The following is a 72,089-nucleotide window of genomic DNA, read 5'->3' as shown; positions in this document are numbered from 1 at the left end:
CCTTATCACCCGGAGCTGATGCATTCTCAGTGTATAAATTATCAACAAATACTTCTTCAACTTCAGAAGTTTGTCCGCTAATATAAGAGGTAGCTTCAACGTTAGAGGGTGAAAGTATTTCTCTTGAGGCAGACTCCTCGAAGGTAGGAGCAATTAGACGAAGGAGAGATTGTGAGAAATTATCAGAAGAAGAAGAATCTTTGTAAAGAGGAATTCGTTTCTTTGGCTTTGGATTAGTTTCTGGCGACGACCTACTTTTATAGGTTTGTCTGTCTTTCACAAGACGTAAATCAGCGTCGGAAATTTCGTACTCTTTTTGCTTATGAACGACGGAGATGATGGTGGGTATTATATTGTCTTTATTTGGGGACTCCAACATTTTCCTGTCAAGTGTTGGCTCACTTTTTGTGTTGTCAGGACTTCCGGTAGAAAGCTCATTGTCTAATTTGTTCTTCTTTCTCTCGAAGAAAAAATTATATGCAGCACCTTTACTTAATTTATCTGGTTGTGATCTTGCCGCAGGATCCTCCTGTCTGGTATGGCTAACCTCAGTTGTTTTGGCGTCTTCCTTTTTTGGTTTCGAGATGTCTTGTTTTTTCTTCCTTCTTAAGCTTCCCCACGAAAACCGTCGTATTTCTTTGTTAGTTTCTGGCGGTGTCTCAGAAGTTACACATTTTGGTTCTTTGTCGTCACTCTGGCGGCAGCGCTTTATAGCATCGACGTGTTTCATATTTAGCTGGGATGACTGTCTAGCTTCAGCGCGACCTGTAATAACAGAAGACTCGTAGTCATCTAAACAGGTTTTTAAGGGATCGCAGTTTCCATGGTCGTTACCTCGACAAGGGTTTGTGCTTGGTGTCGGACTAGGACAGTAACGATCACAATCCTCTTCATGCTGTAGATCAGATACTGAATGAACACTTGACAGTCTTTTTCTTCTCACAGAAACTTTATTTCGTTTGCTCTCTACTGCCTGACGCTTTGCCTCACGATTGCGTTCTTCGCCCGCTTCACCGTCATCACTGAACAGAGTTAGCATTGGACTAAGTCTGTCTCTGGAGTGGTCATCAGATGACAAGAAGGAAATTGCCTCTACCGCCTCCTCCACGGACTCAGGGTCTGCTTTGAACTCATCAGTGGATACCTCGAAACTGGAGGTGTATTCCACCACTTTCGCGTCGAGGTCCGCCACATCTGTCGACGGCTGCTCCGACTCTAAAGCCAGGTCCTCACTAGCAATGCTCGTCTTAACATAATTCCTAAAAGAAATCCTGTCTAATCCACCTGTCTTACTTGACCTGAATATTGGTGACTTGGGTAAAGTCTCTTCAGACTCGACTTCTTTTTTCTTTACTGGTTTCCTTTGAAGTGAAATATTAGGTAAAGATAACCTACGGCCACTCTTGCAATCCCTCTGGAAAGTAATTATTCGCGGGGACAAGTCAGGTGGCGTTAACGTATTCTTCTCTGAGCTTTTCGGTACACTTGGATTGTTATACTCGGGCAAATGCTGCTCCTGCTTATCTTCTTCAGCAGTGTGGTCTTCATTGACTGGTGCAGGAGAGAGGGCCGTGGCTGAGTCGTAAACACTAGGTACAGTGTAGGAGTCTAATTCATCTTTGATCTGTAGTGTGTCAACCTGGACAGTGTAATTAACTACAGTCAGCTCATCGAGGTTTTGGTCACTGCTAAGATTCTGTACATTAGCAAGTTCGTCCGCAAATATCTTTCCACCTTCTTGAGTATCTTTTATTTTGTCATGTAATCTGCTTCTGTCTTCATCACATTCCTCCCCTTTATCCAGCGACTCTTGATCATCATTACCACTTCGAATCTTCTGCAGAAACTCGTGTCGCAGGTCCTCACACACTGACTCTCTCCTCCTCTCCGTGGTACTTCTTATAGGCTGAACACATATTTGGTTCCCTAAATGAACTGTTGCTTCTACCTCAACTTCACTCTCGGGCGTTTCTGGTTTGGGAGATGTTTCCTTGCTATCTTCCAAATCTTTGTCGCTCGTTTTTTGGTCTTCATCATCAGAAATTTCAAATATTGTTTCATCAAAGCAGTCATCACTAGGCAAAGAGGAATCTTCATTAACATCATCCTCCAGTTTGGCGGTCATTGACTGCTTCGTTGTGTAGAGTCGCAAAAAATCTTGTTGAACTAGGGCACCAATGGAATTGGGGCGTGAGGTCCTGGGTGAGGTTGGTAAAGACTGGGCTTGAATATGTTGATCAAATTTTTTCACCATTTTATTAACAGGAGTTGTGGACAGTTCTTTAACGGGCGTTGATCGCAGACTTACCGACCGCTTGGGACTCAGGAGCCTCGATGCGATATAACTCTCTATATGAGTCTTACTTTTCACAAGTTCTTCATCTCTTTCATCCTCATCTACAAGGTGAAGTGAGAGCTCAGGTACAAGTCCAGGTCCAGTGCTTTTCTTTGTTGTTTTAGTGTCCGAATCTTTAACATTTTGTGATGACTTGTCTGTATTAAAACCAATGGAGTCTTCAGGAGTGTGAAGATCTAAGCTTTTTGCTGATGCATCATGTGACTCAGGGAACATTTCCTTATATGTTTGATGCAAAAATGTGCGTCTCACAACGTCTCTCTTAGGGCTAGGTGGACGCTCGAGCAGGTCCTTCTGTTCCTGGATGCGCTGAGCAAAGTGTTCTATCATCCTGCACACTGAGGGTCTTCGTTCCTCAACTACCTCCATGTCAATACATTTGATCTGAATATCTTCCGTAACATCCGTTTCGCAAATATCTGTGCAGGGGAAGTCATCTTTCGAAAGTGAACTTTCTTTTGCTTCTTCCTGGACATCTGCTGCATCATCCGTGTTCTCTGTTTCTGAATAAATCTTTCTCTCATCATCTTGGTTGAGGATAGACTCCTTGTGCTCATCATCTAGGTCGTTTTTAGGGTCTTTTATGGGACAAAATTGTTCTTGCTGGGAGAAAAGCTCTGATACTTCCATGTCTGTGTCTGTCAGTGAAGACGACATGGAAACTGAAGTAAGGGACATGAAGTCTTCATGTGTTAATATTTTATGTTCTTCCACGTCTGCTTTAATGGCCTCGGCCAGTCTTTCTTCCCAGCAAGTGACATCACATTTATCAGATTCTTTACTAGAGAGGCAGTTTAGAGTTGTGGAGTCAGACTTGCTGGAGGAAAAAGTATCACTCTCACTGTCTGGTTGGAAGGTTTCTTCAACCTTTACCACACTGAAGGTCTTCACAGCTGACTGTTCAGGCTCTTCAGTCTGAGGATGATAAAGGTCAATTATACTTGAATTAGGAGAAGACCTTGGAGAAAATATTGTTTCTGGTAATTTTTTGTTCTCTTCTAAAAGTTCCGATGTTTTTTTTAATTCCTCTTCTTCTGGTGCCTCAACTGTAGATTTTGTTTCAGGCTCAGTTTTTGTAGCCTCACTCTCAGACTGGGGGAGGTCTGGAGTCGGTGACCTGACGGTGACAGCTGGACATTTGGTGACGTGTAAGGGAGGAGCAACATATTCTGGCTCCTGAGGAATTTTTTTGGTAGATTTCTTCACTGCTAATTTCCATAGTGGCGAAGGTGGAGGTGACCTTTTTGCATGATATTCTTTTTTGTCCTGTAGGTTGTTGGTAGGACTCTTCCGTCGAGAGGTGTTGTCCACGGGGTCCAGAGTGTGGGTAGCAAATGCAGTGGTGGACGTTCCTGGCCAGTCCATAGTCTCGATATTATCTGATGAAGGTGAGGGCGACACAGGGCTGGGTAGGCGCTGGCCACCTGGCCTCAGATTAACCAGTCGTAGCTCCTCCCGCTTGATGGTGATAGACTCCCGTAGTGGAGTGTGTTGTTGACGGGTGGCTGCTCTTGGCATCACCGGGCTCACAGTTAAGGTATTCAACCCAGAGATCAAGCTTTTGATTGGGGAAATGTGGCCTTTTATGTTGCGAGGGTTGTCAGTTGTATCTACAGCCATTGATTTTTTTATATCATACTTTGTGTCTTTGGGTGTTGATACTGGGCTGTTTCCTTGACTGTCCCTGTCTGGACATCCTTCTAAATATGAAAACTTGCTAACTGCAACAGAATGTGGTCGCGCTCTGCGTGGGAAAGTGCCCATACCGCACTCTTGTACCTGACTCGTCTCTCCATTTTTTTGCTGTCTGCTTCTGCAGTTTCGATTAATTTTTAATGAATTGGTATAATTTTTACTCTGTATATCACTTTGTTGTTCAGGAGTCAGGCAGCTGTCGTGGAGGCTGTGACTTCGCATAAATCTCCTTCCCATTTCTACCTCTTTATCTTTTGTGGCAAATGCTCTAGAGAACATTGACACCAATTTCTTTACGGGTGTGCTAGGGGTGACAGTTTCTACGTTCCTGCGAGTTTCTGGAAAAGTCGAACGAGCTGCAGTACCCCTTTCAAATGCACTTGCTTTTTCTTTTACGGCTTTTGTTTGTCTTGTCAGCTGTGGCGATACTGGTGCACTTTTAGGGACAACCTTTTTTTGTTTAGTGTCTGCTTGTAAGGCTTGCTGAATGCGGCGACTGATACCTTCTGGAATCTCATTGTACGCTCTAGTTGTGGATGTTTTCTGCTGTATAAGATTATGATGCTCCCAAAAGTCAAACTCTGGTGACAAGAGTGGACTTTTGCACCTTGTTGACACATAGAGACTACGTGGACGTGTTCTACTGTTACTGCGTGTACGTGAAGGCTTGTCATCTCTAGTTGTTGAATGAACAACAGGGCAAGGGGACAAGGAGCTCTCACGGGCATTCATACGGCTGCATGGTCGACTGTCAGGTGGTTGAGGCGATCCCGAGGGGTTCTTAGATAGAGAGATGAGGTTATCGACGTAGCGGGAAGCGGGGTCTATATCATGACTCGGGGTGTTAGGCAGGGACTTAGGGGCAGGGTTTGTGGCAGCGGGTGCAGAAGCTCTGCGGGTACGTCCCAGACGACGCCACTCCAGAGTGTGAAGGCGGGAGTCCACCATACTCACCGTCCTCTTGTCTGCCTGAAACCTAAATGGTACTAAGTGGTTCAGTTGGCGAGTGTAATCAGACAAGATCATATCGTAAGCATGACTCACATTCCTAAACACCAGGACATTTTCTGGTTCCAGTGGTCTGCCATCCAGCACGTGCAGGTGATGGAGAAGCTCAGCCTGCAGGAAATGTCTAAAGGTAGCCCAGCGTCCGGTGATCATGAGGAGAGGGTCTGGTGCTCGGTTACACTTTTGGCTCTTGAGGCAAGTCTCCCGGGCTTGTTGGTCACTCCGCCAGTCTAAACACAACGACCACACACGGTGGTGAGTCAGCAACCGCGAGTACATGTTGTCCGTCCTCAGTAAAGCACCATAGTGTTGCAACACGTACGGGGTCCCTAATAGATCAGCATGAATCCCTGTTGCGATTCTGTCAAACTTGCCTTTCAGTAACTGGGTGTCTCCTGCCAGATCACGAACATTTAAGCGGATCAAATTGATCGATACTTGATTGGATCGCAGGAGCTTGTAACTTGCCCTTGAGAATACTTGAATGAGGTATATGCGATACATATCAATGAGGTTCACGTCTTTCTTATTAACACAACGAGACACGGTAAGAAAATCCCAATCCTGGAAAATCATATCGATCCCGTGAGGCGCGTACACCATGTCGTCGTCAACTCCCACTGCCTTGATCCACTCCGTCTCCTCCGACCACTTTGGGCTCACGTCCTCGAATTTGTCGAGATATTCGCGTTTCAGAGGACTAAAACATGCCAAGGTGACGTTTGGAAAGTCGCCTCCTCGATTTTTCTTCATAGAACCTCTCTTGATCCAGTCTGCCACTGCCTTTTGGTGTTCTCGAGGACAAGATTTGATGTAGCGGGCCAGTACATCCTTGATCATTTTACCAGACACCTTCAGCGAGCGCACTTTCTCCAGCTTATGTAAAGCCGACGGGTCATTGGCAAAGCTCATCCAGCCGCTCCATACCGATTGTACCAGCATGTAGGTGCTCGCGTCCATCTGCACCTGTAGGAGAGTAGCTGACTTAGCAAAACATTTGCAACCAAATGCAAACGCACTGCATCATTATATATATATATATATATATATATATATATATATATATATATATATATATATATATATATATATATATATATATATATATATACCAAATGCTTTCATTCACATCTTCGTACAAACTAGTAGTATATATATATATATATATATATATATATATATATATATATATATATATATATATATATATATATATATATATATATATATATATATATATAGGAGGGTGAGATCAAGTCCACAGTGGTCAGGTATAGGTAATGACCCTTCTAATCTTCACAAAAGCACCGCAGCGGTCGGTAGTCAGGTCAGAGGGTTGGGTCAGCTTACCCTCTGACCTGACTACCGACCGCTGCGGTGCTTTTGTGAAGATTAGAAGGGTCATTACTTTTCCTGACCACTGTGGACTTAATCTCACCCTCCTCTGTATATATATAACTTGTTCTGTACTTCTCCTTAGTCTGTACTCACCCCTGAAGATGTGAATTACACGAAAGCGCTTGGGAACTTCGTGTTTTCTTTTTCCTTGTGGTTATCAGCATATACCTGGATCACGCGCACCTACAGTGATTTACTTGCATATATATATATAAATATATATATATATATATATATATATATATATATATATATATATATATATATATATATATATATATATACTGTAGAACACATAATTGCTCCTGCAATATAACGAAATTAGGAGTGAGCGTGAGAAGGCATACCTGTTGACGCATCTCGTGGAGGAAGGACTTGTGGGTCATGTTGAGGAGGTTGTGGAGTGTGTTACAGAGCAGCGCGTGCGTCTCCATGTCCAAGCACACTGAGTAGAACACCATTACCACCTGTCCAACACATTCTTACCTTAGTCAACACTGCCGATCCCAGCCACCACTAAATAACATAACTATTCACACACAACTTTGGAAAAAAAAATCAAAACACAAAGGAATATATAACTGCTCACTGTTCTCAATAGTTGAATAATTACAAAGAATATTACTTTCAGTGAGCAATATTTTGAGCAAAAACGTAAGTATTTATACGGAATATAATTTTAACTTGTAATTTTATCGACCATGAACTGCTTGTAAACATCAAGCAAATAAGAACATGCCCAAAACCCTCTGGGAGTTTTAGTTAATGATTGTAAATAAATCATTCTCTCAAACACAGTCAACGTTTCTTAAACTGAGACATATTATAGGTATTTTGGGAACAGGCTATCCTTGCCTGCCATCACTGCCGTGTTTGTAAGATGATACAAGGAAATATATGTGGATATCTCTACCTGTTGTCTCAGCCCTTTTTTGTCTCTCTACACTTGTCTTGCATCTCTCTCCTCTATGATGTTCCTCATTCTTGGAGCTTTCTGTACATCTTCATCGACCACACACAAAGGTGGGAGAGGAGCTAAAATACAGTACATATGAACCTTTGACTATGGACGCTAACAAGTGTACGATAAGAGTATATGTTTAATGTTTGTGTAATTATGTCAGAAGAATATTTTAACATGAGTTTGTAAAACCTGCTTGGGAGAACTTGTGGCAGATGAAGCTAATGTATCAGAGAGGAAGTTGTGTGTGTCATCAGTTACGAAAAGTATACAGTAAACATCGCGGGCGAGAAGAAAAACTCGATAGGCTAGGTTCAGCCAGTTGTATATATATGTGTGTACAAACGGAAGCGAAAATATAAGTAAATATATCAATAAGTACAACAACAGAGCTTCCAACGTAAACATATATGATGACATTCAACCAGTGTTAATGAGTGTTTAGAGTGGGGTGGATTTTATCAGTGTGGGGCGTCCTGCATGGCAGTGAACAGTGACATCACCCACATGAATCTGACCTATATATACTATTAATGAATTTGATGTATTTCTTTGTGTATGAACCTCTGTCCTACGTGGCAGTGAGAAGTGATACCACCCTCAGTGTCAAGACCTGACTGAATTACTCAGAATAGGCAAATTGTACTCCAAGCTTTGTCAATAAATTTGTTAAACTAAAAAAGTGTGGGGCGAGTACATAAATACTTGACGTAAGGCATCACTAGCATATCATGAGTAGAGTGGAGACCTTCCTAATGTGAATGTACTGTTAATATACTATTCAATCAGTGGGTGTTGTGAAGGGGATATGCAGGACCTTCTCAGCGTGGGCTTGGACGAGGGCGGGGTCGTGCAGGGGGTCAGGGGTGTCAGGCAGCATCATCAGGTACAGGATCAGCAAGTCCCGCGCCAAGATGTGTGGGCTCGAGTCGACCAGTATTATCTCCAGCAACTGAAACACGTTGGAGTTAATGCATATAATAATAAAATAATAATAATAAGAATAATAATCTTGTCGCACTTTGACCTAACAAAACATAAATAGCAAGTTTTGGTAATGGTCGATTTTGACTCGTTATTTGGCGTTTTTGCCTTACAAGCATCTTAGGAAATGTTCTACTCGTTTTAAACTTTGAATTTTCCAAACTATTTTTTTTTTAAATGGCACAAACCATCTTTTAAAAACAGGTAAAGCCAACCAGAGGTAACCCAACTGGTTTAACGATTCAATGACTATTTCAATTAATTTATACATTATAAGGCTAAGTGGGTTAGGTTGGCTAGTTTTACCCCATATAAAAGAAGTGTATGTTGCCGCAGTCACCATGGTGAACGAGGGCTGCTGTGCTGATCTCAACAATTTGACAATCAAATAACCAAGTTTATAGGACTGCGAATTAGCCTGAGTGTTGTACCTGTGTGCACATGTCCGGGGTGTCGTGGAGGGTACAGAGCACGTGCTTCAGGTCGGCTCCCAGCAAGAGGAGTCGCAGGCCCTCCTCACCCACCCTGCCATCCTTACCTCCCGCCTCACTCCTCCCGCCGCCAGACTCATCCTGCAGAACAATAGTTAAGTCGGCATAACACCCTGTATATATGCCATGTGTCATAGGGACAATTACGTCGTAGTGATCATCTCCGTATGTTTGCACGTATTGAATTACTGTAATATTGTTCATTGTGGACATCTTAGAGTATGGTAAAATATGGAACTTTACTCCTGACGTTTCGGTACAAATCTTGCAACAAAAAGTCAGGAATAAAGCTCCATTAGTCGTGTTCCTTCACTTCCATTCTCCCAGTTACACGTATCATTTTCGTCGAAGATTCAAAGTGATACATGTATAGGGAAGATTGTATAATCATAATATAAACCGCAAATAAGCAACACCATTACTCACTTAACCTAACTACCAAACTTACAAAAGGTACAATTTGGTGAGTTTGTGATGGTAAACGACTTAAATGAAGCAGGACAAACTGTGCTATAGAGATAGGAATTTATTTTGTTATAGCAATAAACAGAAAAAGGTAGCCTATTCCTATTCGTCAAAAACGACTGCTGAGTTTCAAAAAGCTTAATCAGACGATTTAGTGAGACCTGTGATTATGTGGAGAAACATTTAATATTATGTAAGAACAATGTTATTTTTTTTTTGGGGGGGGTGTATGTAGGAGTGTGAGGCAGTAGTACCTTGTGTGACGTGGATGATGATGCCTGTATCCTCAAGCCCTCGTTCTCGCTCCACCTGTAGGAGAACCGTCCACACGGTCACGAAGGGATAATGTCTTTGTTATTAATCAGATTACAATACTAAGAGGTCCTTCACTAACACAATGTACAACGTAAATCCCAAACAAAAACTGTTTACTTGGATCAAAAACAGCATCGTCAGTCGACTAAGGTACAACAAGAGTGTTTACATACAAAGCTCATGGTATAGTTTGCATTTTCATTCTTTATTATTTAGTGCAATATACGATGCGACTCGTATATCTTTACCCATGCTTTTATCCTATTTACTTTCTTATTATTAACCTAAAACTAAAAATTAATATAATCAAATAATAATAATAAAAACCTAAACAAACATCCTCGATAGCCTAATATGGTGTCGTAACCCCTTGCACAGAGGAGCTAGCGTATATACCTGAGATAGTCAACAGCATGGATGAGTCGCCCTAGGTACTGTGGGATGCCTTTAGCTCGACGATTCCACTCATTGATCTTCTTCGCTGCCTCCACCACCTGTACGGGGAGCCATGTGTTGGTTAGTTGGTACAAGATGTATTCTCGAGTTATGTTAGCAGTTTGTACACATTCTTAGTGATCTTAGCAGTTTGTATACATATTCTTAGTGATGTTAGCAGTTTGTATACATATTCTTAGTGATGTTAGCAGTTTGTATACATATTCTTAGTGATGTTAGCAGTTTGTATATACAGGTATTCTTAAACATTCTCAAACCTTATCCCCGTGTGAGTGACAGATGTGGTAACTACAGTACTTTAAACGGACTGAGTAAATTAGTTGACTGCATCGAAGTTTTTCGTCCCAAAACAACTCGTTATGTATTTCACTTACCTCGACAGGTAAAGCAATTGTACACGTCCTGTCATTCCAAGAGAACGCGTTATGACAGTTCAAGAGGCAGGTGTACGCGTTATGACACTCCAAGAGGCAGGTGTATGCGTTATGACAGTCCAAGAGGCAGGTGTATGTGTTATGACAGTCCAAGAAGCAGGTGTTTGCGTAATGACAGTCCAAGAGGCAGGTGTATGCGTAATGACAGTCCAAGAGGCAATAGTACAAATTATTACTTTACATTTATCCTCTTCACCACAGATAAGACTTGTTAGTCGCTTGGGCGGTCGGTCACGTCTCTGTTACGCACTGTTGGCAAGTACTGGGTATGAAATGGCTCCAGAATAAATCGGAACCTGCTCCAGTGTTGGTCAAGTCTGGCCTTGAATGAGCTCACACTCGAGTGCCGTCACAATGCTCTCTGGCAGTTTTTTCCACGAGTCCACAATTCTGACTCTGAAAAGAATTGCTCTCAGAATTTTCTGGACTAGTGGCTTCTTCAACTTTGAGCTGTGACCCCTTGTGGGGCGGGCGTCCGCCAGCTCCAGGTATGTACAGTCGGAAACCATAATCTCTAGCCCACCTGGGTCGGTGCTGGAGGTTAGTACAGCGTCCTTTCTGGACGGGGGCCCACTCTAACTATCACGAGGCAACACACGCACGAACACAGTCCTCGTGATAGTTAAGAGTGGGCTCCCGTCCAGAAAGGACGCTGTACTAACCTCCAGCACCGATCCAGGTGGGCTAGAGATTATGGTTTCCGACTGTACATTCGACCGAGTAGTGCTCCCTGAGATGTTTATACACTTCAATTAGGTTGCCCCTCGCCTGTCTGTAGTATAAGCTAGGTAGTTGCAGGCGCTCCAATCTCTCTGGGTAACTGAGGTTCCATAGAACAGGCACTAATCTGGTGGCCCTCCTTTGGACATTTTCAATCAATTGACAGTTTCTAGCATACCTCGGAGACCAGACGGGGTGACAGGACTCCAGACGGGGAAGCACCTTGCTCTTGAAGATCGTGACAAGTGAAGGACCATCCAGATATCTAAACGAACCTTAAAAGACCTACTATTTTCGTTGCCTAATTCACTTTCTTCTCACAATGGCCCGAGAACTTTAGTTCATTGTCGACATACATACACACCCAGGTCCTCTTCACATTCGGTCTCAATTAATAGTCTCTTCGTCCTGTTGAGACATGTGATACACGTCCTTACTATTGGTGCGACCCTGGTGCATCCTTTTGCACTTCGTGACATTGAATCTTAGCAGCCATTTCCTCGATCATTCTTGAAGTTCATAGAGAATTTTCTGCAGCTCTTCACAGCCTGTTTGGTTCATAATTTCCCTGTCAAGGCTGATCTTGAAAGAGCTCACAACACTCCTGGCAGATTGTTCCAAGAGTTTGCACTTCTCACTCTGAAAAAGTTTGACACTTCAAAAGGCAAGAGAACCTGTAAACTTCTGCGAGAAGACAAGTAAACATCTGTGAAAGGACTATGTGTGGGTTGTAGATGTTCGCAGGTTGGTGAAATCACATGATCTTGGCAGCGGCGGTGGTGAAACACAAGCCTTGGCGCGCTTGTCGTGTGTATCGCGTGTCGTGCCAGGTGTCGCCAGGGGTAGGTAAGGTGCACCGCGTGGGCCTTCCACAACTAAAAAGAATTCGCTCACAAACTTTTATTATGTTTTTGTTTTTTTCACAACTACGACAAGGAATCTAACTAATCCTGGACCGAGTGAGATGTTGAAGGAAACCTGGATTGAGTGAGATATTTTTCCCCCAATTAACGTCAAAAAATCTTACTTAATACTATGTTTGGTTACGTGATGCCAGGTATACGTGGACCAGTTTAATAACAAAACAAAGTGAAATGGTGAAGTGTATCTAGAGAAGGTCAGGTAAAAGAGTTGCTAAAAAAATACCCCCCCCCCCACCCACCACCACCAACACCAAGCAGGAGAGGAGAGGGGGGGAGGTGCTTGTTCTGGCAACACTTCTCTATTTTTTTTCGTTCAATAATTATCACCACACATTTTTTTTTGTCGACTGCCTTGAAATTCGGTATAGATTCATCCTGATCTAATTCACTTGAACTTTTTTTTTAGGGGGGGAGGGATAACCCTGTTCGATTCTTAGGTGTTTAATTCGATTCTTAGGTGTTTAATTCGATTCTTATGTGTTTAAGGAGGCGTCAGATATCTTACGTGCTTCACCCTCTCACGCCATGCACTGTTGGCAAGTATCCGGTCATGACAGGGTCTCGAATGTATCTGAACATATGCCAGTATTGGTCAAGTCTGGACTTGAGTTCACAACACTTACTCCAAACAAGTTAACAGTTTTCTGTACGGTAATGATAGCTTTTTAAACTTTAGGCTGTGATCTCTAGTGGGGAGACCATCCGCTACCTCTGGTGACGGAACACTTCACACACATTCCTGTATGATGTGTTATATTGTTGTTTTTTTGTCAGATGTTACTACCAGGAAATTTTGCATTAAGGTTGTTGTTACTGGCTCAATCGAAACTATTTGTACAAAAGCGGTCAGAGTACTTTGTAGCTTCCTATCAACTGCCTCTGCATAGTGAGCGTCATCACATTCTGTACTACACTGTTAAGGCTGTTGATTCACCGATTCATAAATAACCTTAAATGTGCCCCTGATATTTAGTTAACCCTTGTAGAATTAAAGACAACACTACATGCACATAACACTACATGCATACAACACTACATGCACACAACCTGGACTAGAGTGTGCTGAAGATCAAGTGTCTCGCTCACCTTGTGCTTGGCCTGGAGACAGACAGACCTGTGATTCTTTGCGTCGATCTTCCTGCAAGAGTCTGTGCAGTAGGCGGCGACCAGACACTGCGGGCAGGGCACCCCACCTAGAGCCTCCTCTCTTCCACAGTAGCTGCAGCACACCCGCCGCCGGCTGCTGTTCACGCACTCGTCCTAAACACACACACACATATATAAAGTAATGATAACAGTTGCGTTACATTGGTGTCACGAAGTGAAACATAATAATTTAGAGGTGTTAATTATAACTTCATCAACAAGAAAACTCGACCCAAAGGATTACAAACAATCCTTAAATATTGTTTCAGTCATATACGAGAGATTAGCGTATGTTTCAACGGTAGCCTACCCCCCAGCCCCAAGTTTTTCTCATACTGGGGACTTGTGCACTAAGCTGTTCAAACTTTTTCTTACGCACTCATTTCAACCCACAGGTCCCTCTGTGATGGTTTTGCCCTTTGCCCTGCCACCCCTAACAACACTCCATACAAGTACCCGGTATATCTGAAGCTACACACAGGAAATCAATATGGTGTTCCTGCCCTCAACTGCAGTCCCTCTAGAGACTGGCTTATAAGACACGCTTAGGTTAATGCCATCAACAACATGTAACACATACTCTGCTTGCTGTCGAGCACTCTAAGTATCCCCGACTCCAGACGCGTCCTATCTGATATGTTCTCAGACGGGACCACAGTGTTGCCCTAAAAAGATGGCAGACAGTTGGTGTGAAATTACACGTGTGCTACCACCTCAGCAGCAACCTGTCCCTGAGGGCAGCCATGGAGGAGGTGCAGCTAACCTAAGGAGTCTTAGAACGATAAAAAATATAGGGTCCTACCCCATGGGTATGATTTCCTCCAGATAGGGTCAATGATTCTTAGATCTTAAGATAAAGATACTCTCAAGGTCTTCAGTGATTCTGGGCTCAAAATATATAAAGGCACCCAGATACTCAACGGTGTCTAGTTGTACCAGCACCCCGGTGTCGATGGGTGCTCATTGCCACATAATAGGGCCGCTTCTCTGGGAGTCCAAGATAATTTCTGACGCGTGATATACCAGGTCAAGGTCGTTGCGCTGTGAATCTTGTTCTTGACAAAAGATAAATAATAGGATTACAGGCGATGCTACAAGATAGCAGCCATACACCATTCACACAAATATAGGAGGCAAAATAAAAACGTTCCCCAAACTCTTGACTTACGGCGCCTCTAAACTTACATGAGCGCGGACACCACTCGAGGGCAGTTATCAAGGGGTCTTTTTCTGTGCATTATGGGCGTATATATGCGATCACGTAAGTGGACCTTCGAGGCATGACTGCTCGTTAAGGACAGTGTGGTAACGGCACTTTTTTTTTTAAGTACTAAGATAGGTGCACAAGGAGGCAGCGTAGCCACTGTACTCGACCGTCTTCAATCCAAGATCAAACCAGCGATCCTTGGGACAAGAGGTAAACGCCATAACCGCCATGTGTAAGACAACAAGGGAGCAGTTCACGGTAGGGTTAACCTACAAGTAACATTGACTTCGTTAATAAAATCCGCAACAAGTGATGAGACGAATGAGGCAATGGTTTCCTCATTTCTCCCATAAGAATAAATTAACACAGTATAAAACTGAAAATGTAGTTAACAGTTAACCTCAGTCTTCACATCTCAATACTACTGTCAAAATCCTGACTGTAGCACCAGAAAGTTTACACTGTTTCATGATAAGTTTTTTCTACTGTAGCTGATATAAGGAGGAAGAGAGCAACTTACAGGGTGAACACACTTTACTGTTGTTGCTGCTGGTTGGTAGGCGAGGTTGTATACTGATAATATTAATATATAACTGCTAAGTGTACCTGGATTCTGTTCCTGTACCTATATTACTCCCACGTGTGATATTAGATGCACTTTGCTTGACTATTTTTCCCCCCAAGACGTCACCTTGGGTGAAAAGTACTGGACATAGAGAGTGCATTTATACTGTATTCATGTATACAGTATTCATAGACAGTGCAGATACACAAACAATGGTATACACGTAAGTCGCCTCGACCAAGGGTAACCCAACATTGTCATCATGTGGTTATTTTCCAGTAAGGTCCTCGGGTCGCAGAGGATCAAGCAGGAAGACACTGTGACGGTATCAGGTGACTGCTGTACCTCTCACTCCCTCCTTCACTCACTCACTCACTCTCACCCCCACTCAATCTTTTACTAACTTGACGCCCACTGTGAGTGGATAGGTGACTGTCTGACTCTCACTCACTCAACACCCCCTGTGAGTGGCCAGTATATAAAAGTTTCACAATAAAGGTATCTTTCCTCAACATACTTTTCGCCTGCGGGATGAGTCAAGGACGCTTTTGTGTAATTACCACTTGATTTTTTTGTTAAACTTGAAATTTATTCTATATATTTTCTTTCAACATTTCCCACTGTTAGGAGTACAGGAAGTGACTGTAGGCCCGGTTCTAGCTCTATTAATGTTTGCTAGGGCCTAATATGTCGTATCGTGTGTACAATATAAACAGCCACCGTACACAGGAGGACCTTACTGGATGTAAGCAACTGTTGGCTTGTCGATTGTACACTGTCGATTAAAAGGAAATAATTACCTATTTTGCTGAAATCGCAACAATGGCATTTTATCTTAACAGTATGTTACCTTTTGGGGTCTACTGAGTTCTGTTTCATTCAGCTTATTTGTCACTACCAAAATTGTGATCTGCAGCTTGTGATGCAGTGCTCTACAGTTTAATGGTATACAGCTTCCGTTATTCTAGTACCTTTACCATTTAGTTACTAAGACGGATCTAATCTTGTGAGCGATTCATCTAATTTTGTTCATTTACTGAAAGATAGTTGTTCATTTACTGAGAGAGAGAGAGAGAGAGAGAGAGAGTACTGACCAGATGTCTGAGTCGGTCCTTCTTCTGGCAGGCGAGGGAGCAGTAGAGGGCGAAGCGACACGCGGAGCACCACAGTCTACCTGTCGCGTCACACACCCAGCACCGCCCCGGCCACGAGTCCATACCTGTCATTCCAAGGAACACAGTTAATGACAACTAACATATCTATTGTTTAACGTCGTGACTATATTATATTTACGTCTTTTTAATTTGAATCTATAACTTATTAATAAAATAACTATTTTTTCTTCCCAACTTCTCAGTTTATCTTTATAACTAATATACACAATATGCTGTGAATATGCTTTTACTGCTCTTCACGTTCCTTGTAAATGTTCATTACTTATCATTTCCAATCATAATATTAGTATTTAGCTTTCTGGTTTACTGTGAATGTTCCCAACATGATTGTTAATATTAGTCATACACAATATCAGGAACTAATTCAACTCAAGTATCCAAGTAGAATGAGGGCCTTAGGAAAACAATCCTTAAGACGAGGCACAATAGGATAGATCTCAGATATTCAAAATAATGAAAGGGATGGAAAACGTGAACCTGGGCCAATTTTTTTTATGTCACGTCACCAACACCAGGGAATATGACTTCAACCTCCCCAATGAATATAAGGAAATACTTCTGTACACTGATGGTGGTAGATCTATGGAACAGTATACCCGCTCAAGCTGTGGAATAGAGTACAGTGCTGGGCTTTAAAATAGTCCTAGACAAGACCATCAAGAACAATAATATTTGGGCACAGGCCATTGGCCTCCTTCCCTCAGCATGGCCACCTCTAGGCTGGGTGGCCATCAGGTAAATAGGGTAAAATTGCTTACCAGTTCGGGTTTTATATATCTATTAATCTACTCATATTTATTTATTATCATTTCACCATATAAAATATCCGCTTACTGGCCTTCGGGTGGGTTAGTTTGTTTTGTTACAAATAGGGTGGTGGACGAGTGGAACAAGCTTAGCAACTATGTAGTAAGTGCGGGAACTCTGGAAAGTTTCAAAAGGAGGCTAGATAAATTCATGGATGATAGAGAGTGATAGTAACTCTCGACAGGAGCTGCCATGCACAGGCCAACCGGCCTATTGCAGACTCCTTATTTTCTTATGTTCTTATGTTACGACCGTTGTTGCCCACTGTCAGTACAGGGGAAACAGGAATATAACTTACCCGGAGGAAACCTGTTATGTTTGTCAGTGTCACACTGGATAATGTCCTTCACGCATCTGTCCCGAGCCGGGGATTGAACCCAGAGGTAAGCGCGTTACTGCTGTACTGTACCACCAACACGACAGATCAATAGGTAAATGATGTTACCCCTTCTACTAGCACTGAAATAGATAGCATGTATAATTGTATTTTATAACCTAATTGGTAGATGTTATTTGCACCTAAGTTATTTTTTCAAGTGCGCCTTAACGACGCTATTGATCACTATCATCTCGATACAAAGTTTGGATATTGCAAAAGAAGCTAAAGAAAAATCCTTTTAATTTTAGAAACGTCCAAGGATCGATGACGGTCTATTTCAAATGTTGCCGATACTTACACAGAATATGACCGCTCTGTGTGGGTGGGGTCATGGAGGCTCTTGATTGTGGTGTGGCTCTGTGGTCGTAAAATAACCCGTTTTGGTGACCTCTAACTTAGACTTAACACATTCAACTTAGTCACCTGTTTTTATCACTCTTGTGAAACGAAACTAACTAATCAGAGAGAGAGAGATTATTTAGTGTACTATTACGTTTTAGCTGGAGTTCAGATCAAAGGTTTTTCACGGAGTGAGGAGAAATTACACTTGGTGTTCAAAACCATTAAGAAATCGAGTTAAACTTCAGAGAATAATTTCATTTTTTGCAAAGTTTTATTTCCTGGAACAGGAAGGAATGTCTCACATTGACTTATTTTGACGAGTAGCACATCTCAGTTGACAAGTACAATACCTTTAAGACCGGTAATGATGTGGGACACCCACTTGAACACCTCGTTATAAGCACTCTCCGTAATACCCTGTACAGGGGGTATGGCTGAGCTGACTGGTCGTGTTGTCGCGCGTTTTAAACTGATACAATAGAAAGAAGATTTGGCTCATCTGAATGATAATTTATTCATCAGTTTTTTGCTAGTTATACAACATTATTATTATTATTATTATTATTATAAATTTACTTTTAAGCACTTCAATAGTGCCTACGTACTTATCATAACTATCGTGACCTAAAGAGCTTAGAATATATAACATTGTAATTAGTACTGAGTATTATCATTTGTATTTATTTTTCTATTTGTCCTGACTAACGCTTCTCTCTCATCTCGAGGGATATTAACTAGAAAATAACATTAACAAATGCTATAGGTTTATCAAGCACAAAATTTTTAATCTTACTAAATACATTAGTAAAGTCAGTAATATAATACCGTACAATATTGATACGCATATGTGCTAGTTCATCTACTAACTAGGTGTGCAGTGATTACAGCACATAAAATATGCCATTTTTATTCCTCGCTGCTCCGTTTTGTCATGGTCAAACTTGTGTAATGTACAGCCATAATATAACACTCCTGCTATTGATAATGCCTTGATCTATCTCCATGACGCCTGGTGTCTAAGAATATATCTAATATTTTTACTGGATTGTTTCGCGTATTTTACCCGTATGTAACAATTTAAACAGAAAAGAAGTGGAATTAAACACGTACTTGAATCAGTCAGTTGTCTCCGAAAAGAGGAGTCATAAGTTTACACCTCCATCGTCAAATTCAGAACGATGATTATTGAAACTTCGAATAATGTTGGGTGAGTAATTATCAACCTCTTGGTTAATAATTAGTTAAGTAGAAAAAAAATACCACAAGGTTATCAGTTTTTATTTTTTCGCAGGTTGTCGCCATCATTACGCATGTGTGCCTCCAAGTTATGATTGGCGGAACACTCCTACTCCAGAGGTAATCTACACAGTCACATTCACGGTAAATAGAATTGTGTTGTCTTGTTTCCACATTAATGATCTCATATTCCTGTTCAAGGTAAATAGAATCTTGTTGTTTGCACAATAATGATCTAAGATCATTGATCTCGTAGTCAATCGGTCTTTTTTTTTTAAACTACTGGTTGCCAACGTGAAAATGTGAAAAAAATGGGCAAGATAGATTAAAGTCAGTCATTGCTCAATAGATACACATGCTATTATGATTCTCCTACCCATACAGTTTCTTTGTATTCACAGTTGTGGTAAGAATATATCCCTCTTTATACTGTGTGTTTGTTAGTTTACATAATTTGCTCAGAACTTTCTTTTGGAAAGTAACTTGATCTTTCCCCTTCAGCTCATCCAAAAAAATTAAAAATTTTCAATACTGTTGTTTTCTGTATGAACATGTTGAGCGTAAAGTTCTTCAAGACCTTAATTGTTGAAACCAAAATACTTATAAAAAAAAGTATTTAGAGTGAATTTGAACCGAGGCTTCATTAATAGGTACAACAACAACACCCACAGTGTTTCTGAACACTTGCAGTACTAAATAATCAATATGCTCGTATTATTGTATTTTGCTAGATACTTATAGGAGTCATGTACGAGTCCATAGCTTGCCTACGACCAGCCATATATTCTTTCACCATTCAGAGTGATAACAATCCACAATTAACAAACATCCTGCAGATACCAATATACAGTGCACCTTCGACACTTGTTGAGACACCACAAGGGATGTAAACAATGTGGGATGGCCTTATTGACACTCGCCAATACCCTGTCCTTGTTCTTTTTATAACCTCTATTGTTTTCATAGATAAACATCAATTAGTACATATTGGCGCCAAAATATATTACAGTACAAGATAAGATCATACCTTATAACCAATACAATAACGACAGGATCATTACTTAGGCTCGCTTTAATATGGATAAAATGGGAACTCAAGATTTATTTTATAACATTGATAAAACCGTTCGTTATTACTAATTCATTTAAATAAATGGGGTCATAACCTAGGACTGATTTCATTTGGACAAAATAAAAACTCAATATTGATTTAACAACACAGTCATACGACGAAATTGATTATACGGATAAAAACTGAACTCAAAACAGATGACAATAACTCCGTTAAAATCATAAATAAGATGAAACAAAATTTAGAACATATAATATTTCAATGTTATAAGTTGAGGCGTGTAAGGCAGGATGCAGCATGACCATCTTCCTAGAAACCGCAGGAGGGCTGGCCCTACCTCCATCAACCAACCTGTAACCTAACCCTACATGATCCACTTAGGGGATCCCAGCCTACCACACACTGATCTCAAGTTGTAGATTTTGGATGTAGTTACAGTTCGCTACATCAATACAGATATTTATATAATCCTTTTTATAATTACCGATTACGACGTTTCCTCCCCATTGCTATATAGTACTGAAATATCACGCAACTAGGTAGTAGGCAGCTATCAAACAGGGAGGTACTACCGCCTGGGAAGATATCGGAAGCATATTGTATTGTCTAATGGTAGACCCTGCTGCCATATGGCATCACGAAAATTGTGACCAAGTCCCAGGTTGCTGATCTGACTTTCTGCCTCATTTACACACAATTGCAGGGTCTCAATTGTTTTTTTATTTTGACAACACAACATACATATATTGTTTCTCACTTTTGATCTTTTTTTAATTTTTGTATTTCTTTGTTTCTTTATTATTATTATTATTATTATTATGATTATTATTATTATTATTATTATTATTATTATTATTATTTTATTATTCTATTTTTAATTTTGTACTTTTTATTATAAATTTTAATTACTATAAATTATTATTATTATTACATCCCCCCCCCCTCCCCCCAGGCCCCGATGTGGGTCAGTGACCTGTGCCTGGGTGGGCTAATCCCCGTAAAAAAAAAAGTATTTGGGCGAGGCCTTTTTTTTTTTAGGCATATGTTGTATCCGCCTGACATCCTGGACCAGGACAGACAACCTGAACTGGTTTGTGTTGTCAGCAGTATCATCTTGGAGATTTTAGGACCTATACTATGATCTGATCATTTATTTTATAATTTGACTTTATGCTTATAGTGTCCAAAACGTAATTAATTTCATAACAAGGCCTAATTTATTCAGCCAATCGGCCGACGTCGTTACGGACAATCTATACATGAAGTCGATGTACCGTACAGTATAGGATTCGAAAACAAGGAACCAGTTTTGGATTCAACTCTCCAGTATCTCGGTGGTAAGGTGAGGATACCTTTCTGATACGCATTAAGCTCACCATTCACAGTTCGGATTACCGAAAGAAAAACAATCTCAGCCGCTTGTGGTATAAGGATCTTTCTTAAAGGGAAAAACAAACAAACGTAAGTATTTACGAGTTTCACTGTAAATCTCTTGCTTCTATTCTAAGGATATGTTTATTTGGCTTGATTGAGACAATGTCTTCGCTTCTCTACTGAAGTAAATATTTTGTATCGGCTGGCACTACTAAATAACATTTTTACAGCCGTATTCAACTAAAACTTTTCCATCTCTGAATTTTTTTTGTTGTTCTGTGCTTGATGCAATGATCGTGTACGCACACAATGCAGCTTCCCTAAAACATTTCTAATATAATAGAATAAAACTGTGTTCGATAGGTGAATGCTCAGCGTAAAAAATCCACAAATTAAATATTCCATGAAAGATAGACCGAGCAAGAACGTAGTGATAGTGTCAAATAATTTCGAATTCCGATCATGTAAGATATATTGTCGAATTTTCACCTAAGATGCATTGTCAATGACATTGTGCTGGATATAGATATGAGCCGTATAGGAAGAGTTTGCTTCCGTGATTTCTTAATAGCTGGTATCTTAGAGTACGGCTTTAAAGACCGTAGTTGTTGTAGCACCAAAATACATATAAATGGCATTAATTTCTGCATGTGCTAAAAGTTTCATTTCACAGTTAATAAGTGTGATGTATCATGCATTAAGGCCACGGAAAATTAAATTATGAAAGGTAATGCAGATGAATTCAGTTTATTTTTTCAATCCTATCTGCCAGTCAGTTAACATCTACACTAAAGGCATTTCTCTAAGGACAGAATATGTGTAAATACAAACCCAGTCGAACGTTTTTTTTAAGAATTTTTTTTTCTTAAGATTTGATCACTTTAGTTATTGAACTTTCGAAATACAGTATATAATTCAGATTTAATTACAGAACATGAAAATAGTTGTATATCCAGTGTTAGTTATATAGTGTACGAATAGCAGTATCATAAACATAGTGCCAGGTATTTAATAAATTGTGTGCGTACATACAGTAGCCTACTTAGTTCCGGTAGTTGCAGGATTCGTGCCAGTTTAGTACGAAAAGTAACCCGGGAGTATGTAATAGTAGTAAAACTAGTCTTATACTGTACTACAGTATTACTAGGACAGGTATTATATTATTAGGGCTAGGCTGCGTGTGGTTATTATTTACTAGACTCGGGGAAATGATTGTAAAACTAGAATAAGTTATAGTAAGCGGATAAGGTTAAATATAACAGAATTATAACTATGCTACTTGTAGTAATAGTAAAACTAAGTAAGGTAGAGACTGCTGGCTGGGGTAATCGTATGGATAAGCTGGATGGTGTCGCAGTATAAAGTAGGAATGACGCGAAAAAGAGTCAGGTAAGATATAGATTGTGTGGTAGTTGTAGGATTACGCTAGATTGGGGCTTTGTTTTATATAATAACAGTAGGCTAGACGTGGCAGAGGCGTGGCTAGACTAGATGTAACAACAAGAAGTAGTAGGCTCGGGTTTTCAGAAGAACGGGGCTGTGTGGGTCAGAAGGAAGAGAGCCCACATGATCACCAGGTTTCTCAGTGCACGATACAAATTAACAAGAGCATGATCATCAATAGCTTCTGCTCGTCTCAGTGATCTCTCGAGTCCTTCTTTATTCACTGTAATAGACCTTTAGTTGTCAAGAAACATAGACGTATTGGGATGCAACACTTATTAAGTCACTCAGCATGCGCTTGCTCGTACGAAACAAAATCTATCTGTATTTTGTCTGAGAAAACTTCACTCCACGACTGGCTAGGGCTGGTTTATCACCTGTAGGCTCACCTTACAACGTGTACATGGCTTACCACTTGTTTTTGTAACCGAGATTAAAATATTGTAAAAATAAAACACTGTTTTTCAGCAAAGCATTAAACAAGGCAATCTTTTCTTGGGGTTCAAAAGACAGTAGAGGTTATTTAATCGAGAATGGAAGAGCGACTGTCCACAAAATACAATTCCTCCCCATCACTTTTTGAACTCTACTTACTGTATAAACACATTTATGGTGTATTTTTATTAAATGGCCAGAACTACTGGTATATTACGCGAGTTTCGTGAATAATTGATATGTTGTACTGCACTGCACTTACTGTAGAAATTTCAAGTACATTATGGTATGTGTTCAGTTTTCTGATTATATCAATAATTTAGGGATGAATATTAACGAAATAAGGTATTTCACTGTCGAGGAGAATACGTATATTCTATCAGTCAAGTCGAAGTGACTTTGTACAAGCGTTCATTTTACCCACTTCGGGTATTCATTAGTTGTGGAAGTATGTGTAAATTTAGTGCGCTGACATATCGCTCTAAATTATCTGAGGTATAGATTTAGCGGTTTTTTTTTGCTTTTTAATAATGAAAAAGATCTAACCTAACGAGTAATTAATTTGTCATAGGAAGTTACTTTGATTTTTGTTTCGATTTTATTAAGTTTTAACGTTCCATGAGATATCCGAGATAAAATAATGCATAAGAATAAAAAACAAAGATGGAAATATATGTAATATGGTCACTTATATAATGTTCCTAGATAGAAGCAAGGAATCCTAATCAATTTGATGAATAACTAAATGCAGGACAGCAGGTGGAGCAAAAAGTATCAGGTGTTGGTCTTACCTTGATAGTTGTTGATACCCTTGGGTGACGCAGACTATACTCTCCTGACAAACATCACTGAAATGTTTTGTCGTATCACTGCAATCGGTCAGTTTCATCTATGGCTCTTGTCTTAGCTTCAGTTCTTAATGAAATAAGGTCTATATTTGTTGTTTGTGTTATATATCGTTAACTTGCGCGTTTATTGATAAACCAACCTGCTTCGAGAAAGTTTAAGATAAATATCGGGGAGCATTTCTCCATTAACCACTGTGGATTTTTATTCGAATATCGAAATTCTTTCTTTTTAACGTAGTGTCCCTTGAAAAGAAGTGCAGTAAACTGAAGTGCGTCCGATGGATCTTCTTGGCTAGTATATTCGACGTAGGCGCTCTAGTTTTGTGTAAGCAGATGCGTGGCAGCGGGTGTGGTTGGTTATTTGGATTGTTGCGGTGGCCGTGGTGCCCCGAGGGTAGAGGATTAATGATGTTTTGCGTTGCCGACGGAGAGAAGGTCTTCCTGGTCACTAACAAACGGCCACGTCACCCCTCAAAGTCTACTGCTTCTTAGATCTCTAAATTAATTCTATGGCGGAAGTAACAAAAATACAGTGTTCCAAAGAACAGCATGAAGATGGCGATTAACAAGATGTATATGAATAAGATCGGCATGGTTGGGCGCGACGGCGTCAAGTAATGTGTTATGTCCCAAGTGAGTAATTAGTGATTTGTCTGCAGCAAGCACAGTGGCAGCACTGGTGTGTGCACAGCTCCTGGAGATTCAACACTTGGTACCAGCTGAATATAACAGCCAATCATATGCTGGCTGGCAGGACGATTAGATTCCCTGTTCGTGGTCAGTCCTCAGCGTCTTCTTGCCGGATCGTCTGTCACCACACTCACCTTGACGAAAACCTTCAGCCTCAGCCTCTTCCTGTGCTTCTTCTCGGGACCGTTTAAAATGTATATAATTCGAGATCGTTAAGGTTTTTCTCCGTCATATTGCTTCTGAATGTTTAGGCTGATAGGGAGAATGTTGAATGTTTTAGGCAGCATCTGCAGGTGGTGGCGGTCTACCACAACTTGCTGGTGAGAGAGGAACTGGCTGGAGGAGGCATCGCGTTACACCTGAACCCGGCAACCCTCCCTCCCCACCCTCCCTTCCTCACACACACACACATACACACACACACAAACACACACACCCCCATACACATACACACACACACCCATACGAATGCTACAGAAATATTCAGCCAAATACCCACAATAGTACATAACCTCCACAAAAAACGACATTATTATATGTACCAAAAAATGTCCCCCCCTCCCCCAGACAAACATAATTATATTCAAACCAAGCACGCAAGCACATACATACACAACACACACACATACGTATGAATATACACATATTCCGTTGTTGAGTCATTACAGTGTATGTGTCTTCCTTACACCTTGCGTCTCAGAAAATGTTTTAAAAACTAATGTATCATGGTGACCTTGGTGATGGTGTATAAATGTCTCTCTCTCTCTCTCTCTCTCTCTCTCTCTCTCTCTCTCTCTCCCCTATAGCGGTACGACCTTTTCCAGCGACGGAAATAATAAGACAAAAAGAATAAATAAATCAATCCCTGAACTTCAAATTAATAGTGGTTTATTATCTGAGGTAACACTGAAGGTAAGGCTGTGTTAGGATAAACGTCGGATTTTTTTTTTGCAAGTAATTACCCAAAACAACTCGATACAAACACAGTGCTGTACATATAATTTATTCTAGTCATGAATTTAATATTAATGCTTATAAGTCTCCCATCTTTTGTTTTATACCGTCCATAAGGCGGTCGAGTACACACACACACACACACACTGCAGGTGGTTAGGGACAACAATAATCGGCTGACACCACATGTCGTTCATCATCAGTACTGACACACCTCTGCCAACACCACCACATGTCGTTCATCATCAGTACTGACACACCTCTGCCAACACCACCACATGTCGTTCATCATCAGTACTGACACACCTCTGCCAACACCACCACATGTCGTTCACCATCAGTACTGACACACCTCTGCCAACACCACCACATGTCGTTCATCATCAGTACTGACACACCTCTGCCAACACCACCACATGTCGTTCATCATCAGTACTGACACACCTCTGCCAACACCACCACATGTCGTTCACCATCAGTACTGACACACCTCTGCCAACACCACCACATGTCGTTCACCATCAGTACTGACACACCTCTGCCAACACCACCACATGTCGTTCATCATCAGTACTGACACACCTCTGCCAACACCACCACATGTCGTTCACCATCAGTACTGACACACCTCTGCCAACACCACCACATGTCGTTCACCATCAGTACTGACACACCTCTGCCAACACCACCACATGTCGTTCATCATCAGTACTGACACACCTCTGCCAACACCAAACACAACACTCGTATCCAAAATACCAACGGGTATTGAGACATGACAAAGCTTATCTTTGTTGCGAAAATATTGTTATTAATGGTAATGAGGTTCGTGGTGTTGCCAGAAAAAGAGGAAACGTGGAGGTGTGTACACTATAGTACAGTGGCTCACCGGAGAGAAGGAGCACCGCTGTCTTCCACTATGGTTGACGGATAACTGGATCTCTCCCTGTGAGCCCACCCCACTGTGTTTTGGTTCGATACTTGATCCTGTCTTTCATTCATCTTCTGGGTTTCACGTGAATAGAGTTACGGCGTTGATTACCTTGAGATACATCTTCATATTACCTTCCTAAAAGTGAAAGATCTTGAGGTCAGCTGCTAATAATTTGCTCTGTATTGTTTATTTTTCTCTTCGTAAAGTCATCCCGATCTGACGGGAATTTTCAGCCCCTGGGTGAAGGACTCTCTTCGGTAGAGATGTAACAGACCAGCGGCAACGAAGGAATTACTCCAGATAAAAGGTAGGCTTACCCACTAACCTGTTGTTTACACCCGACATCCTGTGATCTACTAGACGACCAGAGAGTGTGGTGAGACTGTTAGTAGTGGAAACGTGAAAATAAATTGTGGAGTGATAGTGAGCCCCTGGAGGAAACAACCCAGGCCTATAGGACTGTTTGGGCATCACATTAGGTTTAAAGAATGGATTTGTTAATGACCGCCATTGCGTATGTGAGCCTTCATTCATAGAAAGATCAAAAGTGTGAAAGTGTGTTGACGAACACTTTAAAGGCAGCACATAGTGATATATATATATATATATATATATATATATATATATATATATATATATATATATATATATATATATATATATATATATATATATGTGTATATATATATATATATATATGTGTGTGTATATATATATATATATATATATATATATATATATATATATATATATATATATATCGTTAACTTGCGCGTTTATTGATACCTGCTTAGTTTAAGATAAATATATTTCATTAACCACTGTGGATTTTTATTCGAATATCGAAATTCTTTCTTTTAACGTAGTGTATATAAATGAAGTGCGTCCGATGGATCTTCTTGGCTAGTATATTCGACGTATATATATATATATATATATATATATATATATATATATATATATATATATATATATATATTGAAAACCATGTAGTTAGTAGGCAGCTATCAAACAGGGAGGTACTACCGCCTGGGAGGATATTGGAAGCATAATGTATTGTCTAATGGTTGACCCTCTGCCATATGGCATCACAAAAATTGTGATCTAGTCCCAGGTTGCTGATCTGACTTTCTGCCTCATTTACACACAATTGAAAGGTCTCAATTGTTTCTCATACTTTGACAACACAACATACATATACAGTATTGTGTCTCACTATTAATCTTTTTAAAAACAATTGTATTTCTGTATTTATTTTTGGTTCAGTTTTTGTTTTCGCCCCCTAGGTCCCGATGTGGGTTGGTGACCTATACCTGGGTGGGCTAATCCCCGAAAAAAAAGTAAAAAGTATAGATAAATCAGCAATATTATACACACACACACACGTGCGCGCGCGCGATCATCAGCACAGGTTCCTCATGACCAGAGTCCAGAGTGAGTGTGACAATAACATCAAGTGTTAAATAACTTTGAGCTGCCCGTCACTCTTCTTGGCTACTCCATCACTATTGACCTACTAACTCGACTCTTTTTTTTTTTTTTTACATTGTCACACTGCCGCGTTTGTAAGTGTTAAGGTCACGATTATATACGTCAACCTGGATTCAGTGGTAAACTTGACATTGATGATATAAATAAAGGCTTCTGATTAGCTCCACCAACGATAAGTAGTTTTTCTGTTGTATCGGGAGTTTGTCATAAACTCTTTGATCGTTGTAATCATAAAGTAAGTTAGACAATAGTGGTTAAATATGTTTATAACAGTACTATTCTCGGTATATTAGTGATAGCTAGGTGTGGCTGTGGCAAATGTCTGGCAGAATGAGGCCCAGGGTTAATGTTCTCCCAGTCATCCCCATATCGATTTTGTGTTGCTCTGGACTGGTTTTTATTTTTGGTCCTAGTTTTCCTTAGGCTTCTAATTTAGCATGGACTCCTTAGCTAAAGTTTCCTGTTTTGGCAAAGTTTCCCTAACTAAGGCTTACTAATCTGGAAAATTTGCCCCAAATCCATGCTAAAATAGGGGCTTGTTTTAGCGTGGATTTCTAAGTCTCCTACTTGATAAGGTTTTCCAAACTAATGCCTTCATCGTGGCCAGTTTCCTTAACAGCTGTTTTTACCTCCACAAGCAAGGGCATGATAGTGTCACTCTTGTCCGTCCCTCTGTACTTCTCGAAAAGTCCTACAGTTTCAGTTGTTAACCACCATGTACTGTACAAGATGCCGAAGATGCTCATATTGTTGGTGTTATGTTTTGATAAACATCCTGTCACTGTTCAAAATATTTTTAACAAAAGCTCATAAGGATGTGTGTTAACAGAAAACAAGGGGATTGCCAAATTCAAGTCTGTGTCAAAGGTCAAGGTCACAGGAAAATCAGAGGTTAAACTATTGTCCGGGGTGTGATGTTTGTATCAATACAGATACTACATTAAAACTTGCTATAGACACGCATTTTCACTTATAAAGTTTTGATCACAAACTTTAAATATGTGTAAAGGCCAAGATCACTTCCGATTGTAAAAGGTCAAAAGATGATGAATAATAACGCTTGTATCGATAGTTATTATGATCATACTTTACCTGAGTAGCCTTAACACGATCATAAGGTAAAGTGGCACGGATGTCTCCTCGCTTTTTATATCTGCTAATGGCGTCAACAAACGCATATACTAACACGTAGAGCATCAACACACAACTGTCCACTAACCTTACTCACCAGGTGTGACCGACCAAACCGCCTGAGTAAGTAGTCCGAACACTACCGCTGGTTCTATAAACTCGTCCTCCACGGAGTAAACTTACAACACAGCATAAAGGTGTAGCACAATCGTAGGACACAAGAGACACAGGCACAGCAGCAAGTGGTGGAAATAATATAAGGTGGCTGTGCAAGCTTGAGCGACAGGTCGGTAGGCCCCCGTGATACTTGATCCACTTCACCCACACATTCACCACGCTCATTGGCTGAGGAGGACAACTGTATATCACTACAGCCTCACCATTGGTTCATATAGCTTTCTGCTTTTTCTGTACACCGCCAGTAATTTGGCATTCACTGATTTTTGTTTGCTTTCACCGTTCATTGAACTTACCAAAGCTATTCTTGGAATGGTATATGAAACTGTAAGCGACCGTAATTTTAAGGAAGGTTATGGCAGGCAGTAAATGATGGACAACACTAGTCTCATAGGAACCATAACCGGGGTTGTGTCCTCTAGAATCTAAATGTGCAAGATTCTCAGCGCCACATCTTTGCCTCTGATGAATTGCTTCACAAAGCTAATATAAAACTTTAGGTAAGAGTCACAGCAAACATGTGAATATTGGAGTCTGACACCTGTTGACAACACTGTTTAGATAAAATCATGTTATTTTGTGTTACTCAGAAGTATATTAAAAATGCTAGTGAATGTCCGACTCACGTCTACACATAATCTGTTACATCAATTGCCGTGACATTCATCTATAAATGACGACTCTGCTTATGAGTTGTGTGAAATAATAGTCCCAGGACTCCCAGTGACCATTGAACATCATCACCACATTATTATTATTTGTTTAATTAATTTATTACACCGGGGGGGGGGGGGCAGGTGATGACCCTAGTCAAGACCATGAAGTCAGACACTAATGCAGTGGTTTGTGGTACTCGTGTCTCGCAGGACACACTTTGACTTGTGATATAGAGACATTGATGTGAGTTGATCACAACATGCTGTAATGGATGACAGATGCGTTGCTGATGCCATAGTCATGTAATTGTATTATTTACATACTGTTTTAACTTTTTAACTTGTATCGCTTGGGCGATCGGTCATGTCTCTGTTACGCACTGGCTCCTGAATGTATCTGAACCTGCTCCAGTTATGGTCAAGTCTGGTCGTGAAAGAGCTCGCACTTGGTGCCGTCACAACACTCTCTGGCAGGTTGTTCCACGAGTTCACAACTCTTACTCTGAAAAAGTTCACCCTCACAGTTTTATGGATTTGTAGTTTCTTCAACTTTGAGCTGTAACCCCTTGTGGGGCGAGCATCCGCCAGCTCCAAGTAAGGACACTCGACTGAGTTGTGCCCTTTGAGATGTTTATACACCTCAATTAGGACCCCCGTTGCCCGTCTGTAGTATATGCTAGGCAATTGCGGGTTTTCTAATCTCTCAGGGTAGCCGAGGTGCCGAAGTGCAGGCACCAGTCTGGTGGCCCTCCTTTGCACATTTTCAATCAACTGGCAGTCTCTATCATATCTCGGGGACCAGACGGAGTGACAGTACTCCAGGCGGGGAAGCACCTCGCTCTTGAAGATCGTTACGAGTGTGTATGTATTGAATTGAATTGAAACCGTTTATTTAGCCAGAAAACACAGATACAGAGTGGATAATAATAACAATATTAATACGGCTGAGCCAGTTGAGAACCTGAGCTCTCTTTTAGGCACCTGATATATATATATATATATATATATATATATATATATATATATATATATATATATATAGTCAGATTCATGTGGGTAATGTCACTCTTCACTGCCATGCAGGACAGAGGTTCGTACACAAAGAAAGAAATATATCATATTCATTAGCGTTGATAAAGTCTGTGTAGCTTGGCCAGGTGTTGAATGATGGCGTCCCTCTGATTTTTCTCACATGAGATACCTGAGCATATTATTAGTACTGATGACTAAAGTTCGTGACTTCTCCTCCGAGAGATATTATACTGCACTTCCTTTTGGCGGTGGAGTCATGCAATGTTGAAGAGAGTATTAGGCCCCAGGGTCGGAGCAAATACTGACGATTACGGACACTAGGTGGCAGATGGACGTGTTGGTGCCCCCCCTCCTCTCCCTCCTTCCTTCACGTCCTCCCCCTTTCACCCTCCCTCGTTTGCATCCTTTCCCGCCCCATCTTCACCAAGCAATCCATCCCATTCCTTCCTAACCGCATTTTCATCGACTTGCCCTCCTTCCTCCAATATCACTTCTTCCCTCCCCTTCTTTCTCTCTCCTGTTATAGTTCGGTATATATTTGTTGGCAACAGCGGGTAAAAGGCCATATTGGCATCACAAAAATTTTGACCAATTTCCTGGTTGCTGATCTGACTTTCTGCCTCATTTACTCACAATTGCAGAGTTTCAATTGTTTCTCTTACTTTGACAACACAACATACATATATCGTTTCTCACAAATATTTTTTTTTTAATATTTATTATTATTATTATTATTATTATTATTATTATTATTATTATTATTATTATTATTATTATTTCGTCCCCAGACCCTGATGTGGGTTATTGGCCACCCTGGTGGGCTAATTCCGTAAAAAAAAAAAGAAAAAAAAAATGACCGACCACCCAAACGGCGAAGAGGATAAAAGTAAGTAATGCAAAAGTATCATAAAGAAGGTTCCAGACAGGGTGACATGGCAGGCAGGTGGTCATAGTTGATGGCGTTGTATTAAATGCGCGTGACACCGGTGGTGGTCATGTGAGGTTGATGCAATATCGTGTTCACACCTCTCACCCACCACCATCACCTGGCCTGCTCACCACCACCACCTGGCCTGCTCACCACCACCACCTGGCCTGCTCACCACCACCACCTGGCCTGCTCACCACCACCACCTGGCCTGCATCACCTGGCCTGCCACCACCACCAATCACCACCCTGACCCTGGTCACCACCACCTGGCCTGCTCACCACCACCATCACCTGACCTGGTTACCACCACCTGGCCTGCTCACCACCTGGCCTGCTCACCACCATCACCACCTGGCCTGCTTACCACCACCTCCACCTGTCTTGTCCACCGCCGCCACTATAGATGCTGCTTATCGAGGGCTTAGAATAGCTACCTATCAGCCACTAATACAGATGTTGCAACTACCGTATCAACAATGGAAGCGTCTATATGAGCCCACTTAACAAAGTGGGTTCATATCTTTAGCCATAACATGTTACCAGCCAGAACTCGAGATTTTTTCTACAGGAAATCCGTAAAAAAATGACCTGTCAACTTTATGTACTGAACCTATAAATAAAATCTATCATAGATCACCCAGCACCCCCATGACGGAAAGGAATCGACACATGAAAGATGCAATAGGAAGCCTAAGAATTGTTCTAAGTTTAGGTAGAGCAATAAAATCACCCCCCAGAGAGCAATGAGACTTGTGTGGTGATCCGAATAACACTATCTCCATAAAACTGCTGGAGCATGTGAGTCATGGAACTGTTGAGTAAATGGGTCTAAATTGTCTAACAAATCTGCTGACATTTTTTAGGAAAGTCTTCGAGGGAGTAGATAATGACGAAAATTACGATGTTATTTACTTAGACTTTAGCAAAACATTTGACAGAGTACCGCATCAGAGGCTTCTGAGAAAAATTAAGGCTCATGGTATCGAGGGGAAAGTTTTAAATTGGATAAAATCATGGCTCACCGATAGAACGCAGAGGGTCGGCGTAGATGGTGTTAAATCTAAGTGGGGTCGTGTAACCAGTGGGGTTCCCCAGGGGTCAGTACTAGGCCCACTCTTGTTCATAATCTACATAAACGATCTAGATACTCGGATCAGTAGTAACATAAGCAAGTTTGCGGATGACACCAAAATAGGGCGGCAGATTAATTCAGGGCAGGATGCAAATGCATTACAGGAGGATCTAAATAAACTGCAGGGGTGGTCTGAAAAATGGTAAATGAAATTCAACACCAGCGAGTGCAGCGTACTTAATATTGGAAGAACAAATACTGTCAATGTATACAGCCTTAACAACATCAAACTAGAGAAGTCGACTTGTGAAAGAGACCTAGGGGTACTTGTAAGCCCGGACCTACGGCCTAGAAAACAGTGCGTTAATGTTCGAAATAAGGCAAACAGAGTATTGGGTTTTATATCTAGAAGTGTAAGTAATAAGAGTGCAGAGGTCTTATTGCAACTATATCTTGCGCTAGTCAGGCCGCACCTCGATTATGCGGTTCAATTCTGGTGCCCTTATTATAGAATGGATATCAATTCACTAGAGTCGGTGCAGCGAAGAATGACGAAAATGATTCCGGGACTTAGAAACCTTCCATATCAGGATAGGTTAAAGAAACTAAACTTGCATACCCTAGAAAGACGAAGAGTGCGGGGAGATATGATAGAAGTATTCAAGTGGGTGAAAGGAATCACTAAAGGTGATATAGATAAGTTCTTATAATATCCGAGCAGGATAGGACTCGGAACAACGGATTCAAGTTGGATAAGTTTAGGTTTAGGAGGGAGATGGAAGGAACTGGTTTACAAATAGGGTGGTAGACGAGTGGAACAAGCTTAGCAACCTTGTAGTAAGTGCTGGAACTCTGGAAAGTTTCAAAGGGAGGCTGGATAGATTCATGGATGATAGAGAGTGGTAGTAACTCTCGACAGGAGCTGCCATGCACAGGCCAACCGGCCTATTGCAGACTCCTTATTTTCTTATGTTCTTATGTTCTTACAGCTACACATAGGTGTTTGGATTAAACACAACAGCACTACTTGCCACCCATGGAGTAAATTCTGAATGGAAAAGGGTTCTTAGTGGAGTACCACAACAATCTATTCTAGGACTACTCTAGTTTTTACAGATATAATTGTTCAGTCTAATACACGCTTATCTATCCTGTGATTAATGGAGATTTTCCAAGCACGAGGAATGTTTTTCAACTTTGAAGTGCGGTATACAGTATATGCATTATGCAGTCACTGATTAATTCATGGTTGCCTGTTTTTTTTCTAGCTTTCCGGCAAGCATATTAATATAAAAATATATGTTAGGGCACATTGAGAATTAGAGAATTGATAGCCAGTGACATCACGAAGGGGCTCCAATAATTCTGCTTGTGGGTAAGGGCTGAGAACTAAAAAATGCAGCGGACAAAAAAAAAATGGCCAGAATCCTGAAAATTACTCAAATGATACCCACATAGGTCGAAACTTGAAATTATGTATATCTCTTAACATTTTGTGGGTACACACATATGCTTACACCCCTTTATCAGTACCTTCTAGAGACGTCACTGGTTCATGTACAAATACAAAATACAGATAAAGAAGATTATAAAGTATCAAGCTGATGCAACATATTCTGAGGATGTCGTTGTTTTATTGTCACAATATCAAATTTATTTTGACAAAGATCTAGTATATAAAGTTGTTAGATACTTTTGCAATTTGTATCCAAAGTATCCTTTCCATACCATACTATTTGTAGTGTAATACGATTAAAATAATTATCCAATATAACATGAAAATACAAAACTTTCAATATAATCAAACTTCGAAAAATTATAAAAAATTTGAATTCATCGCAAATCACTACATATTACGTTTATTTACTTAAAATACGTCTCCAAACTTTCAAATATTATTTTGAATGAGCTAGTATTGATGAAAACATTGACATAAACAGTGAGGGTGCTGGGTGCCACTGAGACTGTGTTAGTGAGGTAGTGTCGTCGGCACCCAGCAGAGGTCCCCACACAACACCTCAGTGGCAAATTTGTGCCGCATGTTCTTTGACTGATGTTATACTGCTAGTCGAGGTATGTTGTCTGCAGGTGGTTGTACCATATGTTATACTGTGTTCTATATTGATTTAAAGTACTAAGGCCTTAATGTGTACTATTATCGTATACTATACTTACTATTTGTGTGAAATTCGCAAAAGAAAGTCACAAAGCTGGGATGAATGTATTGTAGGTTATACTGTGCCCTCACTAATAAATTAGTTATTTTTGGTACCCCATTACTTAGAGGATATTTGTATTTTTAAATAATTAGAGGCATTACGAGCCTTTAATGTAAGCATCGCTCATTCTAATGAAGCTTTTTTCTACCAGTGACTCGATGATTGAATGGTATTTCATGAACCCAGATTACTTTAATATGAATGAAGGGTCTTTCAGTCTGTTACCCTGAAGCAGACAACTGTATTCCATAGTCCAGACATCTGTTGTATTGTTTGTGAATAGTATTTTGGGTATTATCATTGCGGTTATGCAGCGAATTTTAGGATATTAAGTTAAGGTTGGATTAGGTTAGATCAGGGGTTCTCAACCAGGGGGGGAACTGATACTAATTTGGAAAAAATAAAGGATTTTCAGTATTATATGCATATTATTTGGAACGCTCTTTTTGAGGCAGACAATCTTGGAAAGGAGGGGGAAATGACATTCTGACATATGGTGAAAGGGCTGCATGGGGGCAAACGAGGTTAAGAACCACTGGGTTAGATTAAGTTGAAATTGTTTTTCCGATGGTTTTTGATGTGTTGTGAATGAATTCCAAATAGGTGCATGGCCGAAACGATAATTTTACTCCATTTTTGTCCATTTTCTCAAGATCTTTGTTGTTGGAGGTATTTAAGGACATCACAGGCTATAATTATAATGTCTAAATAACATGGATCTTGGCTTGCAGATTATCAAAATTCAGGGTTCAATTCCCCAAGCACTGTGCCAGCTTATTGCTAAGTTGGCCATACAGTTAACCTAAATGAAGTTGTTCAGAACTGTTTTAAGAACCAAGATATGCTAAAATAGTTAATGTATTGTGATAAGAACATCGGTATTATTGCAGTTTTGGCCAATATGTTGCCAACTGTTTTAATCATCCCCAACCTTTAGATCTCCTTATTTGGAGTATTTCTAACCCCATTTCTACCAGGTGGCAAAGAATAATAATGTCGGAAATGAATTTTGGTAAATTTGCATTGTCACACCGTTCACTTTTAGCACGTAAAAAATATATTTTTCTAGTGTATTTGTGTGTGTTTAGACCGAATGTGACCTTCATTTTTGGCGGAAATTAGCCGGGTTTTTTTTATCGATTTTTTTTTCGTTTGACGTTTTCCGAAAAAAAAGTGGTTAAGCGACTAAAAAATACACAAGAAAACACTAGAAAAACAAAAACCTAACCTAACCTAACTTAACTGACTCTCACCATATGATGGAATCACCTATTTCTTACCTTATTGGCCTGGTTCTTGTTCGTCGTTGCATTCTGGGATTCTTACACAACGCCACATATGTTGGGCTTTGCGATATTTACATTCAGTCTTGCTCTTGGTACACTTTACTGAGGTTGGAAGAACACCATGCGATCGAAAAAATGCTATAGTTTCTATGTTTTTTTTCCAAAAACTCGCAATCAGCTCCATATACTTTAAGTGACATCCATCGCAGACTTCCATGGTCGGAACTGAACTTGAATTTCAAAATATGAGAGACCCAAAATAAAACTCGATTTTCATTGGGCCAAATATACTCTGAATTAAACCCCAAATCATTTTAATTGGTTCCAAAAGCAAAAACGCTTTTGATTGGCCGCGTGACGTGTACGGGAAAGCATGCGCATGATGATTTATGAAGGAGATGCGAGAGACACGCAGTGTTGGGTGAGAGGCAGACGATAATGGCGGGTGGTTAATGGAAGAAAATAAAAAAAATTTTGGAAAAGCAATCTCCGTTATTATTCATTTCCGCCGGTAATGTAATAGATGAAAATTATCTTATAATTAGACGTCTTATTTGAATATGATAATAGATTAGTGGTAGGAATGAACGGTGTGTAAACGCAATAATACCTGAATTTTAAAGATTTTCCATGCTTTTGGGGGGATAACTAAAATGGGTACTTCCCCTGGAAATAAAGGTCAAATTCGATATAATCACACCAAAATACACAGGGTAAACTAATTTCTAAACTACTAGGGCATATTGGCCGAAATTGCAATTTTACCAGAACATCCCTGGAAAAAATTAATGGAATCGAACAAATTCTAGTGGTAGCAGTGTTCCCATAAATTACCAGAAATAAATACTCTATGTAAAAAGTTGAGAATATGAACAAAATTACATTGAGAAAGAATAATGAATAATAACAAATGAAAGTTAAGCACCACTGAGCAACCTTGCCTACAATATTCATTCATCTGTCTCGTAAACATTGGAAGCTGGAGGCCTAAACCATTAATTATGACGAACATTATGAACTACTCTGACCCAACCCAACCTACTTGACCTTACCTAATTTTTTAATTTGAAATTATAAAAAAAATAATAAAAGTTGGTCATAATCTTCTCTTTTGTCTTTATTGGGTTTCAAGAATTCTCAGTGTTTTGTAGTTTATTGATTTTGAAATGAAGTTGACAAATTGTAGCAATGTTTAAGGACAAGGGACTGGGTTAACCAGCTACCTAATGGAAAAAAATGGCTAGTTCTGTATATAGAAAACACTGGCTCAACAACAACGGTTTTTTTAAGAGGCTTTTTTTTGTATTATTACTATTATTATGTTGGAAGCATTACATTGCTTAGCATTTGGGGTTGATCTGTCAGTTGGTTGCTGTGCATGGGTATGTCAATACAGTATAGTCTTGATTTATGCTGTCAATTGAACCCGTGGAGGTCCGCGTAAAACGAGAAACGCGTAAACGAAATAACAGAACATATGGGATCAATTGAAGTAGAGACTGGGCCGACTCCCAAACTCCACTTTTTCCGTCACAATACGTACCTTGTAGTAAAAGTAACATCATAGTTTTATGATGGTATTGACACATAATATCTAAATAAAAAACTACACTACTGTACAAATATAAAGGTGTTTAACACTTAAGTTAGTAGAAGAGATGGGTCAGCACACGTGGATGGCGGCTGGTCCCGAGGCAGAGGGCAGATTAGTGGCCCTCCACTGAATCACTATCACTATTCACAAAGGTTTGCAGGGCCTCCCTGACAAACCCCTCAAAGTCCATATCCTCACTGTCACTATCACTGACTTGGGCTGGCTGTGGTTGTGGTGGGTTGCGGGCGAAGAATTCCGTAATATTACGTTGACGACTACCATTGATGTTGTCGTCATACATCTGGACATACGGCTCCATAAATTTCGACAGAAGGTTATTAGACACTTCATACCGATGACTTCCTTCACATAACCATGGCTTGGTCCAGGTAGTTCAAGGTTTCTCGGGGGTGGTGGGGGTCCAGCGGAAGCCATTGTGAGGGGAATAGCGGGCATAAGAGAGAACAGCATACGCGGAGACTGAGAACAATGAGACTGGCCCGGCTAGGTCAGCGACTTCTTCCCTCTGGTGGCAGGGCACGTCATGTTACATTAGACCAATCACAGCTAGCGGCGGAGGGAGGTAAGGATGCGTGGCCCAATCACAGTCTCATACGTCATATGACGTCAGCGATAATGTAAGAGCGACCTAATGCTCACCCTCCAGGTGCCGCTTCCCACGTAAATGATGGAATGAACTGCGTAACTTAAAATTTTCATTCTGGCAAGGTAAATCGAGACTATACTGTAGTCACTTGTAAAAAATTTGTCAATTGTTGCAGCAGCATTTTTATTTAAGGGGAAAAATCTGAATAAGAAAAGAGCTTTTCCTCCACCTGATTTGTTTTAGTTATGAGGCTAGATATAAGTAATACTATAGATATTTATTGTTAGGTGGCAGGATAACCCTGACCCTTGTCCTGAAATATTACTCAAACTGCCACTGAGTGTCACCAGTGTTTTGGTTGTAATATCTTAAGAATTATGTAGTTGCCAGCAATGAAAATCTTTCTGTAATTAATTAATATTATTTAAGCGCATATTCTTGTGGTAGTAAATGTTAGTATACTGTACTGTATTTCAAGATTTTGTTTTAAAGTTCAACATTCCTTTTTGTAGCATACTAACCCAAATGCTGTTTATACCACAATTTAAAATAAAAATGTGAAAATTGTCCACTAAATGTTGGTGTTAATGATGATATACCTACATCTATTAAGTTCTTTAAAAGCTGCTTTTAACCCTCTGTTAGTACCCTTGCAGCTTGTAACAGCCTTTAGTACCATGGGGTTGTGCTGCACCCCACACCAAAAAAGAAAAGAAAAAGTTTTACGGTACAGTACCTGTTGTCCATCTATGTCACTATGTATGTAAATTAACATCTTGTGAAAGATTGTGTAAAATACTGTTAATTTTTCATGTTTTGGTAGTGATCTGTGTATGTGCTAAAAATGCTTTTTTTTTTTTAATTATGAAAATTGGTACCGTACCGTATATATTACATGAAATCAATAAGACCTCTTTAAGTTGTACTACATGAGGCTCGAGGCTGCTCGACTTAAATAGAATTCCCACATGTGTGTAACCTCCCCCTGGGTGCTTCCAACCACCGTTTTGCCAAAATATCCTTCCCAAAAACAAACAGATATCAGTACACACTTTTATTGTAGCAGATGAATCTTGAGGTGGAGGACGATGGGAGGCTGCTTACACTTACAGTACGTATATTATTCACACTTGTATTAAGTTACACATATGTAGTATGCACATAATCTGGCTGATGTTGTAAAAAGTACTCCACTAAAACCCAAGCTCCTCACAGATAACATTCGTGGAAACCCCCAACATCAATTCTGTCGCAATCTTCAGTTTCTCTTCAATTGGTAGAGTTCTGAGCACAATTCCTTTTCTCCCAGTAGTCTTTAGTGGTGTTGTTTTGCCTTTTCATCCATTAGAGGCAATGATAACACACTAGGGAAGCTCTAAATACGAACAGAAGACTGAGTGCACGGTGGAGAAGTGGTTGCAACGACGAATTCGTGAGAACTGCCACCTCGTGACTGCCTTGTGGCCCCTCTTAAGCCAGAGCGTAGTCTTGACTTAAGAGGATTAATGATTTACAGAAGTCCTACTTAGAGATGTCTTACTGTATTGGCAAACATGCAGAATAATGGAATATGAAACAAATTCTTTACTTACCACACCTGCTATAATGGTCAGGGAACCACTGTCCTCCGTTTTTTCACCCCCAGAACTGCGAGACATAGAAGTTCGTCTCTCCATTCCTGATAAAGGCCTACTGAGGATGCTGCTCACATGTCCACTCTCTTAGACCTAAAAAAAAAAATGCAGAAACACCATATGCATTTAAATGCCTCGGTGAACAAATGAGCGTATCTGTTGACGTTGACCACAATTTTTTTTTTGTCAGCTTCAATGGTCGTTGGCCACAGTTTAAAGGTTAATAGAGGAATACCTGTAATTGAAAATTAAACAAATCAAAGCTTCAGATCACTTAACACAAAAAATATGTGATTATAAACATACTGTATAGATATACAGTACTGTACAGTATTTGTTCGTCTAAACATTTTCCAATGAATCATTTTGAAATAAAAACATCACTGGTTAAGGCGAGAGCTGCCTTATAGTATTGTACTGTCGCCTTCACTTACTATACATCTTCAATATAAAAAATAATAAAAAAATTGCCATAATGAATACTAATACTTTACTCAACAAAACCTTTGCTGAAGCAAATATTGGTATATTTGGCATGTATAAGCTCTAAAACACTTGCCGGTATTGTTTGACAAATAGTAGAAAGATCATTAATCCAGGAAGACGTACCATGTTGATTACTGTACTGTGGTATATTTTGCTTCCCAAGCCACAAGAAACCATATGTTGCCGTCAGCTCAGCTGGGGTAGAATAAAAGAAACTAGGTGTGTAGTCTGTTCTCAGTTTTAGGAAACTGCCAGGAACAGTAAAGGCATAAGTGTTGTTCTCTGTTGGTGGGATTATTTATACACAAAAGACCCACCCTGGGTATGAACAGGGTTAAATAGCAGGTGTCTTGAGTGTTATATTAAGCCATTTACTCAACCAACCAAACTTATCTTCTAATGATCATTGAATACTTTTGAGGTAAGTTAGTTAGGTTATGATGGGTTGTTTTGTCTATTTTAGTGGCTCAATTTTTTTTCGGCTTCTTATGATGTTGGAATAAGGCACTGGTGATGCTCAAGGATAGTTCAGCTTCATTTTAAAATGGGGAGGGAACAAAAAACCTTTCTTATTTTATAACAATTTCCAAATACTCTACCATAGTTATGGCACAAAAGGAAAGTAAACTATCAATCTGTACAGTTCTGTACTATATTACCATGTGACATGTTATGAAATTTTCAGTTGGTCAAGTTAGATTTGATTTGATTACTGTAGTTCATTTTGGGGTCCAGGGTACTATTTTCTGCAGTGCAGTACATGAAGGTCTTTCTTCACCATTTCTCCTGAACACAATTGGTCATTATAGATTTCATATGATATGGGGAAAAAAATTGCTGGCCATTAGTAGTAGTACAGGTACTCCCCGACTTGCGACCGACTCGACTTACGTCCACCCGCACTTACGACCTGCCTCAGTCGTTCCAAAATGTGGTCAAATTATGTATTTTTGAGTCTCAAAGTCAGTACACAGACAATATTTTCATCTGTAATTCACTTTAAAATGGCTGGCAAGCTTAAAAGTTAGTGTTTTGTGGTGCTGAGAAGAAAAAGAGACCCAAATTTTCGATTTTCTATGTGTTATTTAAGCATTTCCAACTTACGACCATTTCGACTTACGACCTGGATGTCGGTCCTTAACCCCGTCGTAAGTCGGGGAGTACCTATATTTGGAAACACCACAAGGTTTTCCTTTCCATTTTTTGGACAAGAGAACCCGTTAAGAACCCAGCTGTGAACTGTTAGTAGGTGATAGTAAGTATGTCTGCTGTTAATAATTCCTAATATGTGCATGTTCCTTAGTTTGTTATCCTACCATTATAAGAGTATTTGTGTTTTGGGTTCATTGTAAACTGCAAATTATATATTTTTTTGTGCAAGCAAATAAACTGCCAGTGTATTCATATAAAGACCAGTGAATATTAATAAGCTTGAAATATTTATCTCCTTCAGGATGGCCCTCAAAGAGACAAACTGTCGTAGTACTGTATACTGGAACAGTATTGTATGAGGGCCATAATTAATGCATACTGTACTGTGTTCTTTTCCATAGCACGATGAGTGAGCGATTGGTTCCAGTACCAGAGGTAGACAAGATCTCATTTTCTGGGGAGGAAGAAAAAGTAATTGAATTATGGAAGAAACTTGATGTTTTCCACTCTTGTTTAAAGCAGAGCAAGGATCGACCAAGGTAAATATTGAAGTACATGTACATTTGTGAGAATGGAGTGTTAATTTTATGTATAACCTAGTGCCTGGCTTAGATGACTCGTATTACCAACCAAAGTACCTCAACTTTGGTGGCTGGGACTAATTGAATAATTAGGTGTTCCTGTTACAACCATAGTATTTGGGTTAAACTGGTCATGATTTCAACCCAGGTAGTTTTTCTTGTTTTTTGTTAGCTATTAGGTAGCTAGTTAACTGAGTTATACCTCCTGGACTGTTACAGAAGAAGTGTTTCATACAAAATTCCTCCTTTGACCTTGGCACACACAAAAAGGGAGAGAAGGAAAATTACAATGCAAAGTGCTATGAGCCCCTTAGATGAGCTGTCACAGCATGTTGCTCCTCCCGCTTTCTTCTCTCTTCAGTTGCCAGCTGCCTTGATAGCAGGATGGCTAGTGTGTAAATGTACTACTCGTTTGTTACATATTAAATCCCATGGCTTAACTGAGAGTTGCCCTTGATGAAATTGGTAAAACAGCAAGATGTAACTGTCAGCCAATGTGACCATACAGTACACTGTATTAACAGCATGCTATTTTCTGCAACTGTTATGTCTTTTCATTCCTCTGGGGGTGTTGGCCAACGTTTTAGTTTCCCTGTTTATTCAAACACTAATACCCTATAGATATGTTTGACATAGTAAGTCAACAGTTTCTGAGAGGACGTGCAAGGCTGTCTAGTTGGTGTAGTCAATAGAAGTAGCATGTCTCCAATGGTAGTAAGTCCTCCATCGAGTATGGACCCAAATACCCAAACAGAGCAGCAATTAGTATTGCTTAACGCTCAACTAGTTGGGTTACATATCATGATTTTGCTGATATTCGGTGAGCTATACAATGCAAATGTCCATCCCAAGCTAAAAATTATCTCTTTTTTTTTGCTGCTTCTTGACTGACACAGTAGCCCTTGATAATAACCTTCCAGTGAGGGGGTTATCAGTCAACCCATTTTCCTCAGTTAGAGTGGATTCCTTGCCATCATCTTTTGGGGTGACATGACTTTCTCTTCCCTTTCAGGGTATTTTTAATATAGGGGCAATTGGGGCATGGTCCTGATTGGCCCCCCTTACCCCAGGCCCCTGGCACTGTCAAACAGGCCCACTTTAGTCAGTACCATCAATCTGAGGATATGAATCAAGTACCGAGGGAGTGGCTGAGGCATGGGTGATGTAACTGGGCATTTGAGGGTGTGACTGAAGCATGGGCGGCTTGACTGTGGCATGGGCAGTGTAACTGAAACACTGAGGGTCACTGAGGCATGGGTGGTGTAACTGAGGCCCTGTGGGTGTGATCGGGACACTTGAAGGTGTTTGCATTATGATTAATAGCACAAACTAACAAAGCATTATAACTTCAATAATGCATCAAAATACAGTAATGGTGAAAACAAAGCAAACATGAGGTCAAAGAGATAAATATGTCAGTGTGGGTGGTCGCAATCAGCTGAATGAGTAACTGCTTATGGATGGGGTCAGAGGTTGTCACCATATGGAAACAGCTGCTGAACATGTTTAGGAGTTGAAGAGTGCATTAGCAAAGTGGAGCAAGTTTTGACAGATTTGGGAAAAAGTCAAACACCGAGCTTATTAACATTTTTTTTTGTTTAACCGCAGTCGAACAGTGTGTCTCAAGGGTTAAGCTAATTTAATGGTTAATGATACAGTACTGTATATAAGTAATGAGAGCATAACAGTACAGTGCTGTATGTGAAATACTGTATAATGATAGTGAAGTGCAGTGCTGTACAGTTATAACGAGAACATTTTCTCTCTCATGAAAGATTTTTGATCATGGTTGAAATATCTGTTGGTTTGGAACCGATTAAAATTAGCATTAGATCATATAAATCTAAAATCCTTGATGTATTCATGATTTCCTGATTGAATCTCGGTGATTAATCGAACTTCATTGCTTGCAGAAATGCTTTTTGGTGAAAGCGAAAATTTTTTTTATTTATTTTTTTTTATTTATTTTTTTATTTATTTTATTTTAATTTTTTTTTAGATTCACCTTTTTTGATGGACCACCATTTGCCACTGGTCTTCCTCACTATGGACACATTCTAGCTGGAACCATCAAGGATGTGGTAACACGTTGGGCTCACCAGACAGGTCACCATGTGGAGCGTCGATTTGGTTGGGACACGCATGGTTTACCAGTGGTATGACATTCTTTTAAATTTGTGTCTCATTTTAAGTGATGAATTATAAAGTTATCTTTGTCTTCAGTATTCATCTTATACAGTACTGTACTTCCTGATAGCTAACCATATACATGTAGTAGCTTTGTCAGCTTTCCTTGGTCAATTTGCCTTCTTATTTACCATTTTTATATACTGTACCTGCACTGTCTCAGCACAGAGGGACTCCCACAGCCTACTTGCACTGTATATCTACATTGACTATATTCATGCCGACAACTGCTTAGTTTATATACATGCTTATCCAGTTGTAAACCTGCATGACAATTTTATTGAATAAATAATTTTACTGGTTTTATAATTTTGAAGGAATGTACCTTCGATGTTGTGTAATTTTCTCTCAAAGGCAGTCACTCCTATGTTTCCATTTGATTAGCTTGGTAATGCCTTAACTTTGTGTTTGTGTTGTCATATTTTCATAAGAAACATCCTCTCTAAGGAATATGAAATTGACAAAACACATGGAATCAATGGACCTGAAGATGTTGCCAAGATGGGGATAAAAAAGTACAATGAGTTGTGCCGAAGCATTGTTACGAGATACGCCGATGAATGGGAGGTCATCATCTCTCGTCTAGGGCGGTGGATTGGTGAGTAAAATATATCCATATAAGGTGTAGATCATAGCTATATAATCCCACAATTTGGCTGAAGTACATCTATGTGCTACGTATATAGATTAGGATTGAATATATCTTATTATTGCCTAATTTGGGATACAGTAATTTAGAATTGAGATTTGTCCTTTGTCAATGAGCTACAGTTTATACCACTCGGAAGACTGATTGCAATATGGAGATAATAAATATGGTACATACTTGAGTCACAGGCTCATATTTACAAAACTTAATCTCTCATTACAATGTCTTACAACCCTTGCGATCTTAGTTAATCATAGTGTGTCTCAACCTTTACCATGATTTACTCCCAACTTGTATATGATTTTTTGAGGAATAAAGCAGTAGTTTTAAATAAATGTTTCCTCTTATTTTGCTTCACAGATTTCAAGAATGATTATAAGACCTTGTATCCCTGGTATATGGAAACAATCTGGTGGGTGTTTTCTCAGCTGTACCAAAAAGGTCTTGTGTACCGTGGGTTCAAAGTGATGCCCTTCTCAACAGCTTGTTCAACTCCTTTGTCAAACTTTGAGGCTGGACAAAACTACAAGGACACCCAGGACCCATCAGGTGAGCTACAGTGTTGAAATGATATAACTGATTTTTTATTAAATTGTATGCAAATTACAGAAGAGCCATTTCATAATCCAAGTTTTGGGACAGAGAGAAGGTATTTTGATTACCCGGTAGACTGTTTTGAAACACGATTAAATGGCAAAAATGTAAATACTGTACTGTAAAAGGATTTGATGTTTGATGTAAGGAATATACAGGTCTCTCTCTCCAATTGCTGTTTCCAAGTCTCGGGTATAATAAAATGTACTGACTTCCTCTCGTGGTTCAATTCTGGTGGTGGCGAGTTTTGGCAAAAGAGCAGGCGGGAATACCACAATGTTTCTCTAAAGTAATTTATATTCTAATCACATATGAAACAATGATAATGATAGTAATGGCATGCATTAATTATACTGTTATTACTATAATAAATGGCACCACCTACAAATGCACTTGCAAAGTAAACAGGCCATATTGGTTGTTTACGACTTTTTGTATTACATTAGGCTTCTTGTCTATTGTAGGTTTTGATTTGTTGGGCTCTTCTAATGCATTTATTTTGACTCTTTATTCAATGGTATCATTGTTTTATATGCTTTAGATGAGTTGATATCTTTTATAGGATTTTACCATGTTCATTTATATGACTTAGAACTTCAGTTGTGGGTCTTCTGGGGTAATGTTTATGATGGTCTAGGAACATATCCCCTATTCTACCATGTTATACAGTAATCTCCCTGTTAGCCGAAATAATTGGTGCAGAGTTGTTCCGGGATTAAGAGATTTCTGGGTATGGAGATGAATTTTCTCACCCCCAGAAAAAGTTGCACAACCCTGGAATTTTTCCAGGTACTGGGGAAAGTTTTCCGAGAGTCTAAACTACACATGTCGCATGGTCAGACAGAGAGCTGTGTTTATTAATGCAAACACCACTGTACACATATAATACAGTATATAATAAAATATACTACTGTACTGTATATAGCTGCTGTACTCACCAGCAGATGTTGTAGTCTTGAGCTTGTGATGCTGGCAGGCCAAATGGTGATACTGTATGATGATTGAGGATGGCCTGCCTTTGTCCTGTACCATCTCATATATCAGGTGTTGCTAACTGTCACTTTCCTCTCCCTACATGCAGGAGGGAATGTACTTGCACTGTATACTGTACACACACTACACACTAGCATACACTGTCCATTCTGCTGTGTACAGTACTGAGTGTGCAGTACAGTATACATAACTGTCATCACTTTTTACATCTTAATACTTTAATGGTATTCTTGGCTGATTATGTGCTTGAAGAGATAGACTGCGAGATACATCAGCCAATCATAGGCATCCCATGCAGTCATATGACAATAGTGGTCAATCAGAGCTCACAAGCACTTTGAGTCTACCCACCCAAGCTCGTGGCATGCATCCTCGTGTCAGAAACCTGATGCAATCTCCCGGAATGGAAAGACTTTCTCAGAATGCTTAAAAAAAAATTCCTGAAATTGTCGAGTTCTGGGATCGAAGATCCAGCTAACGGAGAGATAACTGTAGTTGGCTCTCCTGTGTCAGATTTCTTAATCATGGCCTTGTCAAGGAACATATACCCTGTGATAGAATGAATAAGGTAGGATAATTAGTAATACAGTATGAAGAATGTATTTGTTCTGGGTGATACAGTATATTGGTGCTGTGAAAAAAAAAATACTGTAATACATGATGTTTGTCGTATTTTTTCATTAGTTGTGGTCAACTTCCCGTTATTGGATGAACCTAGTGTTGTACTGGTGGCATGGACAACTACTCCATGGACACTTCCCTCAAACCTGGGCCTTTGTGTTAACCCAGAGATGGACTATGTCAAAGTTCAGGGCAAAGTAAGTTCAGTCTTTGTTTTTCATCTTGTAGTGAGCTCAGTCAGTTATCATTATCAGTACTATACTACCTTATCCTAAATTGAAGGTAGATGATTCATTTAAGATCATTGACAATCATTTATTTTTACTTGGACAAACTTTGAAGTGTAAATTAAGTCTTATCAACAATACTCCAACCATGTACAAGTTTTATGTGATAATTTGGCTAGTAACATATATTAAATCTTGAAGTAACAATATATGGTATATATATAGTGTGTTTATGTATTGATCTGTGGAATGGTTTTGTGAAATTGAAATTAATATACTGTACAGTACTGTAAAGGATCTCTGTCGTTAGACTTTATCTGGAAGCTGGATTTCATTCTGACATACATAGGGTTAAACAGGTACACTAGATTGCAACCCGGGTGTGGGCAGGCTACCCCAACCCTCTTAAGGCTCACAAGTTAGTAGTTAAGAAGGGGTAGCTGTTAAGCCTATCATTGTCCAGTAGACTAGCTGCCTGACTACCAACCATGGTGGGGCTTGTTCGAACTCGGCACCCAGGGGTGTAAATTTTTTACAATATGTACATTCATTTACAGTGGTCCCTCGGCTAACGAACGCCTCGGTTAACGAACTGCTTCCCATAAGATTCTTAAATTCGGTTAACGAACAAAAATTCGGTTTACGAATTTCTTACGAACCGACCTCAACATGTTTTCGCTTGCACTGGCCGGTCAACCAGCTTTAGTATTAGTCCGCCAATACATTAATCGGTTCTAGGGCTTAAATTCCTTACTATTTTAGTAAATATCAAGAAGTTTATACTATTCAATAATTTTAAAAGTTTAATATTCAATTTTTTAGTCATTTTAACAATTATTGAACATAATTGAAGGTAAAGTGACTAGTTTAATGCGCGGCATCCAGCCTCTTAACACAGCAAACAGGTGTTAGTCTCTCTCTGTTTTCACATCTTGCTCGAGACTCTCTTCAACAAAACGCTTTTTTTCTGTGTTTCCAAGCAAATTATTGGTCATTTTGTAATATATTTTACATATTGACAATATATAATGCAGTGCAGTGTTGATTTAAAGAAAATAATCTTGAAATACACCAAGAGAACTAAAATTTTATGGGTGAAATGGTGCCATGGGGTGACTTCTCTTCCACCCCAGTGCCTTCTCTTCTTCCTTCTCCTCCACCCCCATTCTAATTCCCATCATCATCATCATCCAGGAGCCTTCTACATACACACTTCAAAGTAAGTGAACTTTTCTACCATTTTTGTTGAATTTAGGCAATTTTCGGTGAGCTGGAACCAATTACCCAAAACCCATTGAAACAATGGTTTCGGTTAACGAATTTTTCGGTTAACGAACAACCTGCTGGAACGGATTGTGTTCGTGAACCGAGGGACCACTGTACTTGTGTTTATTACAGGTTCTGATAAATTACAGATTCTGTTCTATATTGTAAAATTAGATGATCCTCAATAAACTCTCTAATGTATGGAGGTACAACTTTGGTGAATAAATACAGAATATAAGTAGGACACTGCTCTAGTGGGTGTCTTAGAAGAAATGTTACAATTGTTTGTCATTGTGCTAGGAAAATTTGTGTACTTGAAGAACTTTGGTAGTAAATGTGAATAAACTTATGGAAAAGGGAGATAGGGAGAAAAGATCATGAGGAGGAAATAGTGTGATTGCTGGTGAGTGGGAAGAGGTAGAACAAGGAGGCGATGGAAGAATGAGGATAGGCTAAAGAATGTATTATAAGTGATGGGGATGGACAACTTCAAGGAGCTTTAGATTATTGAGTGGTGGGCAGGGCATCAAGTGATTTTGGGGGGGAGAACATGCTGCTAATAGGTGACTGTGAATTGTGTCAAAAGAAACGGGTATTTCAGACTAGGTGCTTTGTTATGGCAGAACACATTTTTAGTAGTAAGGATGTTTGTGTGTTTATTTTTGCTTTCGGGCACCTTAGTTTGAGTAGGAAAGAAGTAGAAAATGCAGAAAATTACATACTGTACAGTACATTGAATAGAATTATTTTTACTGTTATTATTATTACTACTTGTATTATTATATGGTGTGTCAATGATTGAATTAATAATACAGTATATCTTAATATTTCAATGTAATTTTTAACCAGACAAAGGAGAGAAATGGCACCTACATTATGATGGAGGCTCGCCTGTGCCAGCTCTTCAAGGATGAGACGGAATATGATGTTTTGAAAAAGTACAAGGGAAAAGACTTGGAGGGGATCCGTTACCAGCCACTCTTCGATTACTTTAAACAGGTAAGATGTGTGAAGAATGTTAGTGAACAGTAGACTCAGAAGCTATTTCTAGTGACAGGATTTAAGTCTGTCAGAAGGAATTTTTCCTGTTTAGTGTTTTATATAAATAATGCACTTATTAATTGGTTCACAGTTAGACGGGGGGTAAGACAGGGCTGTTTTTTATCTCCAACATTGTATAATATATATTTGGATTTCTTAATGTGCAGTTATAAGTGATAATGAATGACTAAAAGTTAATGGTAAAGTAATACCAGATATACGCTATGCAGATGATACCGCTCTTATCACAGATAGTGAAGAGGCATTACAAAAACTCTAACAAATTAGTGGAAAAAAGTGAAATACAATTTATGGTTTAAGAGTTAATGCTGTAAAAACTAAAGTAATGGTTGTTTCCAAATTGGAAATACAGTAAGTCCTCTGTTAACATCGTGGTTATGCTCTTGTAAACTGTGACGTTGTGTGAAAATTTTAATGGGATAAATTTTTCCCATAAGAAACTTGAGAAATAAGCAGGTTTTATTCCCAGCCTCCCTTCACCCCTATAACATACATCATATTTAAGACAATATAAACCCAATTGTAAATACCTGTATATTTTGCACTGTAAATACATACTGCATAGACATAAACTATAATAATTTTAAATTAATATTTAGTACGATATATTCTACTCACCGATGGGCCAAAGGTGAAGCGAGCGAGTGGTAGGATGGTGGCGGTGGCAGAAGTTACTGAGACTCGGCACTTCCAACACTGGTCTTAATTTTATCAGCACTAACCCAAATAGTACTCATTGAGGTAGCGGGTAATACCACATTCACCGGTTTCAAGCAACGTAAAACATGCATCTTCATTGCCATACTGATGCTTCTCTCAACTAGCACTATACTTGGAAAATCACTTTCTGATCATTTCGAAGCCATTTCAATATGTAAAGTAGAGCAACAACATAAACAAGGTACACACAAGGTACACAGAATACGCAACACATCCACACTCAACAGAGGCGTGAGCATGACCGATGCTCCGCATTACTAGGTAGGCGAGGGAAAGTGTTGCGTGGATCCTTGGTTTAGAAATAGTATTGACGTAATAAAACAATATTAACTGGGACAAAGTTAGGTGTGGACTTAGTGTAAATCCTCAACTAAAAATTATGGTAGGCAACTGGGAACTTAGGGGAAATTTTTGTGTAATTGGGAAGTAACATTCGCGCTGATAGTAAATGTTTGGAAGAAATCAAAACAAGAATAAGGCAAGCAAAAACAGCTTTTAATAAATGTAAAAAGACCAAATGAAAAGGGACATTAACATCGATTTGATAAACAGGCTGCTGAAAAGCTTTATATTGCAAGGACTGATGTATTAGTCCAAAGCTTGGACACTTTCAGTAGACACCAGAAAGAGGTTGGAGGCCTTTGAAATGTGGTGTTATAGGCAAATGATAAGAATAAACAACACTGACTGGAAAAAATGACAATATCCCCTGTACTAAGAGTGGCAAAAACTTCTAGAAAAATATGTAAAAGTACAGAAAAAATGAAAAATTAGATACTTTGGTCATAAATACTGTATATATATAATTAAGATGAAAGGGATAATAACAGAATTATTAATGGGCAAAGTTGAGGGTAGGAGGGCCTTTTTTCATGTTCTGAAAGCTTGTTCCGCTTATATGAATTTGGGTCTCTGCAAATATTCAAATCTTGCACCCCTGGTAGTCAGTTTGGGCAGCCACATTCCCCAAGTGCTCTCCCTACCAGGCTGAAGTAGGTGTTATGTTATGGTTATTTTTTAACTTGTAATTTTGGGTAGATAAAGTTAACCTTCTTTAAAAAATTTATTCAGTTATGTGCATGCACAACCCTACAAGCATTTTGTGCAAGAAAGTAAAAGAAATTACTATTATAAGGTCAAAAACAAAGAGAATAAACATTTCTTTGTGTGTGAGAGCGAGAGGGGAAGCGTTGCTTAGGGTTGGCAAAGGCAACTCCCCAGCTGGGCTGGGCTGCTATGGCAAGGCTCGAGGGTGGCCTTGCGTGACACAGTCGGCATCTGTGCAAATGGCGTTTGTATTAAATTTTCATTTATATTTTCCTTCATGGTTTTAGCTGCATATTTTCATCTAACTAGTATTTTATTGATGTTTTTAATGTGTTAGTAAATTACAGTACAGTAGTTGTGTACTATTTATCATTAGTTAGGTAGGTTTTTTTGTTGTTTGAGAACTGATTTAATGTTTATGGGGTATAATATTGGGGTTTCCTTGCCATTGGGGGACCGGACCCTTTTTTTCCCTTACTTGTAGTATGTTCATTTATTTGCAATACGGAAATTCACTTAACAACTGGTTTTTGAGGAACCTCACCCATTTGTATCGTGGGGGATACCTGTAAGCCATATTCTTTGATCCATTTTGACAACTTAGTGTGAGCCATCCACCTGATTCTGTTTCAAATTTTTTTTTTTGAGAATACTCAAAACTATTATGCTTAAAAAAGAATTTCAGCATCATTGAAAAAACCTCCCGATGTAAATACAGTATATCTTCTACATCCTTTTTATGAAATGCACACCTTACAGCTTGACAAAATATTTACTATTACACTCATCTATATTTCTGATATCAGCATAAAAATGAAGAGGAAAAGAATTGCACCTTGATTGCTGGAAGTACCCCCTCTGGGTGACTTGAGATATTCCTGTTCCTTGAACCTTGGAAGTACCCCTTTTGTGTGACACAGTGACCTATCTGCTACCTATTCCTTTACATTTGTAATGTTTACAGCAAAAGATTAATAAAATCTGTATTCCAAGTGAAAGTACAGTACAGTATATCTAAAGTGCACTATTTATGTTTCAGAAAGCGAATGATGGAGCTTTCAAGGTATTGTGTGATGGTTATGTGAGCAGTGACGCAGGCACGGGTGTGGTTCACCAGGCTCCCTACTTTGGTGAAGATGATTTCCGGGTGTGTTTAGGTTATGGAATTGTCACTCGTGATGAAAAGCCAATCTGCCCCGTGGATGATGCGGGTCGTTTTGTCCTTCCTGTGACTGACTTTAAAGGAATCCATGTCAAAGATGCAGATCCTGATATCATAAAGCTTTTGAGATCCCAGGGAAGAGTTGTTCAGGCAGATCGTGTTAACCACAGTTACCCCTTCTGCTGGAGGTCAGACACCCCTTTGATCTATCGTGCTGTTCCCTCCTGGTTCATCAGGGTAGAACAAATGCAAGAAAAGCTTTTGGCCACTAATGAGAAAACTTATTGGGTACCTAGCTTTGTTAAAGATAAAAGGTATGTGCTCAGCTCTTATGTTCTGAAAATTTTGTATTGAAATTTGCTTAAAATTATTTAATCATTTAGGTAGTTCATTAGTTAAGTAGTTATTGGAATTACAGTTTTTACTTTAGATATTCTAAATGTTTCTAAAGTTCCTTTTAATACAGGTTATAGTGTAACAAATTATTCAACAGGGTATTTGTATTTATTTAATTATTAATTTTTATTTATTTTTAACTTGGGGTCTTTATTAGAGGAGATTTCCTGGCCTGTTGCCCAAAAATGCACCTTTGTGGAATACAGGATTCTTAGCTTAAATCATTAAAACATGGGGTTAGCATACAGTATGTGATTCCCAGAAAAGAAAAAAAGGAATTTTTTTCAGCAAATGTATTTAGTGCTGATTATTCCACCAGATGTGAAGATGGTTTGTAGCTGAAGCATTATTTACGATTATGTGTTTGGTCAATCCCTCAAGGTACTATATCTGACTGAGTGCTTTATATAAGGTTGATGGAATGAGAGCTGAACAAGGTAATTTATGAGTTAACAAGGTCATATCAAATTTTTTCCATTTAAATAGAGGTGTTATTATAATTAAATTGGATTGTGGATAAGATTGAGGACAAGTTTAAAGTTGAAGCTAAGGGATGCCAATGTTAGAGTTTTTTGCCATGGTTACAAATGTTTATTGTGAGAAAACTTCTCATAGGTTCCCCTCACAGAAGCCAGCCATACCTCCTCTCTCTGAAAGGAGGCAGAGTTGGATGCAGATGTAGCCTCCATGCATACCTCCTCTCTTAACTACACACAACCCAGGCCACTGCCCATTTGATAAGGGATGTTCCCAGATCCCATTATTAGTACTAACCTCTGCATCTTCCAATGATAGGAAGAAAAAAATGTGACTTTAGGACTCATTCATTCACCAAAGCATAGAATAAAAACATACAAAAACTAAAGGACAGGCCCCTTGCTTGACTGCCTAGGTTGCCAAAAGAGTGATGCTTGTGCAGTTAATCCTAATTGGTGGAATGATGCAGGTTTTAGTAGAGCTGTCCAAATTAGCTTGGGGATGACTTAAAATTTGCAAGACAGGAAAAAATGCAAATAGGTGAAAATACATTGTGCTTAGGAAAAGTGTTCACCGATTTATAAATTTTGTATATGCGTATAGTGGTGACTGCCTGTAGAGTGTTCCACTGTTGAAGTTTCTGAAAAATTGGAACAGAATGACAGCCATTGTAATTTGTACACGAGTTAAGTAGATGGGTATGGAGAAGACTCTTGAAGGGAATGTTAAAGAAGAAGTTGCGGATGTGTTTAAGAAAGGATCATATCAATGGAGGCAGTTATAGGCATGGATACAAGATATACAGTATGCAGGAATTTTCTGCATTAACCAGTCAGTTGTATATTGTATAGTTTACAGTGTGTAAACCAGCAACTAGGGAAAATTAATACTTAATTTATAATAATAATCTTGGAATTTCCAGAGTTGGGAAATATAATACAGTACAGTACTGAAACCTTTTTTCAGGTTTGCCAACTGGTTAAGTGATGCACGGGATTGGGCAGTTAGCCGCAACAGGTATTGGGGTACTCCCATTCCCTTGTGGGTGTCTGAAGATTTTACAGAGGTATGTACTGAAGAAAAATCTTTAGAACTTTTTACATTTGTGTGTAATTAGTTCAGATATCTATCGGCACCTACAATTTTCTTGGTGGTATTTTTTAGTATAATTGCAGCAAGTTAGTAAATGACGAATTTGTAAAAAAAAAATTATTATAAAAATAACTACTGCATCTAAAATTGCAAACTGAACAGTTTTATATCAGGTAAAAGGTTCATCCTTGTGGTCCACCTCCAGGGCTTCCTAAATTTTTCTTCTTAAAATAGAATACACTATATTGTAGTAAGTACAGTCTCTCCTCGACTTACGACAACCCGGCCATACGACGGCCATGGGCATATAAAATATTTTTCACATTGTGTATATTTGAGTCCTGACGTTAATGTGTACTGACAAAATTTTTGTTTGTAATTCCCTTTAAAATGGCTGGCAAGCGTAAAAGTGAGAATTCTTGTGGTGCCGAGAAGAAAAAGAGACACCCACTTTAGAATTTCTATGTATTATTTTTGCCTTTTCGACTTACGACCTGGTCGTCATAAGTCGAGGAGAGACTGTAATCAAGTATTTTATACATTTGATTTAAATAACTTGCCAAGCCATCTCCAGTGTACCTTATCATCCACCATGTGTTTAACTTTGTTGAAACCTCTTATATTTATAGTTTGATAAAGGAGAAATAATTAAATTCTGAAGAGATAACTACAGTACCTGTATGTAGAAAATGTTTCTGTTGTGGCTGTGGCAACTGTACGAATTCTGGAGGTGTCCATTGTGGTTTCATATTATTTAGACACTATAGTTTCAGTATTTCTCCTCTTATTATTCTTAAAATAGATTTTATAAAGTAATATCCCAGTAAAAAAGAATTCTGGATAAATAATTAAATTCTGAAGAGATAACTACAGTACCTGTATGTAGAAAATGTTTCTGTTGTGGCTGTGGCAACTGTACGAATTCTGGAGGTGTCCATTGTGGTTTCATATTATTTAGACACTATAGTTTCAGTATTTCTCCTCTTATTATTCTTAAAATAGATTTTATAAAGTAATATCCCAGTAAAAAAGAATTCTGGATACTGGAATTCTCTGATAGCCAGAATTGAGAAAGTGGCGCTACAGAAAAATGCTTGAAACATTGAAAGATTACTTTGATATAGGAGGTGTTGTTTAGATGATTTTGTGGAGTCAGAATACAGTTATCACCACCATGAGACCACACCAGTAACCATCACAACAGTCAATAGAAAAACAAGGGAATAAAAAGATAACCACTACCACCTTGGTCTCTTTCACTGTGTGATGTCATAGATATTTAAGGCAGTGTCCATCACAGCACCAGAGATGTTGACAGGCCTCAATAACATACTCATTCCCTTTGCCAATACACTTTTTTATTCTATTTTCCTTAAGGCTACATCTGTCTACTAAAAAAATACACAAAACATTCAGATAAAGAATGTTTATTCCTCCTGCTTGTAATACCTGTGTGTCCTTCACCCTCCATCCACTTGATAAAAATGATTATATAAATAAAATTACTTGAGCAAATTTATTCAGTCTGAAAATAACTTCTAGTACAGTAATGTTTAATAAAAATTGCAGATTGTATGTGTTGGAAGTATTTCCGAGCTGGAAAAACTTTCAGGAGAGAAGGTAACAGATCTTCATCGTGATAACATTGACCACATCACCATCCCATCAGCCAAGCCAGGAAACCCACCACTGAAACGCATCTCAGAAGTGTTTGATTGTTGGTTTGAATCAGGCTCCATGCCTTATGCTCAGGTAAGGCCCACATTGCAGGAGGTCATGAAAAATTTTTCATTCTTGATTTAATAATTTTTTATTTTTTTTTTTATGCTTTTTTAAGGATATTTTACCAACTATTGTCTTGTAGTAATTTTATGTACTTGCACTCCAACAGGTCCATTACCCCTTTGAAAATAAACGAGAATTTGAAGATTGCTTCCCTGCAGATTTCATCGCTGAGGGCATCGACCAAACACGTGGGTGGTTTTATACTCTCCTAGTAATTTCAACTGCCCTGTTTGGAAAACCTCCTTTTAAGAATTTGATAGCAAATGGACTCATTCTGGCAGAAGATGGACAGAAGATGAGCAAACGCAAAAAGAATTACCCAGATCCTATTGAAGTGGTTAACAAATATGGAGCTGATGCATTGAGGCTGTATCTGACAAACAGGTGATTAGAGACATGATCTTTTCCTTTTCTTACATAATTTTTAAGAATTTGGGTCACCGCTTCTCGTCTGATTTGTGAAGTTAAGCAATGTTCGGTCTGGATAGTATTTGGATGAATGACTGGCTGGGAATATATGCTGATAGTATAGGACCCTACTGGAAATTGGCATCTCATGGCTTTGTTGGCTATCCTTGGTCAAATTAACTAAATATCAATAACTACAAGTATGTGCATATTCTTTAAGCAATTGCCTGAGGTTTCATAGTAGTATACCCTTCTACACATTACCTCTACTTTGTAATTTACCTTTTCTCACGCTTGCTGATCTTCAAATAAAGTTTCATAGTCACCACAGAATTAATTGATATGGTTTTTAGTTAAATTTTCATTGCCTGTACATTACTTAAGTTAAAATTCAGAATTTGTGTGAAAACCAACTTCAATTTTTTCCATAATGCTCTGCCACCCTTTAGCAGTCTAGTATTGTTGATTAAATAATTTTTGAAAGGTTTCTAAGCTAATTTCCATATCCCTGTTCATTGTTTCATCTCAATTTTGATACATTTCACCTAATCACTTCATAAACCAATTTTCTTTAAATATCTGCACTTTTTAAGTTTTCTCTACTCGCCCACTGCTGTAGAACTACTGCCATTACTGCACTGTAGTTTACTTCTACTTTATATGATTATCCCTACTCACTTTTATTATACGTTTCACATCCACTTTTTAGAAATTCTCACATGTTTGGGTTTCAGTAACAGTCACACACACACAGTAGCCTGTTATAAAACCAAGTTTTCCTGGACTCATAGTGATAAGGAATTCAGGAATTCTGAAATAAAAATGTGTAATACAGTATCGAAGGAGGAATAATGCTGTGCATACATGGAACAGTGCTGGGGAAAATGGGTGGGATTAAAAAAAAGTTTGGCCCATTGCCAATATTAAGATAAAAACAAATTCAAGGTAAAAAGGTAATAAAGCATCAGTAGACATCTGTAGCATGCAAGCTGTTCAAATGAACAGTGTGAGGAATGCAATGGTAGTAACTTTCGACAGGAGCTGCCATGCACAGGCCAACCGGCCGATTGCAGACTCCTTATGTTCTTATATACCTGTATTTTCAGTAACAGAAGGTAGTAGGGGTAAGGTAATAAAGTTGAGAGGAATAACATGATGTGACTTGGGGAACATGTGGAAAAGATGACATGAAAGGATTTCAAAGAGTACTGAAGTGAGGGTAAAAGGAGTAAGGGGAAAGCACATAGTATCAATTCGAGGGGGAATTAAAGGAGTGCATGTTGTTAATTATTAAGATCTGAGGGAGATGGAAAAGGATAGAGAGAGGTGTTTAAATAAGGCAGCCAAGAGTTTTATGTCATGACAACCCTCTCATATGTAGTTTGTATAGAGAGTGAGGCATCAGTTAATTTAAGGAGGTTAGAATATAGCAATCCATCAAATTTGACCTTGTATCATTATTTAAGTTAAAAAAACAATGGATGTTACAACTGATTCTGATAGTTTTTGTGAGCTTAATGCAGGACAACAGGAATCGAGTGCAAATACACAAGCATATTCTCCCTTTGTTTGTTGTCATTTAATTATTCTTAATGCTATAATAGATGTGCTCTGTCATGATATGCCTCTTTCACAACAAGGCCCCAAATCGGGTTTACCACTGTCACTTCACACAAACCAGAATCACCCATTATAAAAGTTCATTAACAATTGATATTTCACTCTTGTGTGGTCCATAAATTTTAATCACAAATTAAGTGTTGAAACAAATACTCTAAATAAATCACATGAGCTGTATTTAAAATTTTTAAATGGCAATCACAAAAGTTTTGTACAATACATACCTGTACAATATAAGTACAGAATAGACAAAGTGGTTATCTTTAATTATATTCTCTGCAGTCCTTCAGTACGTGGTGAGAATCTGCGGTTTAAAGAGGCTGATGTATTTAACCTACTTAAGGAAGTGTTCATCCCATGGCTTAATGCATACCGCTTCTTTGTACAGCAGGTTGAAAGGTAAGAGCACCCTGAGTTTTTGTAAGTGTTCACTTTAGTACAGTACATTATCTATAATTTTATGAAATGATTTTTGTGGGTGTCTTTTGAACTACCAACCATTAATTGGGTTTGAAAAATATGCTAGTGACTGTGATTTAGTCCTTCAGTAAATGTTAGCTTATGTTGTTTTTTATAATAAAAAAAAATTAATCTCATTCTACTACAAATATTTGCTAAAATATGGTTAAAAGCACTGTACTGTACAGTTAATATAATGATGTTACAGTATATTATGGAAAATGTTGACTGATAATTTTAAAGTCTGATTTACTGTAAATTATAACTGGCAATACTACTACAGTACTGTACTAATAAATTTGTTGTACTGTTTAAAATAAATTTTTAGGATTTCAAAGCTCAGTGATATCCCCATTAGCCAGAATAATTGGTACAGAGCTCTTCTATTTATTGAGGCGAATTTTCTTATCCTGAAAGATTCACACTTCCCCGGAATTTGTCTGGTTATTGGGCAAATTTTTCCAAGAATCTAAAGTATGCTTCTTACACAGACAGACTCTATCGCACATCATTGGAATGTTTTCAGGTGCTGGGGAAAGTTTTTCAAAAGTTTAAGTCGATATACATCTCATATAAACAAACACTCGCCCATTACATTTAGGTCGTGGTCACCAGCGAAATTATTTGTGACTAGCAAAAAGTTTATAAACTCTTATTCACAGAATCTATTTTAATCGTGTTTGAGAGATGAATTTGGTACAAATACACACACTACAAGATTTTGTCAATAAAAGGTCCTTAAAGAAAACATTTTGTCACAATATAATGATGGGTAGTCTATAAAATCAATTTTAATTAAGTTATAAACACCATTTTTTACTGAAATAATCTTGAATAGTTTATCTGAGGGTTCCTCAAATAAATATATATAAGAAAGAAAAAAAATCTATACGATATGGGCCATCAAATCGGTATTTTTGAGGTGCTTGGCGTGAATGCAGCGAAGTCACAGCCAAGATAGTGAAATTTTTCACCTTGTACTGGGGAAAGTTTCCTGAGAGTTTAAACTACTCATTGTGTACGGACAGACACGGAGCTATATTTATTTAGGCAAATATCACTGTACATGTACAATATATTGTAAGTAAACAAAACAATGTACAGTACTGTATACGGTACTACTTTTGTACTGTATATGCTGTACTCACCAGCAGATACTGTACTGTCATCTTGAGCTTGTGATGCAGGCAGGTCAATTGTTGATATGAAGATACAGGATGGTCTGCTTTTGTCCTGTACCATCTACTGTAGCAGGTGTTATTGTCACTCTCCTTTCCCTCCATGAAGGAGGGATTGTACACACAATGTATGTATAATAATGTTTGCCCCTCGTGTAAGAAAGGATGGCCGGCCCTAGGGCCACCTAGGCATGAATTTGTTTAAAGTGTAGAAGCTGTCGCCAACCACAACAATCACAGCCTGAGTTAACGAACTGAGTGTGAGTTACCCAGTGTCAAGGAATAGTCTGAGAAGACCAGACAATTTGCCAACTGCACTGGCTAACCATTACCCCGGAACACGATCCGCAAATCGATTAACATCCAGGTTCCCAATTGCTGCTGGGGAGACAGAGGCAAATGGCATAAAGAAACTTGCCCATAGTTTTACCATGCCTGGGGATTGAACCTGGGATACTATACATATACAGGCATCCCCCACGTTACGGAAGCCCGGGTTACGGAATTTCGCTCTTACGGAATTTGTAAATTATGACCAATAATTTCGCGTTACGGCCTGTAAATCTGCCCTTACGGAAATTGGGGTAAATTTTAACAAACACAAGGCCTCACACATGCCATTCAGACTGACAGACTTGACAGGTTTTACCAACTATAAAGACAGTTGAAGCTTTAAACGTCACTCACAATGGATCTTGAATATTCCAACTGTAATCAGACATACCTAAGTTGCCTCAACAATTGCAACCCCAGTTGCAATATCAAATTCTGTGTCACTACTAAGAAATAACAAAGTATCTGGTGTACTCTAAGATTAAGAGAAAACGGACGTTTCAGGAGTGCTGAAGTGAGAGAAAACGGACTCCTATGACGGGGCACTCAAATAAACATACACATAGCTGTATAATGCAATATTAACCCCTAAATTGGTGTTTTAAGAAGGTATATCATAAATTATTTAATGTACTGTATTGTATGTGTTTATAAATGTTTATTTTCATTAATAAAATTGCTTGAATTACTTTTTTGGGGCCGAAAAAATTCCTTAGGAACGCATCTCCAGTTTTATAATGGAAGTCAATGGGAAAATAGGTTTCGTGTTACTAAATTTCGCGATACGGTCAATTTTCCGGGAACGGAACCCTTCCGTAACGCGGGGGATGCCTGTACAACCTACACACTATCCTACAGTAAGCATACACTGTCCACTCGCTAAATGTACAGTACTGTATAGTATATGTAACTGTAATAACTTTTTACATCTAAACACTGTATTCTTGGCTGATTTTGTCCAGGTACAGTAATGTACAGTACAATATCTCCTCTAATTACAAACTTTCAACTTGCGAACTTTCATACATATGAACAAACCTGTGCGCAATAGATGGCATTAGTGTGCTACTCCCTGCTTTCCCAGTCAAGCAGCAGCGATTTTAGTTGTTTTTGTCTCGTCCACAGCATTGCAGCGGTGATAGTTCATTTCTTGTGGCTTTTACGAACATTATTTACCCCAATATGTCCGAGAAGCTTAAAGGTAGTGCCAGTGATGAGAATGTAAGTAAGAAAAGATTTACAATGGAAACAAAAGTGGCAATAATAAAGCAAGTGGAAAATGGTGATAAGACAACAAATGTGGCTCGTGTTTTTGGACTGAATTGTTCAACTGTTGGTATGATTTTAATGGATGAAGACAGAATTATGGAGTTTGTGAGATGTTCTTTGCCTAGGCAATTGATCATCATAAGTAAGAAAAGAGTTTTTCTTTCTTGTTTTAACGGAGAGTAGCCCACCTTGGCACAGGTCAATGACCCACATCAGGGCCTGGGGCGAAGGTATAAAAGTAATAATAATAATAAAAAGCCATAAATAAATACAAAAATTAAAAACAAAGATCAATAGTGAGAAACTATACAGTATATGTATGTTGTGTTGTCAAAGTAAGAGAAACAATTGAGACCCTGCAATTGTGTGTAAATGAAGCAGAAAGTCAGATTAGCAACCGTGTGGTAGTACCTCCATGTTTAATAACTGCCTACTACTTAATACCTGTATGATGAGATGAAAGAACTCTTGTGTTTAGAGGACTATAATCAGTGTTGTGTGATGGAGTATTGTGCTGTGGGTGTGCTGTACACAAAGAATTGTTCATTTTTAACATATTGTTTGCAAGTGATGGAGGTGAATTTGGACGTACAAACAGACCTCCAGAACTAATTATGTTTGAAAGTAGGGGACTGCCTGCACAACACAAATTGTACGCAAACACAGCAGCGAGTAAGGGAACAACCTTGTATACTGGCAGCAGAATATGAACTAAGCTTGCGAGCCGGTGGCCTAAGTTACCCAAGCAGCTAGAGCACCCATGAGCCCGGAATAGAGAGATTTTCTCAGAATTTTTCCAGAAAATGCATGCAATTTTATCCTTGGAACTCGTTCCCATGGAGAGAATTTCCTGGAATGCTAAAAATTCATTCCGGCTATTGGAGAGCTCCGTGAACCAGGGATTCCAGCTTAACGGGAAGATTACTCTACTGGAATATGTTAACAAAACATCAAAAGTGTTTGCACTGAACTTAATATTTATATCTTCTTATTTGGTACAGGTACCAGAAGGATGAGGGCAAGTTGTTCCAGTTTGAGGAAACTGAAATGGGTAAGTCTGTTAATGTGATGGACAGGTGGATCGTGTCATTCACTCAGACACTCCTCAGCTTTGTGCACCGAGAAATGTCTGCATACCATCTCTACACTGTAACTCCCAGGCTCGTGAAATTTGTTGATAATCTCACAAACTGGTATGTGAGATTTAACCGCAAGAGATTAAAAGGAGACACTGGTAAAGAAGATTGTTTGAGGGCACTGGAGACCTTGTATGCTGTATTGTTTTGCATGGTGAGAGTTATGGCTCCATTCACTCCTTTCATCACAGAAACCATGTACCAAAACCTGAAGAGAGCCCTCAAGCCAGGCTCGCTTGGAAAGGTGAGTTCATACATGTAAAGTGTTAGTTTAAAAATTAAAAGAGTGCCATTATTGTGTAAGATACCTGTGAACCTTTCGTTACCTCGGCCTTTTATATTGTAAACATTGTAGCATAGAATGATGTTTTTTAAGCTGACTACTAAACTTAAAAATTTTCATAAATATAGAAAAGGCGGAAGTGTTTGTTAATTTTGAAATTTGTTTGTAGAATTTTAATTTGTAGTTATCACAGTTAAACAAAATGATTCTGGTCTTCTATTATGTTTGTTTCAAGTGCAATTTCTGTATGGGGAATGTGAGTTCCACACTTGTTTAAAAGATTTAATTATGAGCAACAAAATTGTAGCACTTATGAGAGGTATCATTGAATTTCATTTTTATTATTACTACATTCCTGCCATTTTCCATGTTTGCGTGGTTTAACTGTTATTACCTGATGGCTGCTCTCCATGATCTCATGCAGCCTTCTTCATCAATTTCTTATCTCTGAGGTCAACCCTTGCAATCTTTCCCATGTCATTCTTGGACTACCCTCTGTTCTCCTCCCCAACAAATTCAAGCTCATGAATCTCTTGACCCAGTTGGTTTTCTCTTCTCTCCACATGCTCATACCATCTCGACCAATATCTGTGCAAAACTTTGCCCATACTCTCAATACTCAGCTTCCCTCATAGCACTGAAAAGGGTTTCCTATCTTTTAGTGTCACATTACACATCCGCTTCAATATTTTCATTACATCTTGCTCAAGCTTATGTATGTCATCCTTTTTTAGCAGCCCAATATCCATGTTTCACTCCCAATAACATTACTTCTCATGCCAGTTGCATAAGTCTTTCCTTTCTCATAAAGTTTAGGTTCACTCCCCATCAATAAAGGCAACAGCTCTCTAAACTTATTACAGCCACTTATGTCTCTTAACTAATTCCACCACTGATCATGTCACTCAGGTAGCAGAACTCATTCACACAGTATAGGAATATATAACCAATTTTGAGTATTTCTAGCCTTGCTAAGGCCACACGATTACCTACCTATGCAGTGTACTTACACTGCAACATCCTGCAGTCTACCATTTATACCACTGCACCTCTTTCGAACTTCTACAATTCATTCATTGCACATCATTGAATTACAGCCATCATCTTTCTAACAGACAGAATTTGGCCATTTTCCACTTTACACCATGGTTCCTTCGGCCATACCACTAATCAATACTTTTGTTCTCGCCACATTCACTCGCATACCCTTTGACTATTCGATTCCTTCCATTTCTTAAATTTCTTCAGTATTGTCTCCTATCAACATGAAGCCATCAGCAGTCTCTAGCACAATGATACTGTAAATAGAAGGGAGCTCAAGACAGACCCTCGATAGACCCCAACTTTCCCCTCAATTTCCAGTGTTTAGGTTCTTTGAAAACACCACCCGAAGTGGATGCATGACAAAAAGTACCTTGGACATATGGGATATAGGGGGTTAGGTTTCAGGCTACAGGAAAGGTAGATTTATCATCAGCTGGCCAGTATAGACCAAACGCATTATTGATGAATATTTTAATGCTAAAGACTCGTGTTGTTGTTGCTATTATGTTATTTGCGTTTCAACAATGAAGGTTTTTAAGCACATAACAAGGTTAATAATTACACTAGTCCAATAACATAACAAATTATGAGATAAAGCTCTCTATATAATGAGACTTGGGACCTTTGCAATACAGTACTCTATGAATTGGTCGCAAACTTATCAGCTGACCAATCCGTAGTGATAAATGCTTCCTACCTAATGAATTCAATTTTTTTTGCAATAAACAATATTTTGCTGAAGTAAATTTCAATACTTTAAGTTTTCCGTAATGTTTGGTTTATTCTGTTGTGATTTTTAAAGTTAAACCATGCCAAAATACTGCATATATTGAGGATCTTTTGAACTAGCCACATTTTTTTTATTAGTACTGTACATGTATTAACATATTTTCTTGCCTTTTTATTGACAGGGTGACACGAGCTCTGTTCATTATTTAATGGTGCCACAGCCAGTGGAAAAGCTTATTTGCCCTGAAATTGAAGCATGTGTGAACATACTGCAAAGTGTTGTTGAACTAGGGCGATATCTACGAGATAAAGTCAACATTCCAGTGAAGTATCCATTGCCAGAGGTAGTAGTCATTCATAAGGACAGAAAGATCCTTGAAGATGTCCTGAGACTGGAAAGTTATATCAAGGAAGAGTTGAATGTGAAGACTGTAACAACATCTACAGATAAGGAAAAGTATGGAGTGGCTCTCAGAGCAGATATGAATTTCAAGGTGCTTGGATCAAGGCTTAAAGGTGATATGAAAAAAGTTCAACAAAAAGTGGGTGAACTTACAGATGATGAGATTCAGCAAATGCTTAATTCTGGTTCAATAAATATTTTAGGACATACCATTGATTCTTGTGACCTTAATGTTAAATACAGCTTCAGTGGTGAAAAAGCTGTTGAGTTAGCATCGAGATATGAGGCTCACTCGGATGACACTGTCCTTATTCTTTTGGACACAACCCCTTCACAAGAAATGTTAGATGAAGGATTAGCACGAGAGGTTGTCAATAGAGTTCAGAAGCTGAGAAAGAAAGCAAAGTTAGTACCAACAGATGAGGTTACTGTATGGTATCATGTTGATGAGAAAGACATTGAGTTAGCTCCCATAGTTGCCACCTATTCTGAATACATAGAGAACTTAACCAAGACACCATTTAAGCCAATTTCAGAGAAAGACCGGTCATCTGTACTAATTGAAGAGGTTACCAATATAAAAGAGAACTGTATCAAGCTGGTAATCACACAAGGAATTTGTCCTGGTTGGTCGTCAACTGTCAGTGTTGTGGAGGCCACAGTTACAGGGGGTGAATCTTGCCCTTGGGTCAACATTATACTTGATGGTACTCCCAGGTATGGCACTAACAGCTGTAGTGCTACCTTGTTATTGGAAAATCCCATTGGTAAACCTGTAATAACTTCCTGCCAGCAAATACTTGAAGAAGCGCATGGAATCTTCGGTTTCCCACTTGAACATGGAAGGTTGTATGTAGAACGGAAACTTATTGACAGCAAAACACCGGTCGCCTCCCTTGCAGGAAGAACAATTGTTATTACCTATGACAGAAACAAAGTTCCTGTTGCAACTTCAGCAATAAAGCCATATAGCAGGTTAGTACAGTATTTATAACTATAAAACTCGTGCACAATCTTGCCTATATATATGCATACAGTATTATATAAAAGTGTGAGGTAAGAACAAATTTATGCACAGTTATTTAGTTAAACAGTACATAGCCGAATGTCCAGTCGAGAGAGAGATCAACATTTATGATAGCTTAATGAAAGGGAAAAAACATAATCTTTCATTTGCTTCATGTTGAAAGCATAAACAATTACTCCCATTTTTCAGGTTTGTCAATGTAGAAGGCAGTGGCAAGAAAGGTTGTGTGGTGTTAGAGAATCCTTGTGGTGATGGCATCATGTCTGCAAAGGCTTTCACAAGTGTTGTACAGAAGATTTTGGGCTTGGACTCAAAACCTGCCATCTTCACGGATTTAGAGAAGAAGAAACCACTTCACCTTAATGGAAGCAGCTTAGCCAAACTCAGTGGGTCTACTGTATATGTTTGATAGTGATATTTGAATTAACACATTCATATTCTAAGGAATATGTTGCTCTGTATGACAGTTGTATTCTCTTCATGGTAGAACTTTACTTTTATACAAAGTAGAACTGTTTACTAATGCAACAGCTTGTTTCAAATATATAAAAACAGGATTATTGTGATACTGATAAATTATCTACTAGTTAGATAATCTCATAAACTAATGTATTTGTACATTTTATTAAATACACGATAGTGAAAAATTCTCACATACATGTATTCTAAACACAAATTTAATTACTTCATCCTGAACATAAGTAAATATCTAATTCTGTATTCAGTTTCTTATGCCCAAGAAAGTGATGCATTTGTAGTTATCCCCTTATGTTTGGGCCACTTCATGTAGACTGCTGCAATGCTAAAAGCAGTTATCAAATGTAAATCATGGTGGTTCTACTGTTTTAAACACAGCATTATTATATAATTTGGTAAGAAGACACAATTGGTAGAAAGAGCTTGGAAGACTATTATTGCACCCTATTCTGAACCATATCACTTACAGTACCACTCCATCCACACCTCCTGCTAATCTATTTTTCACCTGTAGTATTTTCTGTCCTTTGTATTGTATTCTTCTTATGACACATATTGTTTTTAACCTTCAGTAAAACTTACCTAAGTCTGACTATATAGGGATTAAGCTAGTCTGACTTAGAGGTAATAACCTCACCAATTTGTCTCAAGACTTGCCTAAAGAATGAAATGTATGTGGTACTAAGGCAGTGAGGGAAATTTATATGCTATATTAAAAAAATATATAATAATAACTGTTAAAAGAAAGAATAACAACTGACCAATTTCAGGGCACATATCTTTTCCCATATGATTGCCAGAGCCTTGGTGGGTGGAGAAAGGTTCTGCACTAGCTAGTCTGACATGCTTAATAGTAATGTAGAAATATGTACAGTTCTGTATTACACCAAACTTCATTTTGTTACAGGGTAAACTTAGTTACACTAAACTTAAATTTAATCTCTTAAAACTATGTACTGTACAGTAGTCACTATAATCACTGCTGGATGCCATCACATTATTTGGCAGTTCAGGTGTCACAGAAAGATCAGAGTTGGAGACTAGTGACTTGGTAGACCCTTTAGCACCAGAGGGCCCAGACTTGTCAAGTGGTTGTTGAGAGACTGGTGTTGCACCATGCAGCTGGTTACAACTTGGCATATGCGCTGGCAACACAGACTGAGTCCGACTTCACGGTAATCCCACTTGGAGAAGTCCGACTTAAGGGAGTTTAACTGTATTAACACTTTGTTGTCAGTTTCAATCATCTGAAAATGTCCTCTTTATTTTCAGTCCCAATCATCTGAAAATGTCCTCTTTGTTTTCTTTCTATTTCACAGCATTGTAGTATTGTGTCATCCTCATCTGATATGCACATGCTCTCCACAATAATCCCTTTCATTGATTTACTAAGCTCCCCAAATTTATGTTCTCTTCATATTTTCCTTTATCCTACTCACAGAAATTTACTTACATTTGTATGTAGGCACTTTCTTATAACTGAAGTTCTCATCCATGTACTCTTTATTTTTCGAACTTCAGTGTAGTTGAGGACTTACATTCTTTTTCTAGAGTTTTTAAGATTCTTATAACTCACCTTCAACTTAATATACTCCACAGTATTCTTCAAGTGATTCCACAATATTGTAACTTCACCCTCCTCATTTATATAAACAGTTCACTTTTAATATTAACGCTATTCCTTCAGTTTACAGTGTTAGTTATGTCTTAAATTTCCTCCTTTATGTTCTGTTTGTCTCTCATTCTCTCTTAGGGGTTAATGAATTTCCTGTAGTTTCTTGTGAGTCTTCTTACACTGCTTGACCCATTTAGTAGGAATGGATTACACCTTATGTAAACAAATATTTTCATTTACCTGTCTAACTGTCTACAATCTTGAGAAACACTGTCAACCTAAATATTACAAAAATATGATTAGATGAAGATCTACTTGTATTTATTATCCTGATGTCCTGTATATACTTTTACCCTTATCCCAAACTATTTCTTCCCCAAATACAGATTTTGTGGTTACATCTCTCTTCTTGTTTCAAAATATACTGTATATACAGTAGGCTTACCTCTTAAAATATTGTTTCCTAATAATGGTCATTGTTCTGGAGGAAATTTTTGCGATAAAAAGAATTTAAACCTTCAAAACAATTCAAAAGTTCTGCTCAAGATCACGCTCTCCTCTTTTCTCTGAGCTGTGAGTTTAAGCAATGAGAGTGACATACTGTATGTTGATTAATGCCCTGTCAATCATCATCTGTCTTTACCAGTTTTTAACACCTATTCCTGCAGATATGTGATTACTCCACAATGGTACCAACTCACTCTAGCTTATTTTTTTACCCATAATGTCTGGAAAAAGGCCTGCAAGTGATACTGCTGGTTATGTGGCCATTCACCTAAGAAAATGCTCTGTATGGCGGTAAAAATTCTTGTCGCAAGAAGTGTGGAGGGCGAGCATCAGGTAGAACTTATCACAAGAATACAGACAAAAAAGGGGTTTCTGCCCAATGCACCAATTTATTAACAGCAACCAAGACAACCCATTCAAAAGAACACTTTGCATGTTACCCATCACTGTCATGTAGAGGAGTAGAATTGAGTTAAGAGTGATGACAGAAGGTCAATCTTAAGCAAACTCCTACCAAATAAATTGGTGAGTATACTGTATGATTTACTGTATTTGTTGATGTCCCTTACCAGTAAAAATTTGTCTTTATTTATTAAATGTTTTAATACATTTATCTTGTATCAAGTAGTATCATTATTAGTGCTATTACCAATACCCAATGAAACCCTCATACAGTACTGGTACAGGAATATATATTGCTCATACATTAGAAATAGTGCTGTCATGAATGCATGTCTGTTGGAACCAGGTTATATGGACCTTAGTTTTCAAACATCCCTGTGTATTTTCCCATGACCACTTTTCAAACATTGCCTGATCAAATTTATCTTCATTGAAAATACAAAATTCAGTATCAAAGCAATGTGGCAAACACATTTCATGACATATATTGTGAAGGTTTAATATTTGAATTGTCACTACAGTCGTGTTGCATCTTACATGGGGGGTACATTCCAAAGAGGGCGTGTAATGGCAAAAACACTGACTGTATAGTCAAAATTACCCTTGAAAATTCCTTAAATCACTCGTGAAGTACATGGTTACATACTACTCTCCTTCATATGTGGAAGCTTGGAGCTTGATGAAGTGTATTATACAGTAGGATGAAATCTGGTGACTGAAGCATAAGGAGATCATCAGGATCACTGTTGGAAGAGGGTGATGCAGTGGTGGTTGGTGGAGAGGCACGTGCTGGGAGGTGGGTGGTGGAGCGGCGACAGCAGCTGACCGAATAGGTGTGAGAGAGGAATCCGCTGGGCGAACGGTTAGTTCATTCTTGAAAAAATCGTGATTGGTAGTCGTTTCTTCTTGCCTTTGAGGTCTTTAAGCGTTTGACTGAACTAGCATCACTAGCACTGACACTAGGCAGTCTTTTATGGACCATTTCACACGAACACTATAGTTTTGAGTACAACACGAGATGCTGCCTCGCAGGCAGTACTCGAGTGCAAACAAAGGGAGAGGAGATGATGTGGGCACGTGGGGGTGACTTGTTGCGATGCGTGTGAGGCTTGTAAGCATAAATAAATACAGCTCTGTGCTGTAAAAGATGGCTCCATACACGCCTATACCAAAGAGATTTTTTATATTTTTTAAACACTGTACAGTACAGTATATTTATTTAAGTAAACTTTTCAGTATTATTTTGGTAAAAAAGAAGTGGTGTCCAGGGAGCAGTGTGAGAGGGAGGGAGGAGTATGGAAGGGAGGAAAGAGTGTGAGTGGATGTAACCATACAATGGGAGGGGCAGGGGCAGGTGAAATGGAGGGAGTACTGAACGTTCCTGGAGATGGGGAGGGCAGCAACCCCCTCTCCTCCACTTGCCACTCATCATCATCGTTGTCTTTGCTTTCCTCTTGTTCAAACACGTAGTACGAGTCACTATCATTATCATCACCTTCAATATCACTATCAGTACATGAGTGATGGGATAGATGATCTTCCACAACTCCCTACTGTCACACCGACTGGTTCTGGGGACCTTGGTGGTAACCCAGCACTGCCTGCAGTACCTCACCCTGACCTCTATGGGTTTCACCCTGGGAAGAGTACTGCTCACTGCATCGCTCACTATATGGCAAACACCTCGGCCAAACCCTCACTCTTCGTCGACTTGAAAGGTTCATTTGATAAAGCCAACAGTGAAGTGATCCAAGAGGGTCTCACACACATGGATGTGAAAGGCAAACTCCTCACATGGATTGTTGACTACCTCTCCCATCGACAGGCCCGTGTCCGTTTTCAGGGTCACTACTCCATGATCAGGCACCTTGATCTTGGCACACCTCAGGGCGGTGTCCTCAGCCCAACACTCTTTAATGTTCTCGTGAACTCCATCTGCCGCCTCAACAGCATCTTTGCTGAGCTCGCCCTAGACGGACACATCATAAGTTACGCTGATGATCTTCTCCAAATTAGTACAGTGCAACATGAACAACCTATACTCTCCACGTTCGCCAAG

General features: G+C 38.9%; 1 protein-coding gene across 2 annotated transcripts; it reads left to right on the top strand.

Moving 5' to 3' along the window:
• The first annotated feature begins 35,283 nt into the window (after positions 1–35,283).
• Positions 35,284–69,431, top strand: LOC121871490 (isoleucine--tRNA ligase, cytoplasmic-like). 2 transcript variants are annotated; one of them, XM_042373863.1, is made up of 15 exons: positions 35,284–35,376; positions 42,683–42,820; positions 44,862–45,018; positions 45,497–45,647; positions 46,059–46,247; positions 47,970–48,103; positions 50,249–50,398; positions 53,268–53,704; positions 55,230–55,329; positions 56,925–57,107; positions 57,247–57,524; positions 59,451–59,567; positions 63,409–63,787; positions 65,782–66,977; positions 67,219–69,431. In XM_042373863.1, the coding sequence occupies exons 2-15, from the start codon at positions 42,687–42,689 to the stop codon at positions 67,436–67,438; spliced, it is 3,825 nt and encodes a 1,274-aa protein (XP_042229797.1). In that variant the 5' UTR covers positions 35,284–35,376; positions 42,683–42,686; the 3' UTR covers positions 67,439–69,431. The 2 variants fall into 2 exon arrangements, with proteins under 2 accessions (XP_042229797.1, XP_042229796.1); XM_042373862.1 differs by lacking the exon at positions 35,284–35,376 and adding an exon at positions 40,083–40,120.
• The last annotated feature ends 2,658 nt before the right edge of the window (positions 69,432–72,089 follow it).

Source organism: Homarus americanus, unplaced genomic scaffold, assembly GCF_018991925.1.
Source record: "Homarus americanus isolate GMGI-L3 unplaced genomic scaffold, GMGI_Hamer_2.0 scaffold45698, whole genome shotgun sequence".
Taxonomy (NCBI): domain Eukaryota; kingdom Metazoa; phylum Arthropoda; class Malacostraca; order Decapoda; family Nephropidae; genus Homarus; species Homarus americanus.
The sequence above is the reverse complement of the archived record's forward strand: the minus strand, read 5'-3'. Positions and strand labels throughout refer to the sequence as shown.

Bases quoted from the DNA above. Each gene is read 5' to 3' on its own strand.
- LOC121871490 (XM_042373862.1), top strand. From the start codon at position 40,098: ATGGGAGGCTGCTTACACTTACA. The intron at 45,019-45,496 runs GTATGACATTCT...ATCCTCTCTAAG, and splicing joins ACACGCATGGTTTACCAGTG to GAATATGAAATTGACAAAAC. The intron at 46,248-47,969 runs GTGAGCTACAGT...TTTTTTCATTAG, and splicing joins GGACACCCAGGACCCATCAG to TTGTGGTCAACTTCCCGTTA.